A 72089-nucleotide genomic window follows, 5' to 3' on the forward strand; every position below is an offset into this window, starting at 1 on the left:
AGGCAAAAAAAGACCACTGGCAATATTAAAGGAAGCCAGAGAGAAAGTTTCTGTTTTGGAATAAGGTAGACATATTGAAACCTAGAGTATATTCGGGATGGGTTAAAAGGGAGGTCGACTGAGCAGGCTTAAGCTATAGTTCCATTCGCCATCATCAAGTTTAGAGTATTCTGTCTGATAGAGAAGCGGTTCCCATCCCTGACTGTGGCTAGAGAGGATCTAATAGAGGCTTAATCTGACCAGATCCTCTGCAGATGGGTTTTGGGCTCCCAGTGTCCTCCATCGCCTTCTACAAATTGGGTGTTTGCAATTTAAGCTCAGATACCTTTTCCCTTCATCATATTTGGGTTTTGTTATTTGTTATCTTTGGATCACACAGGCTGGTATGCTGCTTCCATGTGGACTTCGTTGACATCTCACTTACTTAAATGGCTGCTTATTGGCATACATTGACTGCTTTTCTTTCTTATTTAACAGTTTTATTGGCACATAATCCACATATCATACAATTCAGTAGTCGGTGCATATCAATACGGGTTGTACAATCATAACCACAATCAATTTCAGAACATCTTCTTGTCCTCATCGTGATTAGCTCCCCGTTTCCTCCAAATGGCCCCTAAACTGCCCCCACGGGACCACTAATCCAGTTACTGTCTCTGTAGATTTACTCCTCTGCGCTTTGTTTATAGGAAAACATGCAAGAGAAACAAGAAGGACATCACCACAAACTAACAACGTTGTGGTTAGGTGCCATCGAGCACAACAGAAGGAAAAACGGCAAGGTGGTCCTTCATCATCCTCACAATTGGGTCTGTGCCTGAGTTCATTGATGTAGCCAATAGGTCAATCCATCTTCTTCTTCTTTTGCTGTCTTTTGATGATTTTTTTCATTTATCTGTTTGTTCTACCAATGTGACTCTCGACACAGGCTCACGGCGCCTATGCACGCTGGCTTTGAAGACACTCAAGTTGTGCATTCTAAGAATTTCAAGTGCTTTTCCATGCTGTTCTAAGAATTTCAAGTCCTTTTCCATGCTGTTCTAAGAATTTCAAGTCCTTTTCCATGCTGTTCTAAGAATTTCAAGTCCTTTTCCATGCTCTGCCTCGTTTTCTCTTAAATTAAAGGCGTTTTCTTATTTTTATTTGTTTGTTTAAGTCTGGATACAGGTTCCTAGGCAGGAGAACATACACACGACCTTAAAATAAAGACCAGCATTCAGACAGTAGGGTAGCTCACAGAGAAATACAGTACTCAACACTGCTCTGTGTTGTCTGTGCCATTCTGGGCAAGAACCTGCCCGCTTCCGTGTGCTGGTCCCTGGGGCGCACCGCATCCTTGTCAGATGAATGTCGGATGTGGCCGATTTCTTCTCCCGCTCTTCTCCAGGGTTGTGACCAATGCCGTAGCCTCTGCAGTCTTACCCATACTTAATCACGCCCCCTCACTCCACCCAAGCATTACTGAGTACAAGTACCGCTCTATCTCTGGTCTTGGATATACAGTACATTTATTTACAGTACTTAACATACTATATTTTGTTTTTTATTAACCCTAACTGGACCCAGTGATGCTATGCTTGCATAGAGCTGCCCGTGTTAGGGCTCATAATATATACACTGCATTGAATATACACTTTGTTACTGCATGTGTGTGTTACCACTTCCCATCCATGTGCGGTAACGCTGCGTATGCAGTAACACAGTGTGCACACAAAACAGTGTGTACATTATGCGCCCTAACACAGGCTGTTCTGTGCAAACAGAGTCATGTCATCACATTCTGGAATATCATCAGTGTGTATCAGGCCTCAAACGACACAAGCTGCGTTGTGCACACGCGGTAAGGCAGCGTATGTAGTAATGCAGTGCATGCAGTAGCACAGGGTGTATGGTTATTGTTGATACCATATTATTTTTGTTGACCCTCTTGTCCCTTACCGAGCTAATTTACTGCTTTTCTTTGAAATAAATATTCAAAAACATTTAACCTACGGATGCCTCAATTAATGTATTTTATTGGTATCTATTTTTATTTTGAAATTTACTGGTAGCTGCTGCATCTCCCACCCTAGGCTTGTACTGGAGTCAATAAGCTTCCCAGTGTTTTTGTGGTAAAATGAGGTGTGTCGGCTTATATTCAGGTCGGCTATATATCGAGTATATACGGTACCTCCCCCTCCCATTTTGGAGGGGGGAGGACAGGTTGTTTGTCTTCCCCAAGTCTCAAGGGAATCATTCGTGTGACCTCAGCACACAGGGTGGGTGGCACTGAAGACGAGCCGAGTCAGCTTGCTAAGGAGCATTATTGCTCTCTGTTTCCTGAAGTTAAGTGATTAGTCACAGCAAGCAAGGGAAGACAGCAATGTCTCATTTACAAAGAACACGGAGTTTCACTCCCGTCCACTAGTGTGTGAAGTAGAGAAACAGCACTAGCACTTCTCACACATTCCTGGCTCTCCTACAAACTTGCTATGAGTACAGCTTGCTTAGTTTGTTCCAGAAAAGTCCATTAGGCTTGCAAAGCACACAAAATGTTTTGTGTCTGTTTTCCTTTCTTAAGCCTCCAAATGTGCCAGAATCTGAGGAGTAACAACTCCCTGACTAACAACATTTTATACAATTGTGTTCTCTTTCTGGTGATGGAGATGTCCAGGTAAGGCTTGAAAGCACTGCTCACCTCACACTTACTGCTTCCCACCGGACGAGGAAATGATCACCTGTTCATTTTAGAGAATAAACTACTTGGGGACATCCTTACCTGATGAAGGCACTACCGGCAATGATGACAGTTCCAGTTACATAATCTCTGGTCAACTTGCGAAGGGGTGGAGTCTATCCTGTCAATCAGGTCATAGCCAATGGGGCTTCTGTGTGGGCGTGGCCTTCTCCCCAGGATTCTGGGAACTGCTATCTTCCTCCCGGAAGGCAGGAAGCACACAGTCTCTGCTTCATCTTCCTGCTGACAAGACACCTGGAGCATAGAGCCCTGGAGCTGGAGGAGCCACATGGAGACCATTGCCAGCGCTGAGATGCTTCCACTGCCACTGGAGCCACAAGACTTTTCACCCACTGACCTGTGATTTTGCTGCACTCAGTGTCATTGCATGTTTTGTGTGCATCTGAAGAAGAATTTATAGATTGGTATTGGACATGGCTAATATTGGACTTGTGGACTTGATCTTGACTGACCTGGGATGTTTTCTCAATATACAATTGCTCTTTTATATAAGGCTCTTTCTTATACACATATGAGTGTTTATGAATTTGTTTCTCTAGTCAACTGGACTAACACAATTACTAACAAAAAGGTGTTGAAAAAGAGCACCCTAAATTATTGACGACTGTAGAATTTTCTAAGTGTTCCTGAGTTTGGCACAACCACCAGAGTCTCGAAACCATTCCAATTTGGAATTTCATTGGTACGGTTGTTCAAAATCCTCTTAACCAGCCATGCTTCATAACGGCTTAAGACCCAGAAAACTTTGGAATTTGCAAGTAATGCTTTTGGTCAATAATTTATGATGACGTTTTTCCCTTTTAAGTGCCTGCTGTTTACACCAGAGCAACAGTCAAGTTTTATTCTTGGCATCTTAAGCTAGTAATTATAATAATAATAATTAATACAATATGAAAAGTCTATAATCTGAATACCCTGAATTTCTTAATGAACATGACATTTAAATCCATAATTTCAAAGATGAACCATATAGTGCTGCATAATCTAACAGGCTGCAGACCCACAGGTGGATCCATTAGCCAAGTCCCCACCTAAGCAAGCTAGAGCTACATACGAAAGGAAGTACCCCAGTTTTGCAACGTGGTGACATCCTGCCGAAAGGTGACAGCCAAGATAGAGAGCACACAACATCACCTGAGACAACATTATCTGTACATAAGGAATGAGGAAGCAAGCATAATTCTAAAGCAGCAAAAGAGCACAGGTTTGTCAGCTCACCAAGGGGTGGATGTGGTAAGGGGTCCTCTGTGGTGTCTCTAGTGTGTTCACAATGAACACGGTGATCATGGTTTGAAGCTGAGACCTCAGTCCTTGTAAAAAATCTTTCAAGCAGCAGCTAGCTGTATTTTCATTATTAAAGCTCTCATTCTTGCCATTACAAACCCATTGTCTTGGAAACAAAAACGTGGTGGCATATCCAAAGACATTTCCAAGTGGGATTTATCTTGCCCTTCCTTCCTCCACGTGGACAACCTGCATTCCTCCAACCACAGACTCAAAGGAAGGAGATGAGTTACAGGGTGACAGAGCCAGGTGGCCGAGTCCTCTCAGCATCTCCTCGACACACTCGGGCACTGGGCTTGGACTTGGCAGTGGCCTTGGTGTGGCCATGCCATGCCTGCTCATGGAACACCTCTTGCGGCTCCAGACATTGGGTCAGGGCCAGTTTCTGCTGGATGGTCATGCGCAGTACTGAGCTGAGAGTCTTCTCATTCTCAGGAGCTTCCAGCTGTCTCTGCAGCTCCTCCAGCTGTGTGATGCACTGGTCACACCTGGTGGCAAACACGCTTGCAGTGATGAGAAGGTAGCAGCATCCTCCTTGAGAGCTTTGAGCTCCTGGCACAGCTTCATCGTGGTCTCAGTCACTATTGTCTTCTCGTTTTCATGCTTGCTCCTGGTTGGCCAGGGCTTCCTCGGTTTGTTTGTCAGCCTGGAACATGGTCTGCAATGTGCTTTGTGCCTAGCAGTGACTGAGCTTCAACATCTCCTCTATCTGTCCTCCATGTCCTTGTCCATAACAGGGCCCAGCTCCCGAGAGGGGATGTGCTGCTGAGACAGTTTAGTGGTGCGTTCCACAGCTACCTGTAGGTGCTTGATCTAGTCTCAGTAAGTGACAATGAACTTGTAGATGTGTATGGTTTCAGGGGTGGGGTTCTAAGGGGTAATGGCTATGAGGAGCTGGTTGAAAGGCAGCTTTCCCCACCCTTGCCCTCTGCTCTGACAAGTTCCATGGCCATAGCCCCTTGGTCAGGGGGAAGGGAGACCGGTGACCACACCCCTCAGGGGTGGCCTAGCTGGCCTTACCCTGCCCCTCATGTTAGTAGTCTAGTATAACAGGATTTGGTGCTTCATTGATGCGTGTGCATACATGGTGGTAGAGGTTGGTCAGCTCCTCACTGAAGCTCACCAGTTTTATGATGAGTCAAAGGGAGATCAAGTGACAAGGTGTTAAATTTTAACTACATCTGCCATAATCCATTTTCCAATGGACACTGTGGTTGCTTGTCATTTTACTGCCCTTGGGTTACTCTGGTCTCCTTCTGAGGTAGTTAGTTTATTGTGCCAACCTGGCCGATAAACACATGTGGGTAGAGAGATAAATGGCTCAGTGAGCCTTGCCTTTTTTTGTCTCTTGCTCCTTGACCACCAGACCATTGTGCAGCTGCCTGGCTTGTTCTTTGACTCAATTTTCAAGCTACACTACCTGTGGGACACCTAACCTGTGGAGTGTGTCGCTGCAATTTGAGGTTTCTTCAAGACATGCTTTGCCACACCATTGGAATTTACATCTCTTGAGCTGGGGAATATTGAACCCTGTCATCTGGCTGACTGTTGGTGACCTGCCTTGCTGTTTGCGGCCTGTGCCTGGATAGCCTGAATTGCTCTACAGAGGACTATCTGGCGACCCTCAAGTCTTGAAGGACTGCCAGTGTCTCACAACTGTCTCATGGGAATGAGTTGCACTGAGCCATTTGCACTGCTTTCAAATTTAATTAATTATTTATTTCTTATGTTACATACCTAGCTATCTGTATAAATATATATAAAATTATTAGCGTTCTGGTTTTGTTTCTCTAGAGAACCCTGTCTAACACACCTTCCCTCCCTGGAAGTTGCTGCTTTAGAGAGCAATTCTGAAGTGGAGACATAGAGCAAGTTCTTCAAACTTTTTTGATCGTACCCTGCTTCAATAATATATTTTGAATAGATGTTTCATAAATATGCACTCATATAAGAGATTATAATAAGGAACACAAATAAAAAATAAGATTAAAAGTTATATAAATATATAGATCAAATTTGAATGTCTCTTGTATTCCACCTTCCCTCACAGAACCTCTGGGGTATCTGTAAGGCTGATAATCCCACTGTGGTAATTCTAGTTTGAAACTGGGTCGAGCTGTGGGGTGCATTGGCTTCCATTAGGACTTTGTCATATGGCTGGCTGCGTGACCCCTAATTACGTTTCCACAAATCCTTGAGCTTCTGTCTTCACAGCAGGATTGTAAACATTCATTGACATAAGTGTGCTGGTTATTTGGATGAAGGGGGAGGCGATATACAATGAGAGAGAGAGAGAGAGAGAGAGAGAGAGAGAGAGAGAGAGAGAGAGAGAGAGAGAGAAATTGGGTGCATAAGCAAATGTGGTGAAGAAAGCTGATGGTGCCCGGCTATCAAATGATATAGTGTTTGGGGTCTTAGAGACTTGTAGATAAACAAGTGGCCATCTAGCCAAGAAGTAACAACAAAGCCCACCAGCCTGTGTGACCGTGAGGTGTAGATGTGATCAGATACCAGGCATCAAAGACTCAGAACAAAAAATCTTATAGATGTGAATGAGGGGGAGTGTGGAGTGGATACCCAAAGCCCTTTTGTAGACAATTGGACATCTCCTCTCAGAAGGGTCACAAGGATGAGAGAAGGCAGTCAGGGTATAGTACAGCACCAACAAAACATACAACTTTCCTCTAGTTCTTTAATCCCCACCCGCCACTGTCCCAGTGATCCCAATTCTACCTTACAAATCCAGCTAGACCAGAGGAAGTGCACTGGTACAGATCAGAGTTGAAAACACAGGGAATCCAGGACAGATAAACCCCTCAGGACCAATAATGAAAGTAGCGATACCAGGAGGGTTGTGGGGAGGTTGGGTGGGGGGAGAAAGGCGGAATCAATCACAATGATTGACATATACCCCCCCCAGGGGTATGAACAACAGAAAAGTGGGTGAAGGGAGACAGCGGTAGGTGTAAGAAATGAAAAAAATAATAAATTATCAAGGGTTCATGAGGGAGGAAGTGTGGGGGAGAGAGGAAAAAATGAGGGGCTGATACCAAGGCTGAAGTAGAAACAAAATGTTTTGAAAATTCTGATGACAACATATGTACAATGTGCTTGACACAATGGATATATGTATGAATTGTGTCAAGAGTTGTAACTGCCCCCAATAAAATTATTTAAAAAAAGATGGCGCAGGGGCAGACACTAGGAGACATGAAAGAATTAAAGGCAACTGACATAAATATTATTATATACAAAGTCCTGTAACAATAGTGATTTATGTGTGTATCATGGATACAAAGGTCAGATGGGTGTGGAGGGAGAGAGGGCATGTACCCATGAACACGTATAGATTTGACAGAGGATTTTTGTACATATGTATCTACGTTTACTGCAAATATATCCATGAATGTTGAAGAGAACACAGGAGGCAAAGTCTGAAAATACCTTTAAATTAAAAAAATTATTGCTATTTTTAAATAGTTTCATTTGCACACAATTCACATGTCATAATATTCAATAGTCCAATCATATCTAGAGGATTGTAGCATGATTATCACAATCCATTTTAGAGCATTTTCTTCTTTTTTGTACTCAATGTTATTGGCTCCCCAATTCCACAAAACCTCCCCTGCCACACCCACACGATATCATTAATCTAGTTACTTTCTCTATAGATTTGCCTGTGCATTTTCTTTATATGAAAACATGTATGTTTTTGTGTGTATCCCAAGGGTATAGACCTGGTGGTTGTTGGACTTGGTTCAGATCTCTTGCCTTGAGGGTGTCCAATGAATGGTGACCCAGGACTTCTATTTTAATACTATTGCTATTTTAATACTCACCTTGCTTTATTGTGACATATATTAATTAATTTGGTAGGCATGATCCTGTCACAGTCAATAAATATTATTGAACGTATATATAATGGAAAAAGTCTATCCATTTATAGAAGTCTAAATAAAGGCATGTACATATGTAAATGTGTTTATATATGAGGATGGGGAAATAGATCTATGTGCATACATTTATAGGCTTAGTATTAAGGTAGCAGATGGACATTGGGCAAGTATTCCCTCAATGCAAGAATACTTTGTTCTATTAAACTGGCATTTGATGATGCTCACCTTCCTGGTGTGATTGCTGAAGACACATGGGTGCATAAGCAAATGTGGTGAAGAAAGAGGATGGTGGCCAGCTATCAAAAGACATAGCATTTGGGGTCTTAAAGGCTTGAAGATAAACAAGCGGCCATCTAGCTCAGAAGCAACAAAGACCACATAGAAGAAGCACATAGAAGATCACGAGGTGTCAAAGGGATGAGGTATCAGGCATCAAAGAACAAGAAATCAAATCATTGTGAATGAGGGGGAGTGTGGGGCAGGGACCCAAAGCCCATCTGTAGGCAACTGGATGTCCCCTTACAGAAGGGTCACAGGGGGGAGACGAGCCAGTTAGGGTATAATGTAGCAACGATGAAACATACAACTTTCCTCTAGTTCCTAAATGCTTCATCACCCCACCCCCACAATCATGATCCCAATTCTACCTTACAAATCTGGCTAGACCAGAGGATGTACACTGGTACAGATAGGAACTGGAAACACAGAGAATCCAGGATGGATGATATCTTCAGGACAAGTGGTGAGAGTAGCGATACTGGGAGTGTGGCAAGAGTGTGGGGTGGAAAGGGGGAACAGATTGCCGGGATCTACATATAACCTCCCTGGGAGATGGACAACAGAAAAGTGGGTGAAGAGAGACATCAGACAGTGTAAGTTATGACAAAATAACAATTTATAAATTATGAATGGTTCATGAAGGAGGGAAAAGCGGGGAGGGAGGGGGAAAATGAGATGATTCCAGGGGCTTATGTGGAGAGCAAATGTTTTGACAATGATGAGGACAAGGAATGTACAAATGTCCTTTACACAATGTATGTATGTATGTATTATGATAAGAGTTGTATGAGCCCCCAATAAAATGATTAAAAAACAAACAAACCAAAAAAGAGTTTGCCCTATCAAAAGCCCCCAATATTTGTATAATTAGTGCCTAGCCACTCCAGAGTTTAGTCTGTACAAGTTAACAATTCATGTACTCAGTTTCACAGTACTTGTGTAATTTATTTTATCAACTGCTGTATATTCAGAAAAGTATACAAAACAAGAGCAAAATCACAAACTAACAATTACAAAGTAAAACAAATAAAAAGGTTAAAAACTAGAAAAAAAATTAAAGTAAGCCAAAAGGGTTACCAAACCATAAGGTGTGAGATTGTAACCTTAGCGGATCTGCAGTAATCTACTTTCGAATGCACTCTGGTGATAGCAAGGCTGTTCACATGTCTAGGCTATGGTTGGAAAGGATTCACTGGAGACTAAATCCAGGTGTATTTTCTTTAAAAAAACCTTTACATAACTTTAAAATGGGTCAAAAGGGAAATCAAATGATAAGAGATTTTACTTAATTAACTATAATCAGTTTCATGATGCTCTCTGTCTGATAACAAGTCTATTGTTATATGTATGGGGCTGTTGACAATATCCTGGCTTGGGTCAAGTGAATCTTAGTCCTTAAAGTCACATCGCCAGTCTGATCCTGCCACACTGAGGCAAAACACTAAGGGGGTGCAACAGAACAGCAAGGGAATGGAGCAGTGAGGTCCCCAGGGAATGCTGAAGGTGGACCTTGGGGCCAGGGCGTGGTCCCTCAACAGACTGGACTGGAAAACCCTCCTAAAGGCCAGAAAACAATCCGTGAACTAACTACAAGCTTTTCTTTCTTGTTGTGTTTTTTTTTGTCATTGGTTTGTTGGTGTTTTGTTGTGTATTGTTGCTTGGTTTTGCTCTGTCTTGGTTTTGTGCATGTCATTGTCCCCGCAGGTCTGTCTCAATAAGATAGGTTAGATGAATAATCTGGAGTAGAAAACAATGGGACTAAGAGTTCTGGGGGCATTTAGAAGTGGAGGTGGCGGGAAAGTTAGTGGTGTTAACAAACCCAGGGACAAGGGAACAACAAGTGATGCAAATCGGTGGTGAGGAGGGTGTGGGAGCCCTGGTAGGGCATGTTCAAGGGTAATGTAACCAAGAGGAATTGCTGAAACCCTGATGGGGACTGAGTATGATAGTGGGACAGAAGGGAAGTCAAAGGAAATAGAAGAAAGAGCTGGAAGGCAAAGGGCATTTATAGAGGTCTAGATAAAGGCATGTACATGTACATATACAAATATATTTATATATGAGGATGGGCAAATAGATCTATGTGCATATATTTATAGGTTTAGTATTAAATTGGCATTCTATGACGCTCACCTTCCCAACACAACCGCTAAAGACAAAGTGGGTGAATAAGGAAATGTGGTGAAGAAAGCTGATGGTGCCCAGATATGAAAAGATGTAGCGTCTGGGGTCTTAAAGGTTTGAAGGAAAACAAGCGGTCATCTAGCTCAGAAGCAACAAAGCCCACATGGAAGAAGCACACCAGCTGGTGTGATCACATGGTGTTGAAGGGATCAGGTATCAGGCATGATCAGAACAAAAAATCTTACCATAGTGAATAAGGCGGAGAGTGCAGAGTGGATACCCAAAGCCCATTTGTAGGCCACTGGAGATCTCCTTTCAGAGGGGTGTCAGGGAGGAGATGAGCCAGACAGGGTGCGATGTAGCAACAATGAAAAATAGAACTTTCCTCTAGTTCCTAAATGCTCCCCCCCCACCCCCACTACTATCATGATCCCAATTCTACCTTGCAATTCTGTCTAGACCAGAGGATCTACACTGGTACAGGAACTGGAAACACAGGGAATCCAGGATGGATGATCCCTTCAGGACCAGTGGTGTGAGGGGCGATACTGGGAGGGGGGAGGGAAGGTGGGGTGGAAAGGAGGGATCGATGACAAGGATCTACTTGTGACCTCCTCCATGGGGGACGGACACCAGAAAGGTGGGTGAAGGGAGACATCAGACAGGGCAAAATTTGACAAAATAATAATTTAGAAATTATCAAGGATTCATGAGGGATGGAGGAGTGGGGAGTGAGGGGGGAAAATGAGGGCCTGATGCCAGGAGCTTAAGTGGAGAGAAAATGTTTTGAGAATGACGAGGGTAATGAATGTATAAATGTGCTTTACACAAGTGATATATTTGTGGATTGTGGTAAGGGTTGTATGAACCCCCAATAAAACGATTAAAAAAAGAGTCACATCCTTGCTTGTGCAGTTGATTTACCCAGTGCCATGATCTTCTGACTGCTGCTTCCATGAACATTGACTGTGGACCCAAGAAAGAGGAAGTCCTTAACAACTTCAATGCTTTCTCTATCAACATGCTACCTATTGAGTCAGTTGTGTGGATTTAGGTCTCCTTGACATTGAGTTGTAATCCATTCCAAAGACTGCAATCACTGATCTTCATCAGCAAGTGTTTCAAGTTCTTCCACTTGCAGCTAGCAAGGTTGTGTTATGTGCATATCGCTGGTTGTTTATAAGTCTTCTTCCAGTTCGGATACTGCATGTTACTGCATTCTTCTCCATCTAACCCAGCTTCTCTGATGATTTTCTCAGCTCACAGATGGACTAAGTACGGTGAGAGGATATAACCCTGATGGACACCTTTCCTGATCTTAAGCCCTGCAGCGTTCCCTTGTTCTGTTTGCATAATTGTCTCTTGGTTCATGTACAGGTTCTGCAGGAGCACAATCAAGTGTTCGGGAAGTCCCCTTCTTCTAGATCCTGTCGATGGCACTCCAGGCTTGGTCAGAGGAGTGAGAGAAACATGTGAAAGTCAAAACCCAAACCATCAGGTTGTGTGTGTTTATCCCCCCCACCCCCCTCACAAAATGAGTGGTCAGGGGTGAACTCTTCACTTTGAGAGTACCAAGATAAATTAAGCTTTCTAAAATTTCACCAGGATAAACTTTTGAGAAAAGATGTTGAATTCTGTTCCTCAACTGTTACCTGTTTAAATGACAATACAGGCTACATTGACCATTGCTTTACGGTCCAGGCATTTGTTTGATATTCCTTTTTCCCTCCTCTGTCGTATTTTTTTTAATTTAATAAATCATTTTATTAGGGTCATACAACTCTTATCCCAATCCATACATACATCAGTTGAGTAAAGCACCCTTATACATTCGTTGCCCTCGCCATTCTCAAAATTCACTTTTCACTTGGTTTTCTGGAATCAGCTTGTTTTCCTCTTTTCCCCTCCCCCTCCCTCCCCCCTCCCCCTCCCCCATTTCCCTTAATAGTTTATAAATTATTATTTTATCTTATCTTACACTGCCCGGCGTCTTCTCTCACCCACCTTCTCATTGCCCATCTCCCAGAGAGGAGGTTACATGTAGATCCCTGAGATCGGTTCTCCCTTTCTACACCCCCTTCCCTCCCGTGTCACCACTCTCACCACTGGTCCTGAGGGGTTCATCCGTCCTAGATTCCCTGTGTTTCCCGATCCCTACTGCACCGCTGTGCATCCTCTGGTCTAACTAGGCCCCGCAAGACAGAATTGGGATCATGATAATTGGGGGAGAGGAAGCGTTCAAGAACTAGAGGAAGGTTTTGAGTTTCATTGTTGCTACATTGAACCCTGAGTGACTCATCTCCTCCCCACTACCCATCTGCAAGGGATGTCCAGCTGTTTACAGATGGGCATTAGGTCCCCATCAAGCACTCCCTTCTATCACAGTGATGTGATTTTTTGCCCCCTGCCTTTGTTGTTTGAAACCTGGTCCCCTTGGCCCTTCATGATCACACATGTTGGTGTGCTGCTTCCATGTGGGCTTTGTTGCTTCTGGGCTAGATGGCTGCTTGTTTACTTTCAAGCCTTTAAGTTCCTGGATGCTATATCTCTCAAGAGCCGGGCACCATCAGCCTTCTTTACCACACTTGCTTATGCACACATTTGTCTGCAGCGTTTATATGAGAGAAGGTGATCACACAATGATGGTTTTTGTTTCTTGGTGTCTGCTACATGGTCCGTTGAACACCTTGTGTTCACTTAGGCGGTGTGCTTCTTCTCTGTGGGCTTTGTTGCTTTCGAGCTCGATGGCCGCTTGTTTGCTGAAATTTTTTTGAAAGCTGTTGAACCCATGAAAAGTTAAATATTTTATATCTCTAAGAATGGAAAGTAAAGCATTAACCGTATTTGCATTCAGATGCTTTATATTTTCACAAGATGCATCCTCCAGGTTTAGGGAACAGTAGTTATTGCCAGAGAAGCTGGGAACCTAATCCAGATGAACCCAGGCAGGGCACCGAAGTGTGCTTTCAGAGTTCCATCTCGGCTGCCCTCCAATGTGCTTCAGAGAATCCGCCCTACACTCTGTTCTCCTCCTCCCAGTGCTGGAGCTCAGTGGGCTTGGACATAGTTGAAGATAAGCTTACTGGCGCCCTCAGAAAGGGCATTCCAGAGTCCAAATTCCTCGGGAGCTCCTCTTTCTTGTGGATTTATATGGAAGCTGGCCTAAGATTGAGGGCTGGGCCTTCCGTGTGGGGCAATCTCCTTGCTGCTTTAACTTGTTTCTCCTCTGGGAAGTTTCTAATTGAAGTGCTCCCTAGCACATTGCTCAATTTATATTTTACTTAATCTTTTTTTTTGCCTCATAATGCTTAGTGTGTGGAGTGTCAATGCATATATGATAAATTATTTTTTCCACCTCAAAATTAATGCATTTAAACGAAAAATTTCCAGACATTTTGCATGGCTTGACACTGATCAGGGGTCTAGGTCCCATGTGTCTTGAGACTATGTGAATCTAGGCCTTCGTTTCAGTGTGAGAATGAAATAAATTAAGATAATTTGTGTAGGGCCAGTGCCTGGAACTTAGTAGACAGTCAGTCCAATTTTGTTTTATTGAAACAACTTTACATCTTTTACTTTTTGTCTAGCATGTTTTGAGAAATCTTCCTGTTGTCAAGGACTGGTGGTCTCAGGGGTCTGTGAGGGGAAGGTATTTCAATGTATGGATGGAGGCTCTGATTGCTACTGTCTTATTAGTTACTTTTGAGTTAAAAAGGATTTTCCAAATATCTCCACAATTAAATGAGTATTGGTAGAAATTGACTTTTAGGGTACAATGTGGAATCTGTTAAGATTTGAGCTGAAGATCTGAGTTTGTCCATAGTTATAGTATCGCCAGATTGGACTTGTGGCTAGAAACCAAGCATTCGCAGGCTTACTCAAATAAGACAAATGAAATGATTATTAATGGTGACTGTGGGGGCTGGGGGGCGAGGAGCTGATACCAAGGGCTCAATAGAAAGTAACTGTCTAGAAAAGAATGATGGCAACATATGTACAAATATACCTGATACAATTAATGCATGGATTGTAATAAACATTGTAAGAGCTCTCAATAAAATGATTTTAAAAAAAGAACACAGTCAAACAGACACGAATTGGGAGAAGTATTGCTGGGTGTGTAATTGTGAAACTCAGAGAGCTTTTGTTTCATCATTTATAAAATATTGATAATAATGAGTACCAGCTAAGAGAAGTCAGATGAGGGAGACTTGGATGAAGTCATGTCACTCAGACTCAGCAGACACAAGGAGCAATCACGCTCTGGTCTCTAGCTCTGAGAGGATGTAATTAGTCAGTGGGGCATTTCAATTTGGGTTAGAGAGACAAACTCAGGGGACGAAATGGTACTTCTGCTTTGCTTATTCAAGGGCCGCATGTTTCCATTGATGTTAACCATCTTCATCTTTCCGAATGGAACCAACACATTGTCTGAATTTGAGCAACAGCGAATAATCAATTTACTGCTGGAGAAACTTCTGCAATAAACTCTTCTGTTGGTTTAGTGTCGACTACATGTTGGACATTCAGACAGAGTTCTTCCTCCATCAATTTAACAAACCACCAAAGACAGTTACCATACAGATAAACATTGTCAGTGCTGTGGAGGAGGATAGGGTGCTACTAGAGACTTGAACATGAGGGTCTGCGAGGTCCCATGCAGACAGGAAGATCAGCGAATGTCCCTATGGGGAAGGTCACTTTAGGTGAGAACTGAAGTTTGAAGAGATGTTGGGTGGAGCAGAGCAGGCAGAAGCATCCAGTGACTTACGAGCAGGTCCTGAGGCAGCAAAACCTCATGGGGTTTGAGGAACTCACATGAGATCAGCAAGGTAGCAACCGAAAGAGTGATAGGAAACGAAGTCAGAGAGGAAGATGGGGCCCATGTACCACGGAAAAACCCATGGAAAGTAATTATTTTATGAATTATTGGTAGGACACTTCCCTGAAACTGTTGATGTGTAGTGTTAAATCCTTAGCTGCTAGATTATGCGGAAGTGTGTGGTAGCCTCTAGGCCAGAAAAAAAAAAATGCAACCTCATCAAAGGCAGGTCAAAGACGTGGGCTGTGCTGCATTTCCCAACTGACCTGGAAACATTTTATGGTAGCAGCCTGCAGAGACAGAAAGCAAAACAAAACCTCCTCTCCAAAACCCAGCTACCTGCAAGGTATGGCGACTCATTGCAACCCCTTGTGATATAGTTAAAGTTTATTCTGCCAACCTGGCTGATAAACACATGTGGGGTTAATTAAAGGGTGGAGAGATAAATGGCTCAATGAGCCTCACTTTTCTAGTTCTCGGGTCTCTTCCTGTGTGATGTTCAGATTAGGGTACAGCTGTCTTGGCCATTTCCCTGCTTCAGCTGGTAAGGCTCTCTTCTTGCAAGACACCCCGGAGGAGAAGCCACATGGACCTAACCCGATGCAGCCCCTGGGTGCTGGAGCAGCCTTGTGGAGATTTCTGCCAGTGCTGAGATGCTTACACATTCACTGATTCTGCTTTACTCCTGCAGCCAGCACCATAGTGTGTGTTTTGTGAGATGGGAAGGACTTTGCGGATTAGTGTTGGATATATGGATTAATGTTGGACTGCTGGGTTTGGGCAGCACTAGGTTGGGATGTTTTTTGAGGTGCACTTACCCTTTATATAAAACTCTCTCTTATACACGAATTTCTGTGGATTGGTTTCTCTAAAGTACCCAGACTATTACACCTTGTGTTGCAGGGTAGATTTGCTTTCAAGAGAGTTTTTAAAGACATTGACCTTTTGGAAGTAGAGTGCTCATCTTGTCTTCCAGAAAGTCTCTGGGTGGGTGTGATGTAATTACCTTTCGATCAATAGGTGAGCATTTAACTGCTTTTGCTACCCACAACTCATGACCTGTGCACAGAAGTGGGTATAAATCTTGGCGATGCCCACACAGAGTTCCTACTTCCCAAAGCTAGAAGCAAGTTGGCACATAATTGAGTCTGGTTTACAGTAATTATGTAGTTTTCGAGAGTGCAAATCTTTCTGGGAGCTGACAGCCTCATTTTTGCCCATAGGAGTGGCTGGTAGGTTTACCAGTCCAATGTGTAACCCACAGCGCCACCGCATACCAGCTGTGAATGGTTCCTGAGCCCCCTCTCAGTGTGGCTCCTCTTGCTTCTGCTCTGATCACGTTGCTTCATCCTAACAACCGTGAGCAATATCCAGAGGGCATAGGGCACTGTCTCCCAGGGCGGCTCTGTGAGCTTTCGCTTTCAGATGGTGAAGGGCTGGAGAAGAGGGTGACTTCCCTCTGGGAGCACTCTGTCGGGGCCCCATTTCAGGCGGCCTCTGCAGACATTTCCGTAACCTGGGCTGAGCCTGCTCTCTTGGCTCTCCTAGCAATCAACGATCTCTCAGACATGGTGGGGAGGAGGCCCTGGGCCCATAGTGTGTGACTCACAATCAAGGACAGGGGCTTCTTCAGGAGTCAACTGTGGGTGCAAACCCTGAGGGAGGATTTGGTGTTGGCTGAACTCCCGCAGCACCAACCTTCTCAAGGTCCTGTTGAAGTCTTTCAAAGCTGGAACAGGGAGAAACAGGTAAGGAGGCTGCGTGGTTTCCTGCATAGCCTGAGTAGGAACCAGGGAGTGGCTGGTTGTGAGATGGGGCCTGGGGCTATATGTGTGTGGGGTCTGGACTGCACAGTCCTCCTCTAAGAAGACACGGTCAAGAGAGTATCGTGTTGTGTTATTCCTTGGTGTGAAAGATGTTGATGTAGCACTTGCCAGGACTAAGCTTTATTTTCGTGCTTGGCATTTAGTTAGCAAATACAATGCCATGGACTCCTCATTACCCCCAGAACTGTATCGAGGTACATACAGTTACTATGCCCATTTTGCAGATGAGGAAAGCAACACAGAGAAGGACAAGCGGCTTGGCTAAGGAGGCCGCTCACATAGCGAGTGACTGAGCCTTGTTGGAGAGCCCAGAATACAGCTTTCTGAGTCAAGCCTTCCTGATCATATGCTGCCCTCCTCCACCACACACACGGTAAGTGGTGTGAGGCATTTTCCTGGACCTGGGCTAAATTTTTTTCCTCTCTCCTCTACTGTCCTGTTTCCAGTCAGGATTCCCTACCTCTCAGCCAGCAGTCTTGCTGCAAAGACAGAGCAGAGAGGATTAACCATTAGTGAGGGATGGATGGGTCGCCCTCTGGAAGCAGGGAGGGCAGGGCAGGGCTTGAAACGCGGGTGAACTGTACAAAGACATTTGGCAGAGCGGTGTGTCTGTGACGGGTCCCATACACCTCATAGGATGTCTCTGATGCTTCTCAGTGGCTTCCTGGGGACAGCTGGGGAGGACAGGACAAGGGGCAGCAGGAGGCCTCATGTCCACATGGCCTGTGTCCTGTGTCAGGGTCCTCTGACCAGTGGTGAGGCCAGGGCGGTGGGAGTCTTGGAGATGGGTGGAAGGTCTCTCCCAGGATCACAGGGGCTGAGGAAGGATGTTCTGACGTCTGGGCAGAGGGGCTGCATGTTAACGGGGTGGGAACGGAAGGAGTGGTTTCTTCCTAACGGTTGGCTGACACCACAGACTCTCCCAAGAATGACTGGAAGGGTCTAGGCTTAGCTCTTCCTCTGCATCAGGTGTTTGTGGGGCTCACCATGCCATTCGGATGCTGCATCAGCGGGTGAAGGTGAACGCTGGGTGGGTGGGCTGCCTTCTGTGGGGTGCTCTCCTCTGACTCCTGCCCTGTCACCTCCCAGCTTGGAGGAAATGGAGGGCGCCCCTGACTGCTCTGGGCTCTGCAGCTTCACTTCCCTGCTGCTCCTCTTCCAGCTGCCCACGTGGGGGGCCGCAGGTGAGTGTCCTCCCTCCTCTGTCTGTGTGTCCCTGGGGTGGGTGGGAGCCACAGGTGAGCTGCTTGTTCTTTCCATCAGATGGGTGGAGCCTCTGGGGCCCCATCCTACAAGGCATATGATTGCTCCGCTATGAATTGTTAAAAATAAAAAAATAACTACCATATAATGCAAGGGTAAAACCTTCTGACAATCGCCCCTGGATGCCTTCTTTAATGTTTATTAGAGCCAAATAGATATCGTTTGAAAATATTGTTATTTAAGAAAATTTTCCCTTACTGATGTCCTAGGAAAACATGTATTCATGTATTAATTCAAGGGATCCCCCAAGTGTTCCTGTGGATCTAGGATGTGTTGGCTGTGACTGTAGGAACAGACAGACAGAGACTCTCTGTCTTCGAAGAGCTTGCTAGCGGTCCCGCAGGAGGCGGTGGCTAGGAAACACCACAAATCAAGAAAGACGATACTTTGTTAGAGGAGGGAAGTGCTGTGGACAACGCAGTAGAGCCAGGACGAGCAGGGGGTGGGGGGCGTGCGGAGGTGAGAGGCGCCCTGTAGGCAGGTTGCAGTGCTCCAAATGCTGATCAAGAAAGAGAGATAGGGACTTGGGGTGTGGGCAGGGTGAGGGGAGTGGGTTAGTATGAAGCTGGCGATGTCCCTGGTAGGTCCTCAGAATATCAAGGAGTGACTATGAGTTGGGGCAAGAGGCAGTGAGGGGAGGGAAGCAGGAGATGAAGTGAGAGTTTTTGTGGGCTCCCTTCAAAAGGCTGAGCAGAATAGGTCTGTGACCTATCTGGGTCATTCATGAAAAGGATTACTCTGGTCACCAGGTAGGCAATAGACAGTCGGGTGGAGTGAAGGCTAGACAGGGGACACCAGTCCGCTGTGGGCCTCCAGGTGGGAGAGGATGGTGGTTAGGCCAGGGCGGAGAAGTAGAGGAGATGCTAGAGTGACTTTCTCTTCAGAGGAGCTGTGTGGTTACCTGACAGTGGTAGCCTGTCCACCTCAGCAGAAGGAGGTGATGGAGGGCATGTGCCTTCTTCTCTCAGAGCCTCCCATGGAAGCAGAGGCTCTTGGGAGTCATGGGAGTGAGGGCACACTTCAAACAGGAATAACATTTGACTCAGAGTGTTAAGTGCACAAAGTTCAGAGGGAGAGATAAGGGCAGGAATAATGAAAGATAGGTGTAGGGGGCGGGGAATTATTGGAGGGTGGTTGAATGATCAGAGTTCAGACCCAGATCACTTTTCAGGGCCATCCTAGGGCCGTGTTTCTCAAAGGGTGCTCCCTGAATGAGCATATTTGTAATCCCTAAACTCTTTAGTGTCCTTGCTATTAACGGGTCCTAGCTTGGTCCCGAGGCATAGAGACCACGAACAAGGAAATAGACGTTGCTTTGCCTGCGTGGACGGCTGGAGTAGGGTTCAACTATTGACGTGGTCACCACCTGGTGAACTCCTTAGAAATGCACATTTGGGGCCTCCTCGACGCTGACCGAATCAGAAACGGTGGGGTGCACTCCAGATATCAATTTCACACCCCCTGGCTGATTCTTCAGAGGTCCTAGTGACACCGTGCTTAAAGCACAGGGCTGCTAACTGAACCGCCTCTAGTCCAAACCCCCCAGCAACCCTGTGGGAGAAGGTCGTGAGAGTTTGCTTCTGGAAAGAGTTGCAATCCTGGGTATCGTATGGGGGCAGCTCTACTCGGTCACAGGGTCCTTCAGACTCAGAGTCAACCAGACGGCGATGGAGGTGGAAAGGCTTTCTAGGAAGGGCCTGAGACCAGGATCACAGCACAGGAAGGAGGCCTTTCACCTTCTTTCTCGGCCACGATGTGGTGGTGAGCACATTTCAACCCATTCAGATCCTCACTGAATATTTCTTCCGCTGTCAGGGATCACCTCCAATTTTCACCTCACAGTGTACATTCTTTGCCCCCGTGTTGCCTGCATTTCTCCAGAGTTCTCATTCCCATGTCTTTGTCTACAGAGGAGTTCCTGGTGGTTGGCCCCAAGGACTCCATTGTGGCTGGGCTGGGTGGGGAGATGACGCTGCCCTGCTTTCTGATCCCGGCCATCAATGCAGAGGACATGGAGATGCGGTGGTTCCGTTCCAAGTTCCAAGACGCAGTGCTTGTCTATGAGAACTGGCAGGAGCGGAGGGAAGAGCTGATGCCGCAGTACAAAGGGCGGACCGCGCTGGTGAGGGACTTCCTCACTCAGGGTGAGGCTGCTGTGCGCATCCACAAGGTGCGGGCTTCTGATGACGGGCAGTACACTTGCTTCTTCAAGAAGGGAGACTTCCATGAGGAGGCCACTTTGGAGGTGAAGGTGGCAGGTTGGTAACTTGGTCCATCTATTCCAGAACCCTGGAGGTTGGGATTGTGGGCAATGGAAGGGGTGATTTAATGCACCTCATTTTATAGATGCAGAAAAGGAGATGCTGTCATTCATTAATTCAATAAATAACATACAGCCCCTGCTCTGGTACAAAGGAGCTCTGGTAGCCCGCACATGGAGCTGTCAGCCACAGGTCAGAGTTTGGACCCCTTAGGGTCACAAGCTCTAAGCAGCAGTTCTTCTCTGTTATTTGGGGTCCCTATGACTTGGAATTGACTTGAAGGTCGTGGGTTCGTACTTGGTGGTTGTTTACTCTGGCGCAGGAGTGGGTAGTGTCCCTTCAGTTGAACATAGGGTCACTATGTGTCAGAACCGATGTTATGGTACCCCACAACAAATCTGTGTTCACTAATCAATTTATTCCATATAAAGAACATAGAGACCCTACTCGGAGCCAACGGAGCCCTGGCGACACTGTAAATGTTGGTTCAAACACACCACTCATTCCGAGGTAGAAACAGGAATCAACCTGTGACCCCAAAGATTGACAAAGGCTCTGAAACCGACATCAGACCTGCTATGAGTTGGCATCGACTACATGGCATTGGTTCCATCCACTCTCCCTGCCCCAGGTTATTCTGTGCCAGAGCCTAGACCACTAGTTATTTGGATACATCAGTGAACCAAATAGAGATTCCTGTTCTGTGGGGTTCATATTTTAATGGCACACTGAGAAAAATAACAATCAGTAAATAGATCATAGATGATGCCAGAAGGTGATTAGTTCTAAGACTAGAAGGGAAAATACAATATGGGAAGGAGATTGGGGTATGAGATCGAGACTGAGCCGGGCCTTATCGAGAATGTGCGTTCCTGTGCTGAATGTGCTGAAGAAAGTAGGGGTTCAGCTGTATGCATATCTGGGGATGAGAATCACAAGTGACAGGCAGATGCAGTACAAACTCCATCAGGAGGAGCATGGCTGGTGAGTTCCATGGTCACGAGGAGTGGAGCGAATGTGGGACTGCATGTCCAATACTGGACAAAGAAAGGTTTCTGGTTTAGGTGGCAGTGAAAGGACAGTGTTGCTTCCTCTTTCCTGGGGTGATCAAAACTGTGCCCGAGAGTGTAGATGCTCTAGCTGGCAATTAGGATCCTCCGTTGGTTCCAAAGAACCACCGGGACTGCAGATGAACTTGCAAAGCCATAGGGGTTCACAAGGCATTGTGTGGTTCATAACAGTTCATCAGTTAGCCCCTTGGGGTGAACTATGTCGGTCCTGAGGAGACAGTTGATGGAGCTTGAGGGTGATATGAGAGACGGGGTTGGGAAGAAGGCAGGTGCCACATCAGAGAAGGTTCTGGGTGCCATGTCACCAAGTGTGCATGCAGAACTGAAGACACAGGCACAGAGCAGTGCTGGGAATGCTCACTGGGGTCTCGGAGTAGGTGCAGAGCAGGGAGGATGACTGGAAGCACGGAGCTTAGCCATGAGGGGAGTGGACGGCTGCCTGATCTCAGGCAGTGGCAGTGGAGTGAGAGAGGAAGGACCAGCTATAAGAGAGTTTTCTAAAATAGAAGCATCTGAGTGAGTAGACGAAGACACATGAACTTGAATTGAGGAGAAGGGATTGCCGAGATTCTCAGAGTTTTACTATAGGCATTTTCTGTTCAATGGTAGGAATATTGATAAACATGTAACAATTACCTATCATTTTAATAATAGTATCTAACCACCAGTTATGAAATCTCAGTGATATCTATCAACAAACATCTACATTAAGCATTTATAGAGTTCTGATCTGGGCTGAGTTTAGCTAAACTGGGCTCATTCATACCTTTTGGTCAGATGAAGAGGCCACCATGTAGTCTTTGGTTAGGATAGGAGTCAAATGGTTGAATTTGGGTGGCTCACCTGGAAAGGCTCAGGTGACAAGGCAATGTCCCATGAGTTCCATCCTCCAGCCACCTAGCCTGAATGGGTTCTCTTCATACGCGCCAGAGTTGCTTCATTGACAAAGTTTTGGAAATATAGTTCCATACTTGATTCCATTTGGTGGATATTTACAAAGAGAAGCTGTAGGATATTTACAAAAAGAAGGCAGGGACACTTTGCGACATGAGGAGAATGGAGTTCCAAGGACAATATGTGGAATCTTCTCCTGCTTTTATGGTCTAGGGAGAAGAAGAGAAGTCCAGGGCAGAGGCTTGGCAGAGTGATCTGATTGGTGGCAAACCAGCAAAAGGAAAGGGTGACGATGCCAAGATGGAACTAGTTTTGAGATAGGGTCCAAGTGTTGTGTGCTGAAAGGAGACCAAGGAAGAACAACAAGGTGCCTTCTGGGCTGTCAAGCAGTAGATTCTGGTTAACTCTTCAAAAAGAGACACAATGGAACCATAGGAGACACCAGGCTGTTGGAGATAGAGATAGAGATGTGTGAGAGGTGAGACCATAGAGTTATTGATGGATTTTAAAACTTAACTGTTTAAGAAGATGGAGAAAGAGACTAAATATTTGAACAGAAGTAGGCTGAGAAGACTCGGGAGAAAGACAAGGTTTTCTACTCCCGTAAAGAGTTATCGTCTCAGAAACCCACAGGGACAGTTCTGCCCATCCTGTAGGGTCGCTATGAGTTGGTCATCAACTCAACAGTGGTGAGTGAGTGAGTGGAGAGGAAGAGATGAACAATACGGGTGGGGGAGGAAGGAGTGAGGTTAAAGAAGAGAGGAGAGAAAAGGAAATGAGAGGAGATGAGAATTGATGTGACTAAATCTTAGGAGAGATGGTGGCCTGCGGGTTCCAGAGTCCAAGGTAACAATTACCCTATAGTGGGCGGTGTCCTCTGACTTTATGACAGGAAGCTGAGAGTAAGATTAGTTTGATTGCAGAAGAACTAGTGGGTGCTTAAAGCAAAATAAGTGTTCAAAATCCACAGTTCTCTTAATTTCAGTTATTCCTTGCTTTGTAGAGTGAGCCCAACAAATTTTGTGGCCTACTTTAATATATACCCTGGAAAGTTTTTTTTTGGTCATAATGCCTTCTTATTTCTTCTGGTCTGGTTTGGAGCTTCCTCTTTGAATTATGTTTCTGGGTCAGAAAAAGAGGCTTAGAATTTGTTTCTTCTTTTTGATCAGTGCTTTAGTCTTTAACCCTACCTGCTTGGAAAGAGTAGTCCCCAGCCTCCCACTGCCTTTGAACTGATTCTGAATTATGGGGCAGAATAGAGCCACGTTTTCTAGGCTGTATATCTTTATGGTGCGTGTACTGCTTATTTACCACATAGAAGCCCAATGCTTAACACAGCACACCACCAAAGCTCCTTTTTACCCAAGGTCAGGGCTCCCCAAAGAGTTCATACACTTCCTCGTTGGTTCCCTGGGTAGGGTCTCAGCCTTGCTCCAGTAGGGTTGGCCCATGATCCAACAGGACTGGCTCCTTAGGTGTCACATGGCAGAGTCCAAGTCCTGTGCTTGGAACAAGGTTGCTACCTGGGGCTCCACAGCTTCCCTTCCACAGGTGTGGGCTCCGCCCCTCAGGTGCGCATCATGGGGCCGGAGGAAGATGGGGTCCGCGTGGTGTGCACGGCCTCCAGGTGGTTTCCGAAGCCCGAGCTTCAGTGGAGAGACCGGAGTGGAGAGAAACGCCTGTCTTTCTCTGAGACCCACGTCCAAGAAGCTGACGGGCTGTTCCGCGTGGAGGCCTCGCTGGTGCTGAGAGACAGCTCTGTGCAGAACGTGACCTGCTCCCTCCGCAACCCCGTCTTAGACCAGGAGAAGGTGAAGGCCATTTTCATCCCAGGTCAGCGCTGTTCCTGCTCTGGGCTGGGGGAAAGGGGTCCCTGACTGTGCTGGCTGTCCTGGCCGGACTGTACCCTGACTGGGGCTTCCGTTGGGCTCAGAGCCCTTCTTCCCACAGGCCTCTCCTTGGATGGTACCTTCAGCCGTGACCCTGACCGTGCTGGGGCTCCTCGTCGCTGGGGCTGCTTATTTTCTCTACAAAGAATGTTCAGCCAAGCAGCAGGCAAAGAAGGATCAGCAGTATCTTCAGCTAGCTGAGTATGAGGACAGGCAGGAAATAGAAGAGTCCATAGGGCGCATAGGTAAGGCAGGGGAAGGACCAGGCTGGGTGAGGGTGGGGCCGGTGCTGAGAGAGAAAGCTGACAGCAGGTGCAGCCCTGGGGCTGTGGCATCCAGAGACCACAGGGCCCTTGTCCTGAGCAGAGATCCTGAGAGGGCAGCTGGGGCCCTGGAAGCGTGGACGGTTCTGGAAGGGGAGTCTCTCCAGTCTACAGAGGAGGTTAATTTGTGGGTGCTCCATCTTACTATTTTTCCTTTTCTTAGAGCTGGAAGCTCATGTCTTTTTCCTTTCTTTCAGCTGAACTCCGGGCAGAGCTGGGTAAGTTCTCCCTCCTGAGCTCTCCGGGTCCAGTGTGGGGAAGACACGCTGGCAGTGACCTCACCTCTTTCTTGTGTGTTGCCTTTCAGAATGGAGGAAGGAGGTTTACCAGACTGGTGAGTGGGTCTCCAGTCATCCCTGGGTCTCCTAGCCCTGCTGAGCCCAAGTGGGATGTCCCCTCTCCCCGTGTCTCTCTAACGTAGACAGAAGAATTCTATTTTCTGGGGGTAGAAGTGGAAGGCGGTGGGAGGAGGAATCCTAGACCTGGGGCTCTCCTAGATATGAGGCTCTGCTTCCCTCCCAGTGCTGGGACCTGGAATCTGCCCTGCTCCTGCTCCTGCGTCTTCTCTTCTCAGCTTGGCCTGTGCACCATATTGCTAGTGCTCTAGCCTCCAGTGAAGTCGGCTCTCAGTCTGCACCTGGAAGTCAGATGGTGGCTGGTCAGGGAAAGTACTTGTAGAAGTAACTGAGGTCATTAAGTTTAGGGTGTACCTTACTGGCCTTCCAGAATCCTCCTTTCTGTGAATGTCCATTCTCTCTAGCTCCCGAAGATGCTAACTAAATATCCACTGGGGATAGGACTAAGATAAGTTGCCAGAAAATGAAATTAGTGAATTCCACCCTAAATAGACATACCGTGGGAATTTTATTATCGTGGGAATTATCTTCAACCATTGGCTAATTTACCCTGAAGTTGGTCTTCATCTTTGTTCTTTTTCATTTCTCCACTTTGGTAATTTAACACATATTTATTTTCTAGAAAGAGAGTTGAGTAAAATGATCCTTTCTTATAATTAGAGAAAATCGATATTTTATTCTAAAAAATAACTTCATAAACAATTCCTGTTCTTTAGTGGAATGATGGTAGAACAAGAGTGTTGGAAACCATTGGAAGTACAGCGAGACGACTTGCCCCCAAACTCACAGTGGTAGTGTGAACTTTGAACTCTATTTCTAGCTTCCTGACCCGCGGTCATGGAGATATCCGACCGTCCTGCACACTGCAGGACTTCATCTTGTTTCCAGCCCCTGTTTCTCTCTAGTAGACATAACACATTTAGGACAGAGGGGAGGGTGGTGCCCGTGGATTCATGCTGATTCGGCTGCAGTATCATGAGAGGTGTGTTCCCTTTCAGCCTGGAGGACGGCCCAGTTGTTTGCCGGTAAGTGACTGTCATGTTCCTGTTGCCTTAAGTCCCTCAGCCACAGGGATTTCTGTCTTCATCCTGGTCCCTCTCTGTCAATGGGCTTTACACCAGAATAGGACTGGTATTCCCCTTTTTACATGGGTAACCCCTATCTTTGTGTTGTGAGGGAACCCTGTTGAAATATTGGGCTACAGGTTGGGTTGCTAACCACAGGTTAGCAGTTTGAACCCCCAGTTGCTCTGCAGGAGAAAGATTAGTCTTTCTGTAAAGGTTTATAGTCTTGGACACACAGAGGCAGTTATACTCTGCCCTAGAGGGTTGTTATGAATGGGAACAGACTCCATGGCAGTGAGTTTGAGGCTGAGAGATGCGAACACTGCAGTGATGCCTCCTCAGGCACACAGATCTGCTTGTTGAGCTTTCTCTTCTCAAGGCCAAGGCTGGGGTTCACAACACTCGGAAAACATGCTGTTCACTGCATGTTTCCAGTTAGTGCTATCAACAACCAGGACAAGAATCGGGCAGCAACGGTCAATTAGGCATTGCTGGTCTCCAGAGGATTTCAGAAACTACACTTACTTGCTTTGGAGTCAGGTTTTCTTGGGTTTGCGTTATTTTCCTTCAATTTTTTGGAATATGTTACTCCATTCCCTCCTCTTCTTCATCGGGTCTGCTGATAGTTCTGAACATATTCTTTTTTGGGTACCTTTATACGTGACTATTTGTTTTCCCCTAGCTGCTCTTAAGATCTTCTCCCTTTCCTTATAGTTGGATAATTTAACTATTATGTGTCTTGGTGACTTCTTCTTGGGATCCAGTCTGGCTTTATGTTCTTTCAGACTCCAGAATGGTTGCCTGATTTTCATTTATTAAGCTGGGAAAGTTTTCCTCTAAGACTTCCCTCGCTACTTTTGTTGTTGACTTCTTTGATGTGTCTTCTTCGGGTAGTCCAATTATTCTAATATTGTTCCTATATCATAGCATCAGACATGGCTCTCAGATTTTCTTCAGCTTCTCTGATCATCTTATTTGATTGCCTTTCCTGTTTGTTGAGGTCTGCTTGGTTATCCTCTAGGTCACTGGTGTGATTCCCTGCCTCATCAAGTCTGTTGGCAAAGTCTGTTAATTTGCTACTGGATTTTGTTCTTTCATCCCTTAAGTCTTATATATTCCTTTGGTGCATTGCCTTTATTTCCTCTATCATTTCATCCTTTTCCTGTATGGCTTCCCTCATATCCTGTATGACTCCAAGCAGCATTCTGAAAATTTCTTTCTGTGGCAGGTCAATATCTGCTTCTTCTAAGAGTCAGATTTTCTTTAGGGATTCCTTGGTTCCAGATTTCTTTGGCCTTGAGAATACTATTTTGTTGTTGTTATTGTTCTGATTTTGATTTGTCTCCCTGTCTCTTTCTGGTTCTGTGGATCTTGATCTTTTCTTAGCTTCATTAGATGCTGACTCCTTACCTATGTTGAATCTTTCCTTCCAAGTCTTCTTGCTTTCCAAAGAACTAATTTTTTAAAAAGAAGGTCCACCTCCCCCACCCTCCAAATATATATGGATGGACTCTTGGACTTGGGTTCATGAACCATGTGTAAATATAAAAAAAATGAGTATGTGTAACAGGAACAAAAGTGTACCATTTAATTTCTCACGGTCATCAGCTTCCCTTTAAGGATAATTCTTTAGTTGCCTAATGGGCTTAGAGTCCTATGTTGAGCTAATTATGGGTCATGTGTTAATATTGCAGAAAGAACAAACTATATAATCTAAAATTGCCTACAGGAGAGCTGGTGGGAAGCAAATCGGGGAAGAAAAGAATAGGTGGCAAAGATAAGGAAAAAAGGAGCAACTGGAAGAGACATCTTGCAGAGACTTTAGATAGAACAGAAAGACCAAAGGGCACTGGATTTTTTTTGGGTAGATAACAGTTGCAGGTCGTTTGGCTTATAATTCACATGGTATCCAATTCAACAGTTCAGTCATGTTAAGATGAGCTGTGTCCTCATCATCACAATCAACTCCAGAACATTTTCTTTTTTCTTGTTCTTGTTGTTGTTGGCTCCTCATTTGTTTCCAACCCTCCACCCCCGCTAGATCCTTAGGAAAGTATTATCCCAGTAGTGTAAGTATTTTGATAACTGTCTTGATGTCTCAAGGAATTACAAATATTTTTTTAGAAGTCTGAAGAAGAACCAGAGAAAAATAATAAAGGTCTTCGCTGAAATTATTCACTGCCATTGAGTCTGTGCTGACTCATAGCAACCATATAGGACAGGATCAAACCGCCTCTGTGAAATTTCAGGACTGTAACTGTTTACAGGAGTAGACAGCCCCATCTTTCTCCCACCAAATGCTTGTTGGTTTCAAACTGCTGACTGTCCAGAATGCAACCTGACTCATAACCACTATGCCACCAGGGCTCCTTTTGGGTATGATATTTGAGGAAATTCTTCGTCTTTCTAAGAACAAATAATCAAAGATTGATGTACCAGTATGATAAAGAATGAACTGTATATATATATCTATATATATGATATCATTTTGACTAGTGTGTTAGCTAATAATAAATGAGAGTTAAGGACTACCAACCATCTGGGTATCACCATTTAGTGTCACTATTAATCTTGAACAAATCTATAATCTTGATTATTATGTTTTCTTACTGGAAACACAAAAGTGCTTCAGGGATGAGTGCAGGGGATTATCAAATTCTTCTGTAAGAAATTCAGGATAATAGGCTGTCAATCTTTTAAGGTTTAAGGTGTCATTAAAAAATGTTGGCAGTTATTGATTTGGATAGAATTGCAGTGGAATGAACTTGGCAGATTTAATCGGGCCTGTATCTGCTGAGTTAGCGGCCCATAGGGAGGGAGGTGCTGTTCTTGTACCCATAGGTTCTGAGGTTTAGCATAAATATATCTTTGAGGGCCCAAATTCTGCCTGTCACAGTAGGATTTCTCAAGGATTCTTCTTTTTAAAAAACAATTTTATTGACATGTAACTCACATATCAAAGAATTCAGTAGTTCAATCACATGAAGAAGAGTCATACAATCATCAACACAATCCATTTTAGAACATTTTCTTCATTCTTGTATTCATCATTAGTAACTTCCCTTTCACCCCCAACCTTCCTGCCATACCATTAATCCGGTTACTGTCGATAGATTTAACTATCCTGGATTTCATACACAGAAAAACATTTAAAAAAATCCAAACTGATAACAATAACAAAGTAAAGTAGATTAAAACTGAAATAGAAAAGAAAGCAGAAAATATTTAAAAACTAGAAAAATTAAAATGGATCAAACAGGGAAATCAAATGGTAAGGTGTTCACTTTCAACCCAACTCCACCTGCAATAATCCACTTTGCAATGCATTCTGCATGACAGCGGGCTATTCACACCCCTGTTCTCTGGTCAGAGGAGATTCCCCACAGGCTTAATCCAGGTGTTTCCCCATTATTTTCTTTTAAACTTTAAACAACATTAAAATGGGTGAAAGGGGGAGATCAAAGGACATGATATTCCATTTTAGTCCAACCACATCTTCCATAATCAACTTTACAATGCTTTCTGTCTGGAGGACAACATGCCCTGTAAAGTGGAGGAACAACAAAAAAGAGAAAGCCTCCCCAAAAGATGGATTGACCCAGTGGCTGCCACAATGGGTTCAGGCATAGGAACAACTGTGGGGATGGCACAGGACCATGTTGTATTTCATTTGGTTGTGTATAGTGTCGCTATGGATTGGCGCTGTGTGGATGGCACCTAACAACAACAACTGTCAGACAACAAAGCTATTCACACCCCTCAAGCTATGATCAGAAGGGATTCACTGGAGGAATAATTAATGTGTGGATACTCCAAATGGATTTTGGGCTCCAATTGTCTTCCATAGCCTTCTGCTAACTAGGTGTTCACAATTTAAGCTATGATACCATTCCCTCCTTCAGAATTCGGATTGTATTGTTTACAATTTGGATCACACAGACCGGCATGCTTCTTCCATGTGGACTTCGTTTAAGCCTCCTTAGATGGCTGCTTGTTTGAAGACAAGTCTTTAAGACTCTTGACACTATTCCTTCCAATAGCTTGACACCATCTAGTTTCTTCACCACATGTTGCTATATCACCCATATCCTCAGTGATTTCTTCATGAGGATGAACATCAAGCAAGGTGATAGACTATTCTTGGAGGAAGCACATGATTTGATATAATATTTTCGGGTCGTCCCATGGCTGTATGGGTATATTTTCTTCCACCCTCTTATGTTGAGGCAGAAAAGCCCCTAGTGTCGGATCTCTTATTGTATGGACATCTTTCCTGCTTTGAGTTTCCTTTCCTTCTTTCCCTGACATCTCTCCTTGCCTTCTAACTCGGGTCACTTTCTGCTATATCCTGAATTCTCTTCCCTTCTGGTTATTTTGTGAGTTCAGCACAGCCACTTGTCATTCATTCTGTTCGTTGTCTGATCCACTTTCAAGCTCACTTCAGTCAGTTCTTGGTAAGTAAACAGAAGCCTGGGAAATGTTGAGCTCCCCAATTCTTCCTCAGCAAAGACTAGGCTTAAATGTAGTTGCCCGGGTAGGAATTAAAAAAATACAATTTTATGGCCACAGATGGACAGTGGCCTGTTTGGGCAGGTAGTCAGCTCCTCTCAATCCCTGATTTTTAACCTCATAGATTAGCCTTCTTGGGAAATTTGCAGACTTCAATAGAAGGGGAATGTTGTGGGTGTGTGAGAGAAAAAAGGAAATAAACAAACCAGTTTAACATTTCTAAAACATTTCCCCCTGTAACTGCGGCACCATTATGCTTTGTAAGAAGAGGTAATGACCTTGATGTGTAACATCTGCAGTTTTCTCTGACATAAAACCTGTGGCTCTCTTATAGATTGGAGGAAGGAGCAATTCATGCCCTGTGAGTAAATTGATTATCTGTTTTGGGAATTCCTCTTGCCTGGCCCATGGTGTTTGGCCCCCTTTAAAATTCCCATGTGGTGAGAAAGATAAAGGCACATTTGATGGTGATAGACACGGTGGTGGAAGGGACACTCATGTAGGGGCTGGGGGACATGTCTGGTGCTGGATGCTCAATAGATATCTCTGAACCATTGGAGCCTAGTCTAGTCCTCAGGGGCCCTGCGATGGAGCTAGTGCCCAAATCTGTCTTTTGGTTCCTTCTCCTAATTGGAGGACTGTGGCCTTGAGTGGATACCCTTCAGTTCATGGTGCTTAGCCCTTTCCGTAAACTAATAACCGGGCCGGTGGTTTTGTGTCCTTTTTAATGGGTCAGGGAGGGGCTTGCATAAGTTACTAACTCTCTTTACAGGTCCTGTCACTTTGGATCCACGTTCTGCTCATGCCAACCTGGCCCTCTCTCAGGGAAACACACACTTGACTTGGAATAACAACTACAATAACCAGTATGATGACAAATGCAGTGTGTTAGGTTATGAAGCCATCACATCAGGACGATGCTACTGGGAGGTGGAGATCATGGAGGGCGACAGCAGCGAATGGATTGTCGGGGTCTGCAGGGCAGATGCGGACAGGGCAGGCTGGTTCACAGAGTGCCCAGAAGATGGGTTCTGGGCTGTGGGACATTTTTCAGAAGGATTTTGTGCCTGTACCACCTGTAAGACAGTGTTAACTCTCAGAGAGTTTCCCTGCAGGCTGGGGGTTTTCCTGGACTATGATGGTAGGGATGTCTCCTTCTACAACATGACGGATGGCTCCCATGTTTTCTCCTTCTCCCAGGCTCCCTTCTCTGGGACCCTCTTCCCATATTTCAGGCTTGAGGAAGGATACCAGTCCCTTACCATCTGCTCCATGGTGGATGGGCCCATGGGACTCCCCGTGCTTCCTCACAAATCTTCTTTGCACGAGTTGTGTCCTTCAGGGGAGGGATTGAGCCCTGGCTCTGGGGCTGATGGTGCCCTTCCAGGGCCTGAGTCTCCATTACTCCTCTCTCCTCATAAGGTCATCTTTGTACCTGATGGTGGCTATTCCTGATACTGTAGACTTTCCACGGTGAAAGTTTCTGGAGGGAGTGCTTGCTGCACGGCATCCGGAGTCACAGATTTTTGATTTTGCACACACAAACTCTGTGTATGTGTGTGTTTGTGTGTGAGACTCCAAAAATTCTAGCTCATGTCTTGCACTTCTATAGTAGGAAGAAAAAAGCTGTCTTCTGCTTGAGCTGGGGAGTGTAGGTAGAATTTGGCGATGGAAGGTTGCTTGACTCTGGTAGTCACCAATACTCTGAGGCTATGCTCTACTGTTCGTATGTGAAAGGAGACTGAGCGAATCCTCTGCGCAGTCTAGTTGTTCTGGTTGTGAGCTACCATCGAGTCAGTTTTGACTCATAATGACTCGACATGCAACAAGGAAGCACTGCCCAGTCCTACACCCCTCACAGTTGTTCTTCTGCTTGAGCCCATTGTTACAGCCACCGTGTCAGTCCATCTTGTCAAAGAGCTTCCTTTTTTTTTTTTTACTGTCTCTCTCCTTTACCAACCATGAATTCCTTCTCCAGGGACTGGCCTCTCCTGATAACATATCAAGTGTATGTGAGACGAAGTCTCGCCATCCATACCCCTAAGGATGCATGCTGTGGCATATTCTAAGGAGGGAAGCGTGTCAGTAATAGAGAGTTAATTTATCAAGTTTATCCAACTTGATTTTGTCCAGAGTGCTGGGCCTTGCCTCTATTTTGAGGGGCTGAGGCAATCTGGTCAGAAAATGTGCTTCTTCAAAAAGTTCCAGGGAAATGGTTGGTTGATTGACTTTTTAAGATGAGAGAAATCATTACTGCTTCAACAGGAGGTTTGCAGCACCTGTGGCATGTTAGCAAATTTCTTTATCATCCAATGATCCACAGTGCCTCCTTTTTCAATGAACTCTGAAGTGCTTTTTTGTCAGGGGTCCGTCTCCCAAATTTCTGTTGGGATTGGGAACTCTGCCTCCACTCCAGAGACAGTGGCTGCTCCATATAACTGCCTTTTCTGTATTTTTTTTAGCATTTTATTTTACCTTTCTTAGTAATTAAGAATCTCTTGGTAGTGAACACTTTTTTTACCCATTGGTTGTTTATTTGTGTGTTGTTAAATTTCCATATATTTTACATATTCCAGCTTTCTATTGTTCTAGTTTCTAGTTTTATCTCCTGGTTAGAAAAGATACTTTCCCCCCTCTTTTTAAATAAATAATTTTATTGGGGGCTTTAAAAATTCATTTTACTGGGGGCTTGTACAACTCTTATCACAATCCATACATCCATCCATTGTGTCAAGCATATTTGTACATTTGTTGCCCTCATTATTCTCAAAACATTTTCTTTCTACTTGAGCCCTTGGTATCAGCTCCTCATTTTTTCTCCTCCTTCCTCACCTCCCTCTCTCATGAACCCTTGACAATTTATAAATTATTATATTTTGTCATGTCTTACACTGTCCTCTTACAGGTCTTATAACCATCCATACATCCATTATATCAAGCACACTGTGACATATGCTGCATTCATTATTTTCAAAACATTTTCTTGGAAAGATAACTTGCAACTATTTGAGTTATGGGGAATGTACTGACAACCAATGGCATAGTGGTTACACGTTGGGCTGCAATCCACAAGGTCAGCAGTTAGAAACCGCCAGCCTCTCCTTGGGAGCAAGACAGGATTTTCTACTCCTGTAAAAGTTGCCATCTCAGAAATCCACAGAGACAGTTATACTCTGTCTTTTAAAAAAATCATTAAATGCTTATTTATTTTAAGATTTTATTTTATTGGGGGGCCTCTAACAGTTCTTATCACAATCCGTACAGTTTCCATTGTGTCAAGCACATCTGTACATATGTTGCCATCAAGAAAAGATGCTTTATATGATTACATTAATTTAAAATTTATTGGGGCTTGTTTTATGGCGTAGAATATATGCTGAAGAATGATCTGCATGAAATGAAGAAGAATGTATATTGTATTCTTAATGGACAATTATTTTATATTAAAAATTTTTTCAAACAAATGACACAGTTTCCGTTTCCTTGTTGGATTCTGACAGGTATAAACCTATAGAGTACAAGATAATGTAGAAGAGGGTATACTTTTTGCAGTATGTGGGTAAAGGTAGTTGAATTACTTAATTTATGAAAAATGTTTACTTCCACAATAAGGCTATGGACAATATATTAATCAGAGACCTTGCTGAGTTTTACATATTGTGTGTTAGTCTGGGGTATAGTAGAGAAACAAATTCATAAACACACAATCCATCAATCATCTGCTTACAGGAGACACATCTCAATGCTACAGACAAAGATAGGCTGAGAATCCTAGGCTGGAGAAAGGCATACTAAGCAAAGAGCAATTCAAAAAAAGCAGGAGTTGCAATCTAAATCTCAGATAAAATTGACCGCAAAGTGCAAACCATAAAAAGACATAAGGAGGGACACTATATAATGCTCAAGGGAATGGTAGACAAAGAACCACTAAGCATTGTAAATATATATTCCCTGAATGAGAGATCCACTGATTATGCCAACCAAACACTCCAAAATATTAAAAAAGAAATCACAGCCTCAACAATTATAGTGGGTGACTTCAATACACCACTCTCTGAGAAAGATAGATCACAAAGAAAGAAACTCAACAAGGAGGCTAGAGATCTAAATACTACAATTAGACAATTTGACTTGATAGATATGTACAGAGCTTTCATCCAAATAAAAAAATTCACATTCTTTTCAAGTCCACATGGCACATATTCAAAGACAGACCACATGCTGGGGCATAAGGCAAATCTACATAAATTTAAGCACATTGTTATTATGCAGACCTCTCTCTGACCACTGTGCCACAATGCTGGAAATCAACAAAGGATGATGAAGAAAACAAGAGCAAACAATTGGAGGATGAATAACTCTATTGCAAAAGGAGTGTGTACTGGCCCAGATCAGAGATGAAATTAGGACATTTCTAGAAACCAATGAGAATGAGCACACAACATACCAAAACTTATGGGACACAGCAAAGGCAGTTATCATGGGAAGTTTCATAGAATTTTTTGCACCCCTGAGAAAGGAAGACAGACTCATGATTTATATGCTGGCACAAAATTTACAACAACTAGAGCAGAGTCAACAGAACGACCCTACTAATAGCAAAAGAAAAGAAATTATAAAAATCAGGGCTGAGATTCAGGAGAGGGAAAATAAGAAAACTATGGAAAAAAATTAATATGGCTAAAAATTGGTCCTTTGAAAGGATAAACAGAATCGAAAGACCCCTGACAAACCTAACCAAAGAAAGGAGGGAACAAATTTCAATAGCAAGAATAAGGGATGAAAGAGATGAAAAAAGGGACATTACAACCGACTCTAATGAAATGTAAAGAAGAATCACACAGTACTACGAAGGATTATACTCCAATAATTCAACAATTTGGAAGACATGAAAAAATTCTTGGAAAAACAATCCCTCCCCAGACTATCCCCAAAGGACGTCAAGAATCTCAACAGACCCATATCAATAGAAGAAATAGACAAGGTTATAGGGATTACTAACAAAAAATCCCCTGGACCAGTTGACTTCACTGGAGAATTCTACCAATCATTTAGGGAAGAACTAACACCAATACTACACAAATTCTTCCAGAACATAGAAACAGATGGCAAACTCCCAAACTCCTTCTGTGAAGCTAGTATAACTCTGATACCAAAACCGGGCAAGGATCCCACAAGAATCGAGAACTACAGACTAATATAGATAATGAGCATCGATGCAAAAATCCTTAACAAAATATAGCTAATCGAATATATAAGTATAAAAAACAAATAATCCACTATGATCAAGTGGGATTCATACCAGGAATGCAGAGATGGTTCAACATATGAAAGCCCATTAGTATCATTCGCCACATTGACGTGAAAAACTATAAGAACCACATGATAATATCGATAGATGCATAAAAAGCATTTGACAACATTCAACACCAATACCTGTTTAAGACACTTGAGAAGATAGAAATGGAAGGAAAATTCCTCAAGACAATACATGCTACATATGAAAAACCAACAGCCAACGTGGTAGTCAATGGAGAAAAGACTAACACAATCCCACTGAAAAAAGGGGAGCAGACAAGGATTTCCCTTGTCCCCACTCTTATTTAATATCGTGCTGGATGTACTAGCTAACAGCATAAGACAAAGAAAAGACATCAAAAGTATTCATCCGGGGAAGGAAGAGGTGAAACTATCGTTATTTGCAGATGATGTGATTTTACATATGGAAAATCCCAAAAGCTCCACAAGGGGAGTACTTAAAGCAATAGAAGAGTTTGGCAGAGTGGCAAGATACAAGATCAACAAACAGAAGTCCACCGGCCTGTATGCATATTGGATAAGACCACAGAAGAGGAGATAAAAATGGTGGTACCCTTCACAATAGCCAAGCACAAATGGAAATATCTAGGGATATACCTGACTAAAAGAACAAAATATCTATATGAGGAAAACAATAGAACACTATTACAGGAAACCAAGAGTGACCTCAACAAATGGAAGAATATCCCATGCTCGTGGATTGGAAGACTCAATATAGTAAAGATGCCAGTTCTGCCTAAGACACTATAGAAGTTTAATGCAATCCCTATACAATTACCCTCATCTTTCTTCAAAGAAATGGAAAAACTGATTACCAACTTCATATGTAGAGAGAAGAAGCCCAGAATTAGCAGAGAACCCCTCAAGGAGAAGAACACAGTGAGAAGGCTTGCTTTACTTGACTTTAGCACATATTATACAACCACAGTTGTCAAAACCACATGGTATTGGTACAATGACAGATACACAGACCAATGGAAAGAACTGAAAACCCAGAAATAAAATCATCAGTATACAGACAACTGATATTTGATAAGGGCCCCCGAAATATCCAATGGGAAGCAGATGCCCTCTTTAAAAGTGGTGCTGGAAAAAATGGCTATCTACCTGCAGAAAAATGAAGCAAGACCCTTATCTCACTCCATGCACAAGAATAAATTCAAGGTGGATCACAGACCTTGAAATTAAACCCTGAACTATTAGGGCCATCAAAGAATGAATTGGAACAACTTGAGAACATTGGCACAGGGAATAAATTGACTATCAGAAATAGGAAAGGACACAAACACCGAGGAGGTACAAATTGACAAATGGGATATACTGAAGATAAAACACATGTGTACATCAAAAGATTTCACCAAGAGCATAAAGAGTCCAAGGACTGGGAAAACATCTTTAGCAATGACACATCAGAAAAAGGCCTTATTACTAAAATCTACAATACTCTGCTAGCTTCCAAAAAGAAAAAAAAAAACCTAATTGCCCCCTGGGGTGGTGGGGAAAAGGGCCTGAATAGAAGTTTCACAGGGGCAGAAATCCGAATGGCCAATAAACATATGAGGAAATGTTCCTGATATTTAGCCATAAAATAAATGCAAATTAAAACAACAATGAGGTATCACCTAACACCCTCAAAGATGGCCCAATTAAAAAAAATCAGAAACCTACAAGTGTTGGAGGGGCTGTGGGGAGTCAGGAACTCTCATCCACTGCTGGTGGACCAGTAGGTATGTACAGCCACTATGGAAATCGATCTGGTGATATCTAAAACAGATGGAAATCGAGCTACCATGCGACCAACAATTCCACTACTTGGCATATACCCAGAAGAGGCAAGAAACAAACCAAGGCCGGACATCTGTGCTCCAATGTTCATTGCGGCGCAGTTCACAATTGCAAGGAGTTAGAAACAACTCAAATTTCCATCAACTGATGAGTGGATTAAAAAACTGTGGTACATACATACAATGGAGAACTACACATCGCTAAAAAGCATTGATGTACGTATAAGAACGTCACTGCATGGGAAGAACTGGAGGAAATCATGCTAAGTGAAGTAAGTCAAGCCCCAAAGGACAAGTACAACATGAGTCCGCTGATGTAAGCTTTAAAAAATGCAAAAGGGGCAAAGGGTAAAAGGTTCTGTATACAAGCTTTCCTGCGGTGAGGACTGGGGAGTCTGGCAGGGGCCAGACCAAATCCAGGGACACATAAGGTAGCCAACTAAAAAGGAGGCAGGGGAAGGGAAAACTAAAAAATAAATGGGTAGCAGGGACACAGGGCACTAACCCACCCAAGGGGAGGGTATTGTTTATATCTCCACAGGGAAAGAGGGACCAGACTTCAACCCAATGCTCCAAGATGTGAATGCAACATGCCAGCATGGAGTAGGGAACCAGTGGAGAGGGCCGAGGGACCAGCCCCAATCCGAACTATGTGGACACTACCCCTTACCTCAGAAGAATTTATTTCAGAGGACTGCACTGAAGCTGCAGCTCAGGAAGAGAGACATGTCTGATCAGAGCATACGGGGTTAAATAAAGGGGGGAGGAAGAGAGAGTGGAGCACATCCTGACCCACTAAGCCTTGAGGATGATATTCCCACTTAGAGCAGTCAATCCACTGAGATGATATGGCCGCCCCCACTATGAGACACGACATCCCTCACTTACCCATAGCCCTACAGAGGACAACACTGGAGACACAGTGTGGGAATTCTTCATGATCTGATCCCACCACACCGAGGCAAAACACTAAGGGCATGGGACAGAAGAGCAAGGGGAACAGAGCAACGAAGTGCCTTGGGAATACCAAAAATAGACTTTGGGGTCAGGGTGTGGTGCCCTATCAGACCCAACCAGAATACACTCCTAAAGGTCAACAAACAGTCCTTGAACTAACTACAAGCTTTTCTTTTTTGTTGTTTTGTCATTGGCTTGTTGTTTTGTTTTATTTTGTTGCTTGCTTTAGCTCTGTCTTGTTTTTATGCATGTTATTATCTCCTCAGGTCTGTCTAAATAAGATAGGCTGGATGAACAACCTGGAGGAGAAAACAATGGGACCAACAGTTCCAGGGGCATAGGGGAAAGTGGTGTTAACAAACCCAGAGACAAGGGAACAACAAGTGATCCAAATCGGTGGTGAGGAGGATGTAGGAGACCTGGTAGGGTGTGACCAAGGGTAATGTAACTGAGAGGAATTAATGAAATCCAAATGAAGGCTGAACATGATAGTGGTACAAGAGGAAAGTAAAAGGAAATAGAGGAAAGCACTAGGAGGCAAAGAGAATTTATAGAGGTCTACATAAAGGCATGTGCATATGCAAATAAATTTATATATGATGATGTGGAAATAGATCTATGTGATATATGTATAGGTTGAATATGAAGGTAGCAGATGGACATTGGGCCTCCACTTAAGTTCTCCCTCAATACCAGAATACTTTATTCTATTAAACTGGCATTCCATGATGCTCACCTTTCCAACACAATCGCTGAAGACATTGGATAAGCAAATGTGGTGAAGAGAGCTGATGGTGCCTGGCTATCAAAAGATATAGCATCTAGGGTCTTAAAAGCTTGAAGGTAAACAAGCAGACATCTAGCTGAGAAGCAACAAAGCTCACATGGATGAAGTATACCAGCCTGCATGATCACGAGGTGCTGAAGGGATCATTTATCAGCATCAAAGAACAAAAAATCATATCATTGTGTGCTCACATCCCTGATATGATCACTGAAGACAAATGGATGCATAAGCAACTGTGGTAAAGAAAGCTGATGGTGCCAGGCTATCAAAAGATATCACATCTGGGGTATTAAAGGCTTGAAGTTAAACTAGCGGCCATCTGGCTCAGAAGCAACAAAGTCCACATGGAAGAAGCACACCAGCCTGCACAATCACTAGGTGTTGGAGGAATCAGGTATCAGGTATCATCAGAACAAAAAAGCATATCATTTTGAATGAGGGGGAGTGCAGAGTGGAGACCCAAAGCCCATCTATAGGCAATTGGACATCTCCTTATGGATGTGTCGCTGCGAGGAGACGAGCCAGTCAGTGTGCAGTGTGGCAATGATGAAACATACAACTTTCCCCTAGTTCATAAATTCTTCCTCTCCACTACCCTCACTATCATGATCCCAATTCTAGCTCACATATCTGGCTAGACCAGAGGATGTACACTGGTACAGATAGGAACTGGAAACACAGAGAATCCAGGGCGGATGATCCCTTCAGGACCATTGGTGAGAGCAGTAATACTGGGAGGGTGGAGGGAAGGTGGGGTAGAAAGGGGGAACCGATTACAAGGATCTACATATAACCTCCTCCCTGGTGGATGACATCAGGAAAGTGGGTGAAGGGAGAAGTCAGACAGTGCAAGATATGAGAAAATAATAATTTATAAATTACCAAAGGTTCATGAGGGATGGGGAGTGGGGAGGGAGGGGAAAAAAAAGAGGAGCTGATGCTAGGAGAGGTGGAGAGCAAACGTTTTGAGAAAGATGAAGCAATGAATTTACCAATATGCTTTACACAATTGATGTATGTATGGATTGTGATAAGAGTTGTATGAGCCCCTAATGAAATGATTAAAATAAAGAGAATGAAGTAATAATATGTATCTATACTAACCATCATGGGTGGTACTAATTAATGAGGGATTTTCTTCTTCAGTACTTTTATTGGGGGCTCTTACATCTCTTATCACAATCCTTACATTCCTCCAATGTGTTTAGCACATTTGCACATATGCTGCCATCATCATTTTCAAAGCATTCTCTTCCCACTTGAGCCCCGAATTGCAGCTCCCCTTTTCTCCCCACTCTCTCACTCGCCTGCCTTCCCTTACGAACCCTTGATAAGCAGTAGATTATTTTTTCCATATCTTACATCGTCCTCTGTGGCCTCTCACTTTTCCTTTATTCATGCCCCTGGGAGGTGGGTGTAGGTTTATCCTTGTGATCAATTCCACCTTTCTCCCCCAACCTTTCCCTAATCATCCTGGTATTTCTACTATCCTTGTTGGCCCTGAGGGTTTATCTCTCCTGGATTCCCTGTGTTGCAAGCTCTTATCTGTAGCAGTGTGCATGCTCTGGTTTAATCTGATTTGTAAGGTAGAATTGAGGTCATGACTGTAGGGGGGAGGAAGCACCAAAGAGCTAGAGGAAAGTTGTGTGTTTCATCAGTGCTATACTTCACCCTGCCTGGCTCATCTCTTCCCTGTGACCCATCTGTGAGAGGATGTCCAATTGTCTTCAGATGGGCATTGAGTGTCCAATCCATGCCCCCCAGCCCCAATTCATTTTCCCCTCCCTCCCCCACCTCTCTCCCTCACAAACCCTTGATAATTTATAAATTATTATTATTTTTCATGTCTTACACTGACTGATATTTCCCTTCACCCACTTTTCTGTTCCCCTGGGAGGAGGTTATATGTAGATCATTGTGATCAGTTCCCCTTTCTTCCCCCACCTCCCGCTTTCCTTCCTGGTATTTCTACCCTCAATATTGGTCCTGAGGGGTTTACCTATCCTGGATTCCCCATGCTTCCAGCTATTATCTGTGCCTGTGTACATGCTCTGGTTTGCCAGATTTGTAAGGTAGAATTGGGGTCATGATAGTGGGGGGGGGGGTTAGGTGAGGGGAGCATTAAAGAACTAGAGGAAAGTTGTATGTTTCATTGTTGCTATACTGCACCCTGACTGGCTTATCTCTTCCTTGTGACCCTTCTGTAAGGGAATGTCCAATGGGAGGCAGAGATTTTTATGGCTATGATGAATAAGGGTGTGTATATGCCTGGATTTTGGACTTTCTAAACAACCCATCATAAATTAGATAACAGTGGTTTAGAAAAGAGATGTGAACCAGAGCAGGGTTGAGAAAACTTGTGAGATGGAAGAGCCAATCTTGTCCCTTACAACAAATTAAAAACTATTTGGGAACCATAAATGCATTTTTACAAATAAGAAACATTTAAAGTAATATAAATGAAACAATGATAGTTTCTTTTTTTTTTCTGAGTTCAAGTTTAATACAACTACAAAAGATCAATGGGCTTATGCCCCACTACTAGTACATGATACATATCAGGCCCTGCCCAAAACAGCTCAGGGTCATTTTCACTGGGGTGTAGAAAGACTGCCCCTCCCCAGCCCCTACAAAAAATGCCTATCATATTATCAAATACCATGCTCTCAGTAGAGTCTAAGGCCTTATGTTTGAAACACGAAGACTACAAAAGAGGTTTGTTTTTCTCAAGGCTACTCATGGCTGCCTAGCACTGAAATGGTCCAGTGCTCACTTCTGCTTGGTGAAATACTCTCTGCTTTTCTGGACATCAGGCTTGATAGTATCACTGCCAGGCTTCCAACCAGCTGGACACACTTCTCCATGTTCATCCGTGAACTGGAAGGCCTGAACCAGTCTTAGAGTCTCATCCACAGAGCGGCCAACAGGGAGGTCATTTACAGTGATCTGCCTAAGAATTCCTTTATCATCAATGATGAAGAGGCCCCTAAATGAGATGCCTTCATCCACCTTTAAGACCCCACAGTCCTGAGCAATGGTACGCTTGGCGTCTGATACCAAAGGAATGTTCATAGGCCCTAAGCCTCCTTCTTTCTTGATCCAAGCCAGATGGCAGAAGTGAGAATCCACAGAAGCACCAATCACTTGGCAGTTGAGTTTCTTAAATTCTGCCCTGTCACTGAAAGCAATGATCTCCGTAGGGCACACAAAGGTGAAGTCAAGAGGGTAAACAAAGAACACGATGTATTTTCCTTTATAGTCAGTCAGGCTGATATCTTTGAACTGACCATCAGGCATAACAGCTGTAGCTTTGAAGTTGGGGGCAGGGTGCCCAATTTTGGCAGTTCCTGAAGACATCTTGTTAACAGCAGGGGCGCCTACAGGAGCGAGCACCCGTCGTCACCAGCCGGGGAGAGCGTCAGTTTCTTTCTTTTTTTTCTTTTTCATTTTCAATTTTACTCCAGAGGCATAGGTGTGTATGAAAGAGCAGCGTGTGTCTCGAGAGCAAAAATTTGCCGACCTGGGCGCGAGAGGGAAGCAAGGAAGAGCATACTTGGCCTCACAAAGCTTATTTCCTCTTCATCTACTCAGCCCTTCTTTGAGCCACAGAACTACCTGCACCCTGGGGAATGGGTTTGATTTCTTTTTTAGAAGGGAGGATAGGTTAAGCGATTTAATTGGTAAGTATTTTTCAAATAATATTTTAATATTTAGAGCCATCTCCTACATTAAAACCATCATAGGTTAAAATTTAACATCTTACCATTTGTTTTCCTCTTTGACCCATTTTTAACTTGTTCCAGTTTTTATTAATTTCTGACCTTTCTTGGAGTGAGGTTTTTCTATGTCTGATTCTGTTATTGGGGGTTTAAAATAAATGAGAAGATGATACCAAGTGCTCAAATAGAAAGAAGAAAATGTGTTGAGAATGATGATGGCAACAAGTTTACAAATGTGCTGGACACAATGGATGGATGGATGGATTGTGATAAGAGTCGTAGGAACGTCTAATAAAATGACTAAAAAAAAAAAGTCCTGCCTTTCATGGTGGGTATGGAGAATTGAACAGGTTGTTGCTATCTGGGACCATTTTTGTATGTGTTTCCTGATAAACCCCTTTACCATAACCTTGGAGTTTCTATTTCATTAGGCACATGAGCCAAAACTCCTCATGGGGAAGTTGCCGGCCAACCCAGGATTTCTCCCAGCAGAAGCCTCACTCCCATCACCAATTGTAAAGTCATTGTACACCCAGGCACCTTATCTTAACACAGAGTATAGAAAATACTTCAAACTCAAGAACAACCCTCATCTGAACATAATGGTGGAACGAGAGGGAAGTAAAAAGGAAATAGAGGAAAGAACCAGGAGGTAAAGGACATTTATAGAGGTCTAAATATAGGCATGTACACATGTAAATATATCTACAATGAGAGTGGACTAGAACTATGTCTCATATCTATATGTTAAGAAGTAAGGTTGCAGATGGACATTGAGTCTCAACTCATGTGCTCCCTTAACACAGAAAACTTTGTTCTAACAATCTGGCATTCTGTAATGCTCACCTTCCTGACACGATTGCTGAAGACAGAATGGGTGCATAAACTAATGTGGTGAAGAAAGTTGATGGTGCCCGGCTATCAAAAGATATAGCATCTGTGGTCTTAAAAAGCTTGAAGGTAAGCAAGTGGTCATCTAGCTCAGAAACAACACAGGCCACATGGAAGAAGCACACCAGCCTGTGTGCTCATTCAAAATAATTACATATATTTCTAATGACTTTCTTTAAATGAAGCACAAGATAAGAAAATCTACATAGATAGCAACTGGGTTGTAGTTCCTTTGGGTGATGTCAGAGGAGGCTGTGGGAAAGTAGAGAGGTAATCATAATGGGTACAAGAATGCAGAAAATATCCTGAAATGGATTGTGGTGATGAATGAAACAACTCTTTGTAATACAGTTAAATCATTCAATTATATGATACATGAATTATATCAATAAAACGGTAAAAAATAATAAAACCATGTCTTCATAACACAGGTAATGAAACCCAAATTCGTTGAAAACATTACATGTTGTTATCTGTCATATTTTCAGAGCTGTTCCCCACCCCCTCAGATTCACTACCCCCCCCCCTTTCATTTTCTTTAGGCGGATGCCCTGGAGTGAGGGGAGTTGGAAGTGTTGCAAGGGAAGCGAGATGAGAACTTTTGTCAGGTCCTTGATATTGGTACTTGTGTGCTTCAGTAATCGATTTATTTATTTTTCTTGTGTGTAAGAATATCTTATTGATCTCAAGTCCAGAGGCAGTGTACAGGCCGTGTCTCCATCAGGAATGGCCTCCGGCTCCTCAATGGGTACCAACCCGTTCTGCTGGCGGATGCTGGCAGAGCGGGCAGGCACGTCAGCATTCTCCTGGATACCGAGGTCAGACAGACACTGGCCGGCGATCCTCAGCACAGCACGCCACTACCCAAAGTCAATCCTGTCCTTTTTGTACTGAGCACCTGAATGAGCATTTCTCAGTTCCTGCAGGAAGAACAGCTCTTTGGTTTCTCTTGATTCCCACGCCAAGTCCCTTCTCTTGAGGGTGATTGTGAACTTGGTAGAGATCTCATGGGAAACGACCCCCCCGCCCCTGCCCCCTGTGCTCCGGTGGATGCAATGGTCCAGAGTGAAGAAGATTTCTCGTAACTGCCAGCCGTTCTCCGCGCGTCCTTCCCACGATCCCACCCGCAGGCGCTTTTCCATGGCGCGCGTCGCGGGTCCACTGGCAGCATCGGAGAAAATCTTCCTCTGCTCTGCGGCGAGGGCTGGGAATCGGAGGGCCACGGTTATGGGCAGTGTGGGACCGACGAGTCTTCTTAGATGTGAGTCATCTGGCTGAGGCAGCAGCTGCCAAATGACTTTCTGAATCCACCTCCAATTCTTCCTCGGATTCATGACCTCCACTAAGGCGACACAGTTCTGCCATTTCCTCCACATACTTCCTCCCCTGCAAGTTTTTCTCTGTTGAGAAACAGAAAGTAGGAGCAAACGGAAGCAACACTTAAAAAAAAAAAAGGGAAAGAGTGGAAGAAAGGGTGGGTCCACATCGTGGTGGACTGAAGGGTGGCTTTGACGCTCCTGGAGTGGATTGCTGTGGGACACTGAGAGCTGAGGAAGAATTGTCATCCCGAATTTTCCACTTCAATTCCTCCAGAGGAACCCCAGGGCCACAGTGGTTACACACTGGGCTGGCAACCTCAAGGTCAGCAGCTTGAAACCACCAGCCACCCCATGGCCGAAGGACGAGGCTTTCTACTCCTGCAAAGGGTTACAGCTTCGGAAGCTCACTAGGGCAGTTCTATCCCGTTCTACAGGGTCGCTATGGCTCAGAATCGACTCCATAGCTGTTATTTTTTTTTAATTGCTCAGTCTTCTGGCTAATTCTTTAGTTCGGCACCTCACCAACTTTTCTTCAAACTCTTCAATCACTTCCTAATTTGCCATACACATGAACTCATTCATCCATCAAACACTGAAAATCAAGTGCATGCCAAGCAAGCTGTGCCTAAAATACTCTGTTCAGACACAAAATTCATATTAAAAAATCCATGGGAAGTATTATTTTCAAATAAAACATCTCTTTAAAAAAAAACCATCTCTTTTAATGTAAAATAAATTTGGAAGATGTTTAACACCAAGCTGCTCAAATGATCATTCATTCCTAATGAAAATTAGCAAACACAATCCCTTGCAGATTGTTTGGTGTCCTGGGAAAGATGTGCCGCCCTTGCCTGTGACTGCGTATGAAAGTTCTGTTGCTGCAAACAGCTTGGGCTTTAGAGCTGGGCCTGGAGGCTCTGCACACCGTGGTGGTCTCTTTGTCTCAGCTCTGTCAGATTATGCAAATATGTTGGACACTCCAAACCTCAGTTTCCTCACCTGCAAAATGGTCACAGATGCTCGCCTTTCAGAGGTATGTGTTCTTGCTTTTTTTAATCATCAAAACCAGGACAGTGAGCAAGAGGGGATGGCAGACTAAAAGGGGGGTGGACTGTGAGCAGCGAGAGGTTGTGCAGTCAGGTGAGACAAGAAAGGAGAAGGAGGGGACTCGGGGGGAGGAGGAGGAAGAAGAGAGAGGATAGCGAGGGGGACACTGGAAAAAGAAGTTTCATGAGGGAGAACCTGCGAGGAAGAGAAGTGGTGCCGTGAAGGTCAAAGTCAAAACTCAAAGTCACTGCCATCAGGTCGAGTCTACTCCAACCCATAGCGACCCTACTAAGCAGAGTCTGTCCAGCTGCCCCTGTGACAGGTTCCGGAGGCTGTAATTCTTTATGGGAGTAGAAAGGAAGTACTGAAGATGGGTGGGTTTGGGCGTCTAGGCTACCTGGAATTCCCATCTGGGTCAGAGGGCAGACTGTGTTGAGCTCTGTTTCCACCTTGATGTAAGGAGGAAGTTTTGCAGATTGTGGCAATTCTATTCCTAGCAGAAGAGCGCAGGGTATGTGTGCTGGACTACTAGCAAATGGCGGCATGTGCTGATTGGTAGTCTGTGGGACACAGGACCTGGCAATCTGATTTTGTAAAGATTGCAAGCAAGAAATCTTATTAAATCAATCAGACTGAACAACGCATGGGTCAACATGAATGGAATCAACTTAATGACAGGAACCACAAGGAGTTTGCAGATTCATTTGGGCTGTTTTTTAACTTTATATATGTACGGTCCCAGAGCACACAGGCATTTCTATTTGATTTTCTTGGCTCCATTCCACGGTTCGTAATTATTTTTTTGGCTTTGTCCTTGGCCTGGCTTCCTCTGCGCCTTTTACCAGAAAAGTCTTCCCAGCGATGGCCACAAGGAGGCAGCAGAGGCTCAAAGAAGCCTGGTGAGCCCGCTGAGCTGTTTTTCTCACTGCTCTTGGGTTACTTCGGCCGCCTTCTCTCTCCTTTAGTTGCTGGTTAGACAGGATTTCTGGAAATGAGTTACAGAACAAGGTCTTTAAACTCTTTTGATCACACATTGCTTAAAAATCATATGTTTTGACCTTGTAGTTCCTAAATATGTACTACCATTAAAATAAAAATGCACTGCCATCAAATCCATGCAACTTAGAGAGGCCCTATAGGACAGGGTAGAACTGCCCCTGTGGGTCTCTCAGTAGAAAGCCTCCTTTTTCTCTTACGAAGTGGCTAATGCTCTTGAACTGCTGACCTTGTGTTTAGCAGCTCAAAGCATAACCACTATGCCACCAGGGCTCCTACATTAAACAGATGAACAAAATGAACGCATGGAACACATTACCATAAGGTTAAAATGTAGATAAATAAAAGTTTCAAAGTGTTTGCTCCCCACTTCCCCTCCATAGATCCCCTGGAGCATGTTAGGACTGGTCATCTTCCTCCAGTGACCCGGGGTTGGGCGGTGGGGGTGGACCTGGTTTCTGTCAGGACTTGGCCACATGGCTGTGTGACCCTGGGTCGTTTTCCACATATTGTTGCTCCTTTTGCCTCCCCAGTAGTACAGTGATAAAAGCATGTGCTGAGCAACGGGATAATAAACATCCATTGAAACACATAGGTCATATTCAGAGTAAAATTGCACATGGTAACTGATGGGCCTGAGTATTTGGCAATGATTTTCAGAGCGCAGAAGCCTTTGCCTCTGGATTTAAGTCTCCAGCCCTGCCTTTGGAGACATGGCTCCATGACATGAGAGGAAAAGTCCACCTGGCATCCTGGAGACTATTAGACAAGGCCTCCCCTGATTCTAGTGACCCAGGCCTCTCTCCCTCTGATTCTCTCAGGGACTAAGGTCAAAGGGTAAGTCCTTTAACATTTCCTACCAGGGCTTGCTTGGTACATCCGTTTCTCATGATTGAACCTGACCTACACAGGAGTCAGAGGGTCAAGAAGTTCTTCCCAGGTTAATGTCTTTTAAAGATTACTGACAGGAACAGCTGTGGCAGTCTCCAGGCCAGCTTGCTCTGCCACTCACACACTAGACGGCTTGATGAGTGGGCAACATGTTTGAGATCTCTTGGCTAAGCTGATCCATTATGGCCTCTCCTTATGGCAAATTCCAGGGTTCATTACTAAGAGGGCTGTATTCCTTCTTTCTTTCATCCAGTCCTTCCTTCTTTTCCTAGGCTGCTTATTGGTTTATTCAGATTTAATTACAATTTCTAATGAAGGGTGATTTTTCCCTCCGATCTCACTGCTTTTTTGTCTCAGGGGTCCATAGTGAGTGGCCTCCCTTCACCTTCATTGGCATCTTAGACTTGGAAAGCAAGGGCACTAGGGAGCTGTCATGGGCCAGGACAGACCCCTGACCTCAGAGAGTGTGATCATGAGGATAAAAGGAAGTCTGAGACATCTGTGTTTGGATATTTCAGTTATGGAGGTGACAGTCTGGAGGAAGGACACTCCTTTACAGGTGACCAGGTGGGCATGGACCGTGAAGCAGATGCTCAGCTTTGCTTTCTGGAACTCCGTTAGCAGCTGTCAGATCAGAGATAAGGCCCCAGCCAAGGTCACGGGAGGCTAGAGCAGAGGTCCACAAACTGTGGCTCGAAAGCCACATGCGGCTCTCTCAGTATGTACGTTCGTGAGGCGCTGAAGTAAAACTGAGAAAAAAATAGAGGATACTATTCAGATTATGGTGATTTCATATGTTTGTAAAAATATATTTATGGCACAGCGTCTGCCAGAGGCCAGATGTGGGCTGGCAGGGCCCAGGCCTTGCTCCGGGTGTGGGCATTGTGGCCAGCACAGGTGGCCGGGAGGAGACTCCTGAAATGCAATACTGCATTGCAGATCCAAAGTAATGCCCCGTGGTCCTGGAACTGCGGCGGCGCCAGCCCTGGGGACCCGCAATGGGGGGGACGTGTTCTTCTGCCCTCATTGCTGCATGTTACAGCCACCCGATCCCACTCGGGATTACTTCAGCCTAATGGATTGGTGCGGATGTACAGAGCAGATCATAGTTTGACATTCCACAATTGACACACATTCTGATTCAACGCCTCCATTTCAATCCCCTCCATCACTTGTCCCCCTTCCACACTGCTTGCTTCTTCCCCCCTCCCTTCCTCACCCTTTTGATCTTGCATGGCTGACTATTCTAACATGAGGCACCCGCTCCTTCAAAGTTGACACCATGAAGCTCCAGCAGAGGTACCAGCAACTGCAGCGTCTGGTCCACCCCGATTTCTTCATCCAGAGGTCTCAGACTGAAAAGGAGTTCTCAGAGAAGCATGCAACTCTGGTGAATGAGGTCTAAAAGACCCTTCTGGCACCCCTAAGCAGAGGACTATACCTTCTAAAGCTCCGTGGAATAGTGATTCCTAAAGGGACAGATGGTGAATTGGAAAAGCAATTCCTCATGGAAATCATGGAAATCAATGAAAAGCTGGCAGAAGTACAGAACGAAGCTGCTGTGAAAGACATTGAATCCATTGTCTCAGGCTTCGTTGCTTCTGAATTAGATGGCCGCTTGTTGGCCTTCGGGCCTTTGGAACCCCAGACACTTTGACTTTTGATGGTCGGGCACCATCAGCTTTCTTCACCACATTTGCTTGTGCACCTATTTGTCTTCAGGGATCATATCAGGGAGTCAAGCAGAAAGAATGCATCAGCACTGCAAGCAGAGCTTTTGAACAAGATGACTTTGAAAAAGCCAAGGAAATGCTAACAAAACGGAAGTATTTTTCCAATACAGACGAAAAGATCAAGTTAAAGAAGATTCTACTCTAATTGTTGCTCATTTAAAAAGTTTTCCCAATAAAGAACCTGTATGCTTATATCTATCTATCTATCTATCTATCTATCTATCTATCTATCTATCTATCTAGATATATATCTGGATCTCAAATAAATATCACCCTCCGGGCACAATCGCTGAAGACAAAATGGGTGCATAAGTAAATGTGGTGAAGAAAGCTGATGTTCCCCAGCTTTCAAAAGATATAATGTCTGAGGTCTTAAAGGCTTGAAGATAAACAACTGGCCACCTATCAGAGAAGCAATAAGCCCATATGGAAGAAGCACACCAACCTCTGTGATCATGAGGTCTCATCAGGACCAAGTAATAGGCATCAGAAGACCCCAAACAAACAAACAAAACATAATGTTTAGAATGTGGGTGGTCAAATAAGAGACCCAAAGGTCACCTGTAGACAATGGGACATCCCCTCAAAGAAGGACGGCAGGGAAGGGATGAGTCAACAGGGGAGCAGTAAGGCACCGATGAAACACACAATATTCCTCTGGTTCTTTGAGGCTTTCCTTACCCCACACTATTCATGACCCCAGTCCTGCCTTTCACTGTGGGTTAGACCGGAGCATGTGCACAGGAACAGATTAGACATAAGAGCTTATGACACACAGAATCCAGGAACAGGAATGGGAGCAGTGATATCAGAAGGGCAGGGGGAAGATGGGAAGAGAAGGGAGGAAGGGGGAACTGATCGCAATGATCAACACATAACCACATACACCCCTCCAGGGGGAAGTACAACAGAAACCATAGGGAACGGGAGACAGTGGTTGGCGTGAGTGAGACATGAAAATAATAATAATCTATCAAGGGGTCACAAGGGTCAAGGAGAGGGAGGGAATAAAGAGGAGCTGATAACAAGTGCTCAGTAGAAAGTAAACGTTTAGAAAATAATGATGGAAGCATATGTACAAATATACTTGATACAATTGATGTATAGATTTTTATAAGAGTTGTAAGAGCTGCCAATGAAATTTAATTAAAATTTCATTAATTAAAATCATTTAATTAAAAAAGAAAAGAAAAAGATATATTAAATCTCACAATTTTTCACCAGGACAGAAAGATATTAAGCTGTATCCTCATTGTGCATTCCTGTGCAAGGTGCTCTGATTTACCACATTGGTAGCAGTTGACTTCACCTGTCTTGCTGCAGTTGATGGCTACATCACTAGTTGCCCACACCTGTAACAAACACTTCGCTTTGGTGCGGTCTTTTTGGATGTGTCCAAAGTCTCCAGGAGAACTGCTCTTCTGCTCGTCAGCCTGGCCACAGTCGTGAGCTGGATGGTCTGATTAGCCACAGTTGTAGCAACAGGGCTCTGGTTCTTGAGATGTTTGCCATCCCTGGCAAGGTGACCACCTCTACGGCAGTGGTAGCAGACTTCATTCTCCTGCAGACTGCAACCCTTGGCAAGATGGCCAGATTCCCCAGAGCCATAGCAGATGTCTGGAAGAGATGATGAAACAGACTGGAAACCTCTACCATGGTGTCACATCCCACCACCACGACCTCCTGCAGTAGGGCATATCAGGCCCAGTGGCCGGCTCGCCCACACTGGAAGCCCTCCTTGCTGCTCGTGGCTGCAGGTAGCTTTCTCGTGGCATCGGAGTGTCTGCAGCAGCAGTCACTCAGATGCAGTCCCGGTGAAAGCGGCTCTCAAAGTAGATAGAGCTCTTTATTTTCCCACAAAACATGTTTTTGAAATGGTTTGGAAAATACTTGAAATAACGACAAGAGGGGACTTCTGGCAAGATGGTGACTGAGTAACATATACAGAGGGACTCCGCAGAAATCAGTGCAGGAGAGTAACTGAGAGGGAAGTTCCACACTGCCAGGTCACAGGTGGAGCATCACAAAGATAAATAGGCACAGATCCACTAGGGTTTGGCATACCACTGTGGCATACCACTGTGGAGGCTGGCTAAAGCTTAACCTTAGGCCTGCCACAGTCTCGGCCACAACTGGGCTCCTTTGGCCAGCCCAGACTTTTACTTCAACACAGCCACTGCTTGCTGCCACCTCTGGGCAGTGTTTAAACCCCTCCAGCTCCACGGTCAGGTGATTGGGGCTCAGCTATATCTTTACTTTTGTTTCTCTCTCTTTCCCCCCATAGTTTCAGCAGGCTCAGCTTTTTTCCCCTCTTCTTTTTCCCCTCTCACACCACTGCTGGCCTCCAGGCCACTTCCTTTTGCCTAGGGCCATTATGCTTTCCCTCCAAGCAGCCGGAGGAGCTCCACCCTGTACAGAGTAACACGTGGCTGGGGAAATGCTGCCCACCAACCTTCCAATGCAGGAGAACACACACCTACCCTCCAATGCCCGTTAAACATCTGGGGTAAGTCCCACCCAAATTTTGGGGTGCTCCACTTGATCGGGGGAATCTCTGCCTGCCTTCCACGGCACTTCATGCGGCTGGAGGAGTCCCTGCCCATCCTCTATGGCTCCACATGGCTGAGGGAACCTTCTACTGTATGTTGCAGTGCCTCACACAGCCTGAAGCATCTCTGCCAACACTGTGCTCCATGCTACTGTGGGAAACTGCCCAACCTAGGCAATTATTTAGCATACTATGACAATTCTGCCCACCATCTGCTGTGCAATTGACTAAAGCAGATACACGTGGTAGCAGGCACCCCCGAACACTCTCTGAGGTACCCGAAGCTGCCGTGGGCCACACCACCACAGCTTCCTGTGAGATCATCCAGTGCATTGCTCTCCTCGTGGATCTACAACAACCCAACCAGTGTCCCTTGAGAGGACCATCCAACTTCACCACAAAATAGCAGAATACTGGTTGGTTTGGGAAAGAGTTAAACCACAGGAGGAGAAAGCAGTGGACTGACCCCACAGTGCAGTTAGCTGCAGACAGTTTGAAGAAGCACTCCTATGTGACTCCTAAAGAGAGAGCCCTGTGCCCTTCAATTCTCTGGAAAATGGTGCCAGGCTCCTTTAAACCAAAAAAATGGAAACAGCAATCAGGCCCAACAACATCAATGCAAAAAACAGGAGAAACAAAGTGAAATGTTGGAAGAAGTCCTGAGCTTAACGATGTAGTTAGAAGAAGCAGACATTGATTTACAACAGAAAGAAATCTTCAGAATCCTGCTTGGAGTATTACAGGATATTAGGGAAAGAATACAGAAAAAGGATGAAATGATCGGGCTGACAAAGGCCACACAGCAAAGGGGAAGGCAAGACCTAATGGACGAGATAACAAAATCCAGTAGCAAATTCACAGACTTTGGCAACAGACTTGAAGAGGCAGGGAATCATGTCAATGACATAGAGAATAACCAAACAGACTTCAACAAATGGAAAAGACAGTCAAATAAGATAATCAGAGAAACTGAAGCAAACAGATAGCTATGTATGATGCTATGAAGAGGAACAACATTACAATAATTGAACTACCTGAACAAGACACAATGAAGAAGTCAGTGTCAAAAATAGTGAGTGAATTCCTAGAGGAAAACTTCCCCAGCTGAATGAATGAAAACCAGATAACCATTCAGGAGACTGAAAGAAGATGAGCTAGACTGAATCGCAAGAAGTCATCAAGGTATGTAATAGTTAAACTATCCAATTTTGAGGAAAAGGAGAAAATCATGAGAGCAGCTAGGGAAATACAAGCAATAAAGGTTCCCAAATAAGAATATGCTCAGGCCTATCAGTGGACACGATGAAGAAGAGGAGAGAGTAGAGTATTATATACCAAAAATTTAAGGAAAATAATGCAATCCCAAGAATTCTCTATTCAGCCAAACTGTCTATCAAGATAGATGGAGAAGTAAGAGTCTTCCTAGAGAAGGAATAACTCAAAGAATATGTTAAAAGAAACCAGTCACACAAAAGATTCTTGCCTACACAGTATGGGCAGGAGAACAGCACTCACTGAGCACAAATAAGAGACCACCACATAGAACAACCCCACCCAGAGAGCAGCAAAGAGAAAACAGGCCTCAAAATAGCATTGGATCAAGGGCGGAAAGAAGACAAGAATGAAACACACACACACACACACACACACAGAAAATACACTGATAAGAAACGGAGGTAGGAAAATACCCAACACAAAAGGTACAAGATGACACCACAGAGCCCACAGATGGGTGTAATTACCCTGAATATCAATGGACTGAACTCAGTCATTAAAAGGCAGAGGCTAGCAGACTGGTTTAGAAAACAGAACCTGTTGATCTGCTGCCTTCAGGAGACACATCTCAGACAAAAATAGTCTGAGAATCAAAGACTAGAGAAAAATGTACCAAGCAAATGGCAATTCAAAGAAAGCAGGGGTTGCAATCCTAATCTTGGACAAAATTGATCAAAAGGTGCAAGCCATAACAAGAGCTAAGGAGGGGGACTATATAATGCTCAAGGGAACAGTAGACCAAGAAACAGTGAGCATAATAAATATATATGCACCCAACAAGAGATATGTGAAATTCGCCAAGCACTTCAAAAGATGAATAAAGAAATCACAGGCTCAAGAATTATAGTAGGTGACTTTAATACACCACTTTCTGAGAAAGATAGATCACAGGGAAAGGAGCTTAAGAAGGAGGCTATAGGTCTAAACTTTACTATCTGACGGTTTCACCGCATATATATTTTCAGAGCTCTCCACCCACATAAAAAAAAAATGATCACCGTCTTTTCAAGCCCACGTGGCACATACTTGAAGATAGACAACATGCTGGGACACTACTCGAATCCGTGTAGTTTGAGCACATAGAGATTATATAGAGTTCTCTCTCTAACCAATATGTCATAAGGCTGGAATTCAACAAAAGGATGATGAAGAAAACATGGGCAAACAATTGGAAGATGAATAACTGTATTGCAAAAGGAGTGAGTACTGGCCCAGATCAGAGATGAAATTAGGAAGTTTCTAGCAACCAACGAGAACGAGTATATGACATACCCAAACCTTTGGGACACAGCAAAGGCAGTTATCAGAGGAAATTTGGCAGAAATACATGCACACATGAAAAAGGTAGAGAGACTTATGATTGATATGCTGACACAAACTTACAGCAATTAGAACAGAATGAACAGAACTATTCTAATAACAAAAGAAAAGAAATAAGAAAAATCAGGGCTGAGATTCATGAGAGGGAAAACAAGAAAACTATGAAAAAAATCAATGCAGCAAAAAGTTGGTTCTTTAAAAGGATTAACAGAATCAATAGACCGCTGGCAAACCTAACCAAAGAAAGGAAGAAACACATTTCTATAGCAAGGATGAGGGATGAAGGAGGCAACATTACAAAAGACCCCAATGAAATCAAAAGGATAATTAAATGGCACTACAAAGGACTGTACTCCAATGAATTCAACAACTTGGAAGACATGGAAAAATTCTTGGGAAAACAATCCCTCCCTAGACTATCCCCAACGGACGCCAACAATCTCAACAAACCCATATCAATAGAAGAAATAGATGAAGTTATCAAGGAATCACCAACAAAAAATCCCCTGGACGAGTTGGGTTCACTGGAGAATTCCTCCAAGCAATTCTGACACCAAGTCTAGGCAAAATCTTCCAGAACATAGAAAAAAACCAGAAAACTCCCAGACTCTTTCTATGAAGCGAGTATAACTTTGATACCTAAACCAGGCAAGGATCTTACTAGAACAGACCAATATTCCTAATGAACATCAATGCAACAATCCTTAACAAAATACTGGCTAACAGAATACATAAGTATATAAACAAACAATTCACCATGACCAAGTGGGATTTGTACCAGGGATGCAGGGATGGTTCAACACAAGGAAGACCATTAATATCATTCGTCACATTGACGTGAAACACTATAAGAACCACATGATAATATCGGTAGATGCGGAAAAATCATTTGACAACATCCAACACCAATTCCTGTTGAAGACACTCAAGAAGATAGGAATGGAAGGAAAATTCCTCAATATAATACAAGCCATATATGAAAAACCAACAGCCAACGTGGTAGTCAATGGAGAAAATGAGAAAATAATACCATTGAAAAAGGGGACCAGACAAGGATGCCTCTTGTCCTCACTCTTATTTAACATTGTACTAGAGGTCCTAGCTAACAGTATAAGGCAAATAAAAGACATAAAAGGCATCCATCTGGGAAAGGAAGAGGGGAAACTATTGTTATTCTCAATGATGTGATTTTATATGTGGAAAATCCCAAAAGCTCCACAAGGGGGTTACTGGAAGCAATAGAGTTATATGGCAGAGTGGCAGGAAACAGAATCAACAAACAGAAGCCTATCGAACTGCTATACCCATTGGACAAGGCCACAGAAGAGGGGATCTAAAAGGTAGTACCTTTCACAATAGCCAAGCACAAATTAAAATATCTAGGAATATACCTGACTGAAAAAAATCCCAAAATATTTGTACCAAAAAACTACAGAATTCTATTACAAGAAACAAGGGTGACTTCCACAAATGGAAGAACATCCCATTTTTGAGGATTAGAAGACTCAATATAGTAAAGATGTCAGTTTTGCCTAAGGCACTATATAAGCTTAATGGTATCCTGATGCAAATACCATCATCCTTCTTCAAAGAATTGGAAAAACTTATTACCAACTTTATATGCAAAGGGAAGAAGCCCAGAATTAGCAGAGAACTCCTCAAGAAGAAGGACAACGTGTGAGGGCTTGCTTTACCTGACTTTAGCACCTATTATACAGCCACAGTGGTCAAAACAGTGTGATATTGGTTTAATGAGAGGTACTCAGACTAGTGGAAAAGAACTGAACACACAGAAATAAGAGCATCAGCATAGAGACAACTGATCTTTGATAAGGGCCCCAAATATATCAAATGGGAAGCAGATGCCTTCTTATTTTTGGTGCTGGAAAAAATTGCTGCTGGAAAAAAATGGGTAGGTACTTCTAGGAAAATGAAGCAAGACCCTTATCTCACTCCATGAACAAGAATAAACTCGTTGGATCACAGACCTTAAGGTAAAACCTCAAATTATTAGGGCCATCAATGAGGGAATTGGGACAAAACTGAGAACTTCGGTGCAGGGACTACAAAGACTATCAGAAATAAGGAAGGGCACGAATACAGAGGAGGCACAAATTGACAAGTCAGATATACTGAAGACAAGTCACCTGTGTACATCAAAAGAATTCACCAAGAGGGTAACAAGAGAGCCCACAGACTGGGAAAACATCTTTAGCAATGACACATCAGACAAAGGCCTTATTACTAAAGTCTATCGTACTCTGCTAGCTTCCATAAAGAAAAAATCTAATTGCCCACTGAGGAGGTGGGCAAAATGCCTGACCAGCAGTTTCACAAGGGCAGAAATCCAAATGACCAATAAACATATGAGACAATGGTCCTGATCATTATCTATAAGAGAAATGCAAATTAAAACAACTATGAGATACCACCTGACATGCTCAAAGATAGTCCACTTCAAAAAGTCAGAAAGTAACCAGTATTGGAAGGGCTGTGGTGAGATCAGAACTCTCGTCCACTGCTGGTGGACCTTTAGGTGTGTACAACCACTATGGAAATAGATTTGGCAATATCTAAAACAGATGGACTTTGAGCTACCATATGACCCAGCAATCCCCCTAGTGGACGTATACCAAGAAGAGGCAAGAAATAAATCACAGCCAGATATCTGTGCTCATGTCAGAGTTCACAATTGCAAGGATTTTGAACCAACTCAAAATTTCACCAATGGACAAATGGATTGAAAAATCGTGGTACATACATACAATGGAGTACTACGCATCTCTAAAAAGGAGTGATGAATGCATGAAGTACAATGCTGCAGGGGCAAAACTTGAGGAAATTTTGCTTAGTGAAGTAACCCAAGTACAAAAGGGCAAGTACAACATGAGTGTGCTGAGGTAAACTTAAAAATGCAAAAGGGGCATAGGGAATAAGCTATTGTATATATATATTCCTGGGGTGAGGTCCAGGTACTATGGCAGGGGCCAGAGGAGGGGGAAAGAAAAACAAAAGACATGGGTTGCAGTGGAACAGGGCACTAACCCACCCAAAGAGAAGATGTTGTTTATATCTCCACAGGAGAGGGAGAGAGGCACCAGGCTTCAGCCCGATGCACCAAGACATGAATGCAAACTGAAGAGGGAAGGAGAGAGAGTGGAATACATCCTGGCCCACCAAGTCCCAAGGATGATATTCCTGCTTAGAGTAGCCAATGCATAGAGAGGACCATAGGGCCAACCCCACTATGAGACACAGACAGGATGTTCCTCACCGTCCCATATAGCTATGAGGGACAATACTGGAGGCACAGTGTGGAAATTGTGCCCGATCTGACCCCACCACACTGAGGCAAAATGCTAAGGGCATGTAACAGAGTAAGAAGGGGAGCAAAGCAATAAACTCCCGTGGATTACCTAAAATAGACTTTGGGGTCAGGGCACCACACCCCATTAGACTCGACCAGAAAACACTCCTAAAAAGAAACCTAGAAGTATTTATAGGCTTTCCTTTTTTGTCTGTTGCTTAGTTTTGCTCTGCCTTTTTTTGGGGTGCTTGTTATTGTCTCTGCATGTCTATCTAGATAAGAAGGTGGGATAAACAACCTGGAGGAGAAAACAAAGTGACTGACAGGTGGACATGGGACAGGGGGAGGTAGGGGAAAGGTACGTGGGTGTTAGTTAACAAACCCAGGGACAAGGGAACAACAAGTGACATGGAACAACAAGTGATCTAAAATCGATGGCGAGGAGGGCGTATGATGCCTGGTAGGACTTGAGCAACGGTAGGACTTGAGAGGATTTACTGAAACCTGAAGTGAAGGCTGAACATGATAGTGGGACAAGAGCAAAGTAAAAGGAAATAGAGGAAAGAATTAGGAGGCAACAGGCATTTATAGAGGTCTAAATACAGTCATGTACACATGTAAATATATTTATATATAACAATAGGAAAATAGATCTGTGTTAAGTATCAAAGTAGCAGATGGACATTGGGCTTCTACTCAAGTACTCCCTCAATACAAGAACACTTTGTTTTAATAACCTGGCATTCCTTGATGTTCATCTTCCCGACAAGGTCATTGACAGCAAAATGGGTCCGTAGCAAATGTGGTGAAGGAAGCTGATGTTGTCCGGCTATCAAAAGATATAGCATCTGGGATACTAAAGGCTTGAAGATAAGCAAGAAACCATCTAGCTGAGAAGCAACAAAGTCCACATGAAAGAAGTACTCAGCCTGTGTGATCATGAGGTGTTGAGGGGGATCAGGTATCAGGTATCAAAGACCCAGAACAAAAAATAATATCAATGTGAATGAGGGGGAGAGCAGAGTGGAGACCCAAAGCCTGTCCGTAAACAATTGAACACCCCCTTACAGAAGGGTCACAAGGAAGAGATGAGTCAGTCAGGGTTTAGTATAGCACCAACAAAGCATACAACTTTCCTCCACTTCTTTAATGCATCCCTATGAACCCATTATCATGAACCCAATTGTACCTTATCATGAACATTGATTGATAATTGTACATTATCATGAACCCAATTGTACCTTAAAAATTAGGCTAGAGGGGGCATGGGTCACTGACTCACCCAAGGGGAGAGTATTGTTTATATCTACACAGGGAAAGAGGGATCAGATTTCAACCCAGTGCCACAAGGTTTGAATGCAACATTCTGGCTTGGAGTAGGGAACCAGTGGAGAGGTCTGGGAGGCTGGCCCCAGCACCAAAAATTAAGTGGACTCCTGCCCCTCCCCCTTGAAGAATTTGTTTCAAAGGACGACATTGATTCTGCAGCTCCGGGAGAGGGACATATCTGATCAGAGCACATGGGAGCAGATGAAGGGGGAGGAGGAGACAATGGAGCACAGCCTGGCCCACCAGGCCATGAGGATGATGTTCCTGATTAGAGCAGCCAGTCCACAGAGAGGACAACATGGCTGGCCTCACTATGAGACATGATGCCCCTCAATGACCAATGGCGCTACAGGGGACAGCACCGGAGACACAGTGTGCGAATTGCACCTGACCTGATCCCACCATACGGAGGCAAAGCACTGGGGGAGTGCAGCGGAACAGCAAGGGAATGGAGCGGCAAGGTCCCCAGGGAATGCTGAAAGTGGACTTTGGGGCCAGGGCATGGTGCCCCAACAGATTGGACTGGAAAACACTCCTAAAGGCCAACAAACTACAAGCTTTTCTTTCTTGATGTGTTTTGTTTTGTTCTTTGTCAGTGGTTTGTTGTTGTTGTTTTGTTGTCTGGTTGTATACTGTTGCTTTGTTTTCCTCTGTCTTGCTTTTGTGCATGTTATTATCTCCACAGGTCTGTCTAAATAAGACAGGCTGGATGAACTATCTGGAGGAAAAACAATGGGACCGACAGTTCCGGGGGGACTTGGGATAGGGGGAAGTGGGGGCTAAGGAAGTGGTGTTAACAAACACAGGGACAAGGGAACAACATGGGATCCAAATTGGTGATGAGGAGGGAGTGGCAAGCCTGGTAGGGAATGATCAAGGGTAAGGTTACATAAAGAAGACTTATAGCTGTAACTCAGGTGGGGACGGAGCAGGAGGGGCAGGAGGAAAGTCAAGGGAAATAGAGGAAAGAGATAGGAGGCAAAGGGCATTTATAGAGGTCTAGACAAAGACATGTACGTGCAAATATATATGAAGATGGGGGAAATAGATCTATGTGTCTATATTTATAGGTTTAGTATTAAGGTGGCAGAAGGACCTTGGGCCTCTACTCAAGCACTCCCTCAATGCATGAACACTTTCTTCTATTAAATTGGCCTTCTATGATGCTCACCCTCCCGACACAACTGCTGAAGCCAAAGCGGGTGAACAAGTAAATGTGGTGAAGAAAGCTGATGGTGCCCGGCTATCAAAAGAGATAGTGTCTGGGTTCTTAAAGGCTGAAAGATAAGCAAGTGGCCATCTAGCTCAGAAGCAACAAAGCCCACATGGAAGAAGCACACTAGCCTGTGTGATCACAAGGTGCCAAAGGGATCAGGTATAAGGCATCATCCAAAAAAAAACCTTACCATAGTGAATGAAGGGGGAAGTGCAGAGTGGAGACCCAAAGCCCACTTGTCAGCCACTGGAGATCCCCTCACAGAGGGGTCTAGGGGAGGAGATGAGTCAGTCAGGGTACGATGTAGCACCAATGATGAATACAGCTTTCCTCCAGTTTCTAAATGCTTCCTCCCTCCCAACTACCATGATCCAAATTCTACCTTGCAAGTCTGGATAGAGCAGAGGTTGTACACTGGTGCATATAGGAGCTGGAGGCACAGGGAATCCAGGGTGGATGATCCCTTCAGGACCAGGGGTGTGAGGGGCGATACTGGGAGAGTAGAGGGTGAGTGGGTTGGAAAGGGGGAACTGATTACAAGGATCTACATGTGACCTCCTCCCTGGGGGACGGACAACAGAGAAGGGGGTGAAGGGAGACACCGGATAGGGAAAGATATGACAAAATAATAATCTATAAATTATCAAGGGCTCATGAGGGAGGGGGAGTGGGGAGGGAGGGGAAAACAAGAGGACCTGATGCAAAGGGCTTAAGTGGAGAGCAAATGCTTTGAAAATGATTAGGGCAAAGAATGTACAGATGTGCTTTATACAATTGATGTATGTATATGTATGGATTGTGATAAAAGTTGTTTGAGCCCCTAATAAAATGTTTAAAAGAATTAGGCTCCACCAGAGCATGTACAGATAAGAGCTGGAGGCATAGGGAATCCAGGACAGACCACCCCCCCCCCCCAGCACCAGTAATGAGAGTATCGATACCAGGAATGTAAGAGGAAGGTGGGAGTATAAAGGGGGTACAGATCATTATGATCTACATATAGCCCCTTCCCTGGGTCCAAAAAAATGGGTGAAGGGATACAGGTGTTGGTTAAGACATGCAAAACAAACGCCATAGTAATTTATAAATTATCAAGGGTTCATGAGGGAGGGAGGATGGGAGAAGCAGGGAAAAATGAGGAGCTGATACCAAGGGCTCAAATAGAAAGAGTGTTTTGAAAATGATGGCAACAAATGTACAAATGTGCTTGACACAATGGACGGATGGATGAATTGTGGTAAGAGCTGTATGAGCCACCAGTAAAATGATTTTTAAAAAAGAAAGAAAAGATCACAGGTTCTTTGTGTATATCTCTTAGAAAGGAAAGTAAAACATTAACCCAATGGAAATTCAGATAGTGTATATGTTCTTAGAATTATATCACATTTTAGTGAACAGTGATTACTGACAAAGACGATGGGAAAGCAATGCAATGAATGGGGCTCTGGCACAGAAGTGTATTTTTGGAGGGCCTTCTTGCCAGTTCCAAATGTTCTTCAAGAAAGTCTAACTCATACTCTACCCCCCTCCTCCACATTGGAGCTGGCAGGCTGGGATTCAGCCTGAGATAAGCCTAATCAAAAAGGTCCAACGTCCTCTTGTTACTCCTGTTTCATGCTGACTTATGTGGAGCTGGGGGCTGGGCTGAGTTTAAAGTCTAAGGCAGTATGTGGAACAATCCCCTTGTACTTCTAGCCACTCCTATTCTAGAAATTTCCTGAATTAAATGCTCCTGGATGGCAGGGCTCATGTCTCAATTCATGTCTCTTTGCCTCCGAGTGCTGTGCTTGGAAACTTCAAGGTGTAGTTGGCAGATCATTAAATGGCTGGCACAACATCATGTGAGGTCAGAGAGAAGGATGGGCTTTGGGGGGCAAAGAGAAGACTTTTAGGTAGAGGAACACAGTGAATTCAATGACAAGGGTCTTCAGCCATAGTCTTTGGAACTTCACAGAAGGAAAGGGGTGGAGCTGTGCATGCTAGAGGTACTTGGTGCCCATCAAGGGGACTGGATAGCTTCCTAGTTAATATAGTGTAAATAAGGTACATAGTACCCTGGTGGTGTGGGATCAAAGCTTCACTATCTCTGGTAGATCTCACATGAGCATGTCAGAGGTTAAAGGAGGATCTCACTGCCATGATGAAAGAAGAGCCAGGACTCAATATCCCTGCCCTGAACCTCCTTAATCCAGGAGACAGAGAGCTAAGATACCAGAGACAGCGAGAAGCAGAAGCAGACAACTGGTGGCAGCTCAGGAAACAGAGGCAGCAGAGCTAAGAGTGTGAGACTGAGTGGTGAGCTTCCCTGCCCATGGAGTGAGAAGGCAGAGAGCATCGGGCAGGAAGCTTGCTGTCAGCGTGGGTTACCTTTGGCATTTACTGGCAGGGCTACACGAGCTTTGTAACACTTTCCTGAACAGGGCAGTGGCCCAGGTGCTGAGAGAGCTGATGACCTGGGTGTGCTTTCAGGTACTGCTGAGAGTAGGTCGTTCTCATTAAAGACTGTATCTTGAACCTTGCTCATCCTGAATTGTAACCTGTTCTTAAAAAAACAGACAACCACTGCCATTGAATCAATGCTGATTCATAGTGACCCCCTGTGAGTTTCCAAGTCTGTAACTGTTTATGGGAGTAGAAATCCCATACTTTCTCTGGTGGGGCTGTTGGTGGTTTTGAACTGCTGACCTTGCAGATTGAAGCCCATAAGCACTATGCCACCCAGGCTCAAGCTGTTACTTCCTTATAATACACTCACAGCAGCGAGTAAGGTCTGTGAATTCTCCGTGGCCATTGCAACGCATTCTTAAACCCAGCAGTGAAGTCAGGGCTGTCAGAATTGGTAAAAAGATTGCAGGGGGTAGGCACATGTGACCCTGGCCTCTTAGGAGTCAGCTTTGGACGGATGCTGTTGATGGTGATTCTCCCCCACTACCCAGGAGGGGAGACATCGTCCCCAGGCTATTTTTGCAGGAACACTGCAGAGAAGGTTAGGGAGACATACCATAAGCTGACTTGAGGAACTTATGTGCATGGAATGGAGCATGGACAGGAGGAGGGCAGGGTAGAGGTGGGGGAAGGAGACCTAGGAGAAGGTCATTGGCTGGAGGGAGGCATTCTCTGTGGGGATGGATAAGAGGAAGAGATGGGACTTTCTGATAGGTTGGCAGAGACTGGGAGGGAGAGCAAAGACTCAAGATCAAGTTCGGAGGGAAACAATGAGAGGAACGCAGAAGGGAATGCAGAGTCCTATTTAGGTGGGGATCTGGAGGAAGAGAGGGGATGGTGGGGAAGACCCAGGGTTCCAAGGGCTTCTTTTAGAGAGCAAAGAATGAGGCAGAGATAGAGATAGATAGATAGATAGATAGATATATATAGAGAGGGAGAGAACAGAATAGTTGTACCTAGGGTGATAGGTGGTTTAAAAATATAATAATAAATCAAAACACACACATTATGCATTAGTAACATATAAACTATAATGTAATACTATGTTAAATATTAACTACCAGTAGCAGAAAGGAAGGCCACGGTTGTGAAACAGGTCATGGAAACTCTTGATGGTCCTCGTGACTATCCCTAGCTGACTGATTGCAGGGAGGTCCTGGATCCTGTGAGGGCAAGGAAAAAGAAGAGAAGTTCCACTCGGGGTTGTTCAAAGGCTTGGGCTGGTTTCTGTTTCCCAAAGGGCATGGAAACGTTTCAGGTTAACAACCTGTACAGACGGATCTGTGCACACAGCACAGCACGGCACGGCAAGCGGACAGACACTCCGTTGCTTTCTAATTTTGATAAAGTCACTTTTCAGTTGACTTGAATTTGATTGTGATGCACGACACCCCGTAGTTTTGAGAGCAGGGCCGTTCTCCACAGTACTTTTAAGGATGTGACCTCGAGGAAGCAAGTGTCCAGACCTGTCTTCCAAATGACCTCCGGTGGGATTAGACGTCTGTCCTTTCCCATAGCAGGTGAACACAACTGCATTCTTTATTTTCTAAGACTAGAAGCGAGTTGGCCCGCAGTAGGTGCTGAATAGTTCCTGAGTCTGCACATTTGTGCGGTCTCATTTTTTTTTTCACGTCTCTGACCACCCTGCTTCCTCCTCAATCACAGGGGGCAATATTCCAGAGGGCAGGGCAGAGTCCTCCTGGGCGGATTTTGCAAGCTTTCACTTTCAGACGGTGGAAGAAGTCTGGCAGGGGCGACTTCTACCTGGGAGCACTCTTTGGGGGCCCCATTGCTGGGGTCTCTGCAGCTATCTCTGGAACGTGGGCTGACCTTGCTTTCTCGGCAGGAATCACCTGCCTCTCAGAAATGGGAGACCCTGGGCCCAAGGTGTCTGAGCCAGAATCAGGGACGTGGGCTCCCAGAGGCGCAAACTGCAGGTGCACTATCTGAGGGAAGATTTGGGATCTGCGGCCCTGAACCTTCTCAAACTGCTGCATTTAGAGAAACTCCAGGGAGACACCGCATTCAAAGCCGGAACCAGGAGGAGCAGGTGAGTCAGCTGCGCACAAGTTAGTGCGCCACGGGCATAAACCAGGGAGTAGCTAACTGTGGGGAAGGGGCCAAGAATATATGTGTGTGCTGGGTCTGGACTACTTAGACCAAAGACAACCAGAGAGAGGCTTGGACCTTTATTCATTTATTTTACAGATATTCACGTAGCCCTACTAGGACTAGCTTGTACACATTCGTTGCAGTAACTATATAAAGACAAATTCATGTAATTCTCATGGTAACTCAGAATAGTGTGCAGGGTGGAGTCACTGATCCCCACCTTATTGATGGTGACACCAAGGCAGAAGAGGTCAGCTTATTTGCCTAAGGTGGTCACGTAGTGAGTGGTTGAGCCAGACAGAGAGCCCAGAATGGCCCCCCTCAGAATCTATGCTCTCCTGACCACGAGCTGGCTTCCCCACCCCACACACAGCAGGTGGATTAGGCTCTTTTTATGACTAAGGCTGATTTTTCCTTCTCACTGGCTGGTCTTCAACCAGCGCTGTTTGCCTCTCAGTCAGAAGTCTTGCCACAGAGGCAGGGCGGGTGGGAATTTGTGGTCAGCGAGGAACTGACTGGTCACTGGGGAAAGCAGGGAGGGCTGGGCTGGATTGAAGGGCAGGTGAACCAAAGGAGCCCTTAACAGGGCAGCGGTGTGTGATTTCTGAGAATGCCCCTTCTCGGGGGACTTCCTGGTGACAGTTAGGAGGACCGAATAAGGAGGCAGGGGGCTGTGTCAGGGTGTGACTTGGGAAGAGGAAACGGCTGTGCGCGTCCTGGAGATGTGAAGAAGGTCTCCCCCAGGGGCACAGGTGCGGAGGGAGGAAGTCCTGGTGTCTGGGCAGGGAGGGGTAAGCGTGCATTTTAGTAGGGTGGGAAGGGAAGGAGTGGTTTCTCGCGAACGGTAGTCTGCCACCACAGACTCACCCGAAATGGCTGGGAGATCCAGGCTTCGTCGTTTCTCAGGGTCAGGGTTGTGTGTGGTCCTCCTCCTCGTTGGCATGAGGCTCAACGAGACAGGGTGAGCTGTGGGCAGGCTCCCGTGGGTCCTGGGGTCTCCGCTGACTCCTGCAATGTCATCCTCCTAGCTCTGAGGACATGGAGGGAGGTTCCAGTTTCTCTTTGCGCTGCCATCTCAGCCTCCTGCTGCTCCTCCTCCAACTGCCCTCATGGGGGCGCGCAGGTGAGTGTTTCTCCCCTCTCATTGCAGGTCCCTCTGGTGTGTGGCATGCGCAGGTGTACTGCTGCATGGAGAATGACAGATAGAGACTCTGGGAGTTCTTAATAGAAGATTTACCACACTATACCCTAAAGTAATTCAAAATATAACATCAACAGACATATGGACACCCATGTTTATTACTGCACATCTCCACAATAGCAAAACCATGGAAACAACCCAAACCCCCAGTTTTAGAGGGATGGATACACAAGCGCTGGTACAATCCAACTATGGGTTTTGTACATCAATAAAAATCAATGATCACTCTCTCAAATACCACAAGTCATGACAAAAACGAGAGAACATTATGCTTAGCAAACTAAGTCAGTCTTACCAAGACAATTCTTTAATATCTCTATTGTTCTAAGCAAAAACAGAGAAGGAGAAATGAGGCTTATATACCACAAAACAAGACTAGTTAGAGGCCAGGAATGGGGGTGGGCAAAGGGAGCAGGGGGTGGACAAAAATGGAGGGTTTAACAGGAAAAATAAGAATTGTTCCATGAACAACAAATGGACAAACAAGTACCTCCCGCCCGAGCTCCTCACCCCTCTGAGGTCAAGCTGGGTCTGAGTGGCTGGGAAAGGAGGGACAGTCACACTGAGGTGGACACGGAGTCTTCAGTGACACACAGGTGTACTCCAGACATAGGGAGAAAAGAGGGAGGATATTTATGATGTTGTAGTTAAAAATTAAAAATCAAAACCAAACCACCGCAGCAAAACGTAAGGGCAAAGTATTCTGCCAACTGTCCCACGATACATTCTTCTATGTTTAGAAGAGCCAAATATTCAATATTTGAAAATACAAAGGCATTTCCCCTCATATTATCATTTTGCTGCTTTATTTATGTCCAAAGCAAACATGCATACGTAGAGTAATTCACTTTATTCCCCAAACATTCGTGCGTGTGTACTAAGTATTAGTTGTTGGTCTATGAACAGAACACACACACACACACAGAGATTCGCTATTCACAGAGCTACAGTCTAGCAGGAGGCAAGGAACATTAAATCTGACACATCAGAAATAGCTGTCGTTTGTTAGAGGGAATTAGTGCCGTGGAATAATGAAGTAGACAGTAATAACGGACTGTGTTGGGAGGGGGAGGGGGGAAAGCAGGTGTAAGCTCACTTGGGTGGTCAAGAAAGAGAGATGTAGACTAGGACTTGGGGGTGGGGGAGTGGTCAGCCAGTGCAATGGGGGCAGTGTGCCTGGTGAGTTCAAGGAACAGCAAGAAGTGATTATCTTTTCATTAAAAAAGAAGAAAAGAAAAAAGAAGTGATTATCATTTGGAGCATAGGAGGTGGGGGAAGGGGAGCAGGCATTGAGGCTAGAGTGGTTCTGGGGGCCAATTTCAAAGAGCCTGTGGGTCACTGGAGGGAACTGGGGGTTTTTGGAGGACTTTGAGCCCAGTGGGGCCTGATGTGGCTTGGGCAACGCGTTCCATGGTCTACTCCACATGTCGTGCAGACAACAAGCAGTGGGAGTGGGGCGAGGGTAGACGGGGAAGGCTGTGGGGCTGCTGTCCTCTGGGGAAGAGATGATGTGGTTGGCGACAGTATAAGGATCCCGAGTGATTTGCTCAGCCATGCAGTCTAGCGGCAGCTCATCCATGCCTGAAGAATGAGGGGTTCCCCTTCTTTCACAAGCTGTGCTTGAGGCTCTTGGGAGTTGTGGGAGCGAGGGCAGCTTTCCAACAGAAATAGCAATCTGACTCTGTGTTTTAAATGGACATTTAATTCAACAAGAGAAAGATGTGGCATACACAATGAAAGTTAAGAGAGGAGTGAAGAATTTCTGGATAATTCAGTCATCAAGTTCAGACCTGCATCTCTGGTGGTTTCTGGTCATTCTGCAGTCCTGTTCTGTGACAGGATCAAGCTAGTGCTGCAATTCTCAAGGCCCTATCCATGGACTCCGGTCGTAGTTAGCTGCCATATGTTAGCCCCGATCCATGGTGAACACATCAACAATGAACCCAAAGCTATTCTAAGGATAGAATTCTACCATTACCCCGGCGATCTCAGTAGAAATGCACATTTTGGGTCTCCCCTAGATCTACTGAATCAGAAGTTTTGGGAGTGGGTTCTTCCAGAGAGCTGTTTCACAATCCCTGGGTGATTCAGGTGGAACATTTGACTCTGGGTTTGAACTCACTAGCTGCTCTGGGGAGAATGATGTGACAATTTGCTTCTGTGAAGATTTACAACATTTGAGCCCGTACAGACAATTTTACTTGGTCCTACAGAGTCATTGTGAACCGAAATGTACTTGGTGGAAACACATTTTGGGGGGACGATTCTGTGGCGCACTTACGGTTGAGTACTGCATTGTTGGAGAGTCTTTCTTTTTCCTTTTAATTTTTTTTACATTTTATTAGGGGCTAATACAACTCTTATCACAATCCATACATATACATACATCAATTGTATAAAGCACATCCATACATACTTTGCCCTAATCATTTTCAAAGCATTTGCTCTTTGCATCAGGTCCTCTTTTTTCCCCCTCCCTCCCTGCTCCCCCCTTCCTCATGAGCCTTTGATAATTTATAGATTGTTATTTTGTCATATCTTGCCCTACCCGGAGTCTCCCTCCCCCCATTCTCTGCCGTCCATCTCCCAGGGAGGAGGTCACATGTGGATCCTTGTAATCAGTTCCCCCTTTCCAACCCACTCACCCTCTACTCTCGCAGTATCGCCCCTCACACCCCTGGTCCTGAAGGGATCATCCACCCTGGATTCCCTGTGCCTCCAGCTCCCATATGCACCAGTGTACAACCTCTGCCCTATCCAGTCCTGCAAGGTAGAATTCGGATCATGGTAGTTGGGGGGAGGAAGCATCCAGGATCTGGGGGAAAGCTGTGTTCTTCATCGGTACTGCATCACACCCTGACTGACCCATCTCCTCTCCTAAACCCCTCTATGAGGGGAATCTCTAGTGGCCAACAAATGGGCCTTGGGTTTCCACTCTGCACTTCCCCCTTCATACACTATGGTATATATATATATAATTTATTTATTTATTATTATTATTTTTTGCATGATGCCTTATACCTGGTCCCTTTGGCACTTCATGATCGCACAGGCTGGTGTGCTTCTTCCATGTGGGCTTTGTTGTTTCTGAGCTAGATGGCCGCTTGTTCACCTTCAAGCCTTTAAGACCCCAGACTCTATCTCTTTCGATAGCCGAGCACCATCAGCTTTCTTCGCCACATTTGCTATGCACCCGTTTGTCTTCGGCGATCGTATCATGGAGGTGTGCAGCCAATGATATGATGATTTTTTGTTCTTTGATGCCTGATAACTGATCCCTTCGGGACCACTCGATCACAAAGGCTGGTGTGTTCTTCCATGTGGGCTTTGTTGCTTCTGAGCTAGATGGCCACTTGCTTATCTTCAAGCCTTTAAGACCCCAGACACTACCTCTTTTGATAGCCGGGCACCATCAGCTTTCTTCACCAAATTTACTTGTTTACCCGCTTTGGCTTCAGCAGTTGTGTCGGGAGGGTGAGCATCGTAGAATGCCAATTTAATAAAAGAAAGTATTCATGCATTGAGGGAGTGCTTGAGTAGAGGCCCAAGGTCCTTCCGCCACCTTAATACTAAACCTATAAATATAGACACATAGATCTATTTCTCCATCCTCATATATATATATTTGCATGTACATGTCTTTGTCTAGACCTCCATAAATGCCCCTTGACTCCTAGCTTTTTCCTCCATCGTTGGAGAGTCTTTCATGGAAGGGCCTGGGACTAGGAGAGTCCCTTTGGCCTAATTTCTGAGCCACCACGTTGTGCTCAGAACATTCCACCCCATTCAGCTTCTTCATGGCTATCTCTTCAGGAGCCAGGGGTAGTCTCCAGACTCCCTTCCACTCTGTCTGCATTTATTCAAGGTTTTCACTCTCATGTTTGTGTCCACAGATGAGTTCCTGGTGGTTGGCCCCAAGGAGCCCATCGTGGCAGTGCTGGGCAGGGACACCACACTACCCTGCCACTTGGCCTCGCCCATGAGTGTGGAGAACATGGAGCTGCGGTGGTTTCGATCCAAGTTCTCAGAAGCAGTGTTTGTCTACCAGAACCGGCAGGAGCAGAGGGAAGAGCAGATGCCAGAATACACAGGGAGGACCTCGTTGGTGAGGACCTTCCTCTCCAAGGGGCAGGCTGCTGTGCACATCCAAAATATCCAGGTTTCTGATGACGGGCAGTACACCTGCTTCTTCAAGAAGGGAGACTTGTATGAAGAGGCCACTTTGGAGGTGAAGGTGGCAGGTTGGTGACTTGGTCTATATGTTCTAGAGTCCTGGCGGGTTGGAGTCTGGAGATGTCTCAGGGATGACTGAATTGAACTCCACATATTTCAGATGCAGAAAAGGAGACTCATTAAATCTTTCCTTCAGTGTAAATGCTATAGAACACCAGCCCAGTATTAGAGCATGCTCTCGGTGCCTAAGGGATCTCAATGAACCAAATAGAGATTGCTGTCCTGTGGAGTTCATGTTGTAAATGACAGGAAAATCACAATAAAGAAATAGGTCATAGATGATGTTAGACAGTGATCAGTTTTGCGGAAAAAAGGGAAAGCAGACCATGGGAGGGAGACCAGGATGTGAGGGTGGGGCCTGTGGAATGGGGACTGGGCTGAGCCTTAGGGAGGACGGGCTGTCTAATCAAAGGCTGGAAGAGAGTAGAGATTAAGCGAAGTGTCTAGCTGCTGGATGAGATTTCCACGCAGATCCAGTGCAAACTCCTTGGTGAGAGCGTGGTGGGTGAGTTGTAGGGACACATTAAGGTTGGTGGCAGTGAAAGAAGGACAGTGCAGGATGAGGGGTCAACCCTGGGAAAAACCTCTTCCTGCTTTAGGCTACACGGTGGGGGTGACTACTGTTGCCTGAAGTGATAAAAAGTGGTCTCTGGGGAGGAGATACTTAGCTGGCACTTGAATTCAACAGGCAAGGCCAAGGTTGAGGGACAGAATATTGCACACACAAAGCACCGGGTCGCTAATAACAATTCATCAGATAACCCTTGATGGGTAGAATAGGTGGGCCCTGAGGAGGCAGGCAGGAGAGGTTAGGGGATATTTGAGAGAAGTACTTGGGGAGGAAGGCAGAGGCCAGATCAGTGAAGGCTCTGTGTGCCATGTTCCCCGGGTTGGAGGCAGATTTGAGGAAATGTCAAGCAGTGGAAAGCTGGGAATGTCACTCTGGCATTCTGTGAAGCCAGGGGAATGACTGTGTGCATGGAGTGCAGTTATGTGCAAGAGAGGATGGTGTCTGCCCCTGGGCAGTGGCAGTGGGATGGCACAGGAGTGGGCTGAC

The 72089-nt window shown here is 44.7% G+C and overlaps 2 protein-coding genes and 3 pseudogenes across 2 annotated transcripts in view; 3 read left to right on the top strand and 2 right to left on the bottom strand.

Annotated features, from left to right (window-relative positions):
- Positions 1-18073: 18073 nt before the first annotated feature.
- On the top strand, positions 18074-32058 carry LOC142452582 (butyrophilin subfamily 1 member A1-like). Its single transcript, XM_075553835.1, has 9 exons — positions 18074-18158; positions 20148-20495; positions 24014-24295; positions 24396-24596; positions 24872-24892; positions 24982-25008; positions 26029-26055; positions 30938-30964; positions 31376-32058. The coding sequence occupies exons 1-9, from the start codon at positions 18074-18076 to the stop codon at positions 32056-32058; spliced, it is 1701 nt and encodes a 566-aa protein (XP_075409950.1).
- Positions 32059-42204: 10146 nt separating this feature from the next.
- LOC142453041 (peroxiredoxin-1 pseudogene) lies at positions 42205-42843 on the bottom strand (annotated as a pseudogene).
- Positions 42844-49153: 6310 nt separating this feature from the next.
- On the top strand, positions 49154-50191 carry LOC142453042 (iron-sulfur cluster co-chaperone protein HscB-like; annotated as a pseudogene).
- A 1072-nt stretch (positions 50192-51263) lies between these two features.
- LOC142452584 (uncharacterized) lies at positions 51264-52649 on the bottom strand (annotated as a pseudogene).
- Positions 52650-66633: 13984 nt separating this feature from the next.
- LOC142452585 (butyrophilin-like protein 1) overlaps positions 66634-72089 on the top strand; it is a 15763-nt gene continuing 10307 nt past the window's right edge. The window contains exons 1-2 of the mRNA XM_075553836.1: positions 66634-66721; positions 70693-71040. Of these exons, the coding sequence (XP_075409951.1) occupies positions 66637-66721; positions 70693-71040 (433 nt within the window). The 5' untranslated portion in view covers positions 66634-66636. The remainder of the gene's footprint in view (positions 66722-70692; positions 71041-72089) is intronic.

The sequence above is a fragment of the Tenrec ecaudatus genome, chromosome 7 (assembly GCF_050624435.1).
Source record: "Tenrec ecaudatus isolate mTenEca1 chromosome 7, mTenEca1.hap1, whole genome shotgun sequence".
Taxonomy (NCBI): domain Eukaryota; kingdom Metazoa; phylum Chordata; class Mammalia; order Afrosoricida; family Tenrecidae; genus Tenrec; species Tenrec ecaudatus.

What these genes read in the sequence shown, in the direction of transcription:
- LOC142452582 (XM_075553835.1), top strand. Translation starts at nt 18,074, where the DNA reads ATGGAGGGCGCCCCTGACTGCTCTGGGCTCTGCAGCTTCACTTCCCTG. An exon ending in TTTGGAGGTGAAGGTGGCAG is followed by an intron (nt 20,496 to 24,013) that starts GTTGGTAACTTG and finishes TCCCTTCCACAG; the next exon opens with GTGTGGGCTCCGCCCCTCAG. An exon ending in GAAGGCCATTTTCATCCCAG is followed by an intron (nt 24,296 to 24,395) that starts GTCAGCGCTGTT and finishes CGTTGGGCTCAG; the next exon opens with AGCCCTTCTTCCCACAGGCC.